Consider the following 70,865-nt stretch of genomic DNA (forward strand, 5'->3'; position numbering starts at 1 on the left):
GCACCCTTGAAATGCAGATGGTTGTACTTTGCACTTGGCTGCTCCATCCAGCACTGCCCTGCTTGGGTGTATTAAACAGAGACAACGACAACACCTCCTTTCTTTTCCCATTAACCTCTAGCTTAGAAGCAAGATGACAGCCTAGAGCTATTACAGAGAATGGGATAACAGAGCCTTTAGGAAAGATGGAATACCATTTTCCTTGGCCTTGGTATAACCCCAGTGCATGGCACATGCTGAGCTGTTCAGGCCAGTTAATGAACCAGGTAAGGAGCTCAGATACAAGCCAAAAAAGAAGCAAAACTTACTTTTTTCTGGTGTCATGTTAAAAAAGAGCATGTTATTTATGAAAGGAGATGGGAGATTCTTAGGAACACTCACCAGGCGCCTCCTGACCTGCATAACTTCCATGTTTGTGTATTTGTGTAGCTCTGATCTGCCAAGAATCCAAAACTTCCTGAAGCACATGGGATATATTCTATTTGCGTGATGGATGCGTTGCTATTCTCCATGTCCCACAAGTGGAAACTTAGGTGTAAGGTGGTAAAACCCATTCCATTACTGAGCAGCAGCTCTGTTTGTAGAGGACAATTTGTGGTTTAGCATTTGTCAGCACTTGTCAGACACTGACACCTCCTCATAGGGCTCTTTTTCTTCCTCCTTAATGAGCAATAATCCAAGTTGAGGACCTAAATGCTTTGAGAGGCCGGTGCAGTCAGCCCCATCCCCTGGGGAGGAAGGCATGGGACATGCTTTATTACCCCATTTATGTCACAGATACAGGAGGAATTACCCAGAGGGACATGGCCACCTCATCACTCATTGACTTCCTCTCCATTTGCCAACTCAGCACTTTCTCTGGTTTATATTCTCATTCATAACCACTGGTGAGGAATATTATAGGGCCCTTTCATCCATCCTGGCACTCACCAGCGTCTGCTAATGGCTCTTTTGAGACTATTCAAAGGGAACAGGGTTTCAGGTCCCGTAAATGCTCCCATTGATGTGCAAATAGCTCCTTTCCTGCTGGGTAGCACCTTTTTCATCCCATGGTGACACCGGCTGAATGTGTTCCTTTGGGGAGCCCCAAAGCACTCACAAAGAGCAGCCCTCCTGGCAGCCTGGCACGGGGAATCTCATGATCCGCTGCTCCATAGACTCTCTCAATGGCTGAAGAGGAGCGTCTCAATGCCCCATGTAACCATAAAATCAATTGCTGACAAGTGCTAATAATGGCTATGGAGTTCCCTAATGCTGGATTACAAACACACCTATGGGGAGAGGGGATAATCTGAGACCATCTACAGTCACAGTTCCCAGTTTTAATAGTTCATAATGCTTGAGAGAAGAAATAATCGACCATCCCATAGGGCGCTTTGATAATAGATGTCCAAACCTTTCTGGTCTCTGCAGACCCTGAATGCAGTCATCCCTCAGGTGTACACTGCAGCCTCTCTGCCCTCCTTGCACACAAATGCATCCCAGGCTCCTGCTGCCTCTGCCCTGGGAGCTTCAATTCTCACTTCAAATGAACCCGGACTAGAAGATGACAAAGTGCTCACACAGCTGATGGATGTCCCAGCCCCTTTAACATGCTTCTCCTTCTGCAACAGTGCATTTGTTGAACCTGCTGATTCATTTTCCCATTTTCCTTCCCATTTACTTTTCAAACCCATTCCCTCCAACCCCCAGCTAAGGCATCTCAAACTTTCTTTCTCTTGAAGAAGCTTTCCAGCTGCATTAACTGAGGTTCTGCTCCACTGAGCTTCCAGAACAAGCTGTTGTGATAAGCCTTGATGTCTTTTACTGGTGGTCTTCCACTTCCTAACTCACAGCTCTGCTGGTAAATGTAAGAATGGGGCAGCCACAGCTTCTCTGGGCACCCTGTGCACCCTCACAGGGAAGAGCTGCTGCCCAAGAGCTCATCACAGCCTCCCCTCTGGCAGCTGTGAACCTGCATTTACCTATAAGCTAAATATACAGAGTGTTTTACTAATAGGATGGCTGAACAATCTCATCAGCAATATTGACTTCAGTGTTGAAAGACCTGGTAATTCCTGGTATCTAAATCCCTGCGCACCTACTCTTGGGGTAGGGTCCTGAAGGCAATGAGCTGGGTGATGGGAGCAGGACAGCAGAGCAGTGAACAGGGAAAAATGAGTCTCAATCTGACTGAAATGAGGCGTTTTACAAAACAATTCCCTTCACGGTGCTCTTTTTTATGGTTATTTTCATGTGTGGCTCAAACATCAAATGGGAAAAGGTCGTTTCCCCCTGGAGCCTGTTCCCAGGGAGACAGAAAACACTGGTTCACCTCCTGGGAATACCTTTCAGACAGAAGGCAACCCAGTGAGTAAACTGAGTTAAAGCCAAGGGGATGTATACAAAACCAGGACCTGAAACAGCTGGTTTGCTATTGTCACTTACGGGCTGCTATCACGTCTGTAAAGCACACGAGTTTTCCAAGGCACAGAAAGCTCCCACTTGACAGGACACCCACCAACAGCAGTGGCACTGCCTTTTCCTGGCCTTTTCCTTGGGTTTTTTGCTGTGTTTCACAGGAAATTAACCATTGCTCCTGTGCCTGTTTAGCCTCATCCTTCCCACCAGGACCATTTGCTTCCATTAACCATTGCTCCTGTGCCTGCTTAGCCTCATCCTTCCCACCAGGACCATTTGCTTCCGAGATGAGCCCTGCCCAGAGTTCAGATCACTTTATCACTCTAAGGAGGAGAAAGCTCTTCCTGACAGCAGGGAAGGGAGCGTTTTGCCAAGGTAGTAACAGGGAACTAAATGTGTGTGGTTGTAGGGAAGGGAAAAGCAGGAGTCAGCACTCCAGGGCTCCATTGAAACCACAGCCTCTGTGCACATCACCAAGCACTTCATCTGGGTTATTTAGCTTCCCCATCCGCAAAATGGGAATAGTGGCCCCACAGGATTGTCCTGGATCTTCATTAATTAATATATGACCAAAGGATCTTTTAATCTCAAGTCACATTTAATTACTAAACACATAAATATAGGAGAAATAAAAGTCAGATGTTAGTAGGACAAGGAACAGAAAGGGGCTCTGAATCTCTTAAATCAGTCCATCCCCTCAGTGGGATTACACAGATCTGAGCTATTCCCCACAGATGTTTTCTACCCCCTCCTGTAGCAAAGCTGCAGCCCCACAGCCTCCATGGGAATCTGCTCTTAAATCCAGCAGAAATCATTTATCCATCTGAAGAGCTGTGATCTCAGCATCCCGTTTCCACTGGGCCCTGAGTGGATGTGGATAACGGCTCAGGCCTCTGTTGTTTGCAATCTGCTTTTACATAATTAAAGACTTCTCATGTCTCTCCTTGGGATTCTTGTCTCCATTCTGAACAACGGGGACAGAGTTTCCTCCTCATTAGCACATACAAGTGTTTTCTTGGGAAGCAGCTAGAATAATCCCACTCTCCTGCATCACTGCCTGCCTATTAAGGGATGTCTGAGAGGGAGAATTATGCTCATAGTGTTCCTCAGGCTCTTGCAGGGTTAAGCCCTCCCTGGGGTGAATGGTCTTGTGAGACACAGAGTAAATACTATCAGGATTAGTCTCAAAATGCTTCTCAACTTTGAAAGCTGACATTAGTCCAAATCAGTCATAACCACACTGGCTTGGTTAAGTCTCTGGGTTTAAATGAGCCCTGTCTCATAGGAGATGACTCCTCAGAGTGAGGTTATGGCCAAATGTTCCTTGCTTATGAGGGGAATCAGTTTCAAATCTGAACAAACAGACTTGGTCCCTCTTAAGTATTAGGATGTTTGTGGTCCTGTTACATCCCTGAGAGACTGGGTCTGATGCAACAGTGATTCATGGGGTCTGGATAAGTTCTTTAAAGGAGGAGGATGAAGGAGGAGCTTTCTTCCTCTGCTGTCACTGTTTAAGCTGGTACCTTCTTTCTTTCACTAGACAGAAACCCCTTATGGGTAAATGCACAGATGAACAAAACAATCAGGCTTCCAAAAGAGAACCACACATTGATAATAACTGGATTCTATACGGGGGTCATGAGGAGGAAGGCCAAGCATCTGCAAAGCCCTCTGGGGACCTGAGCTCTGTCTGTTGTAAACGAGTTGGGTCTCTTAAAGCCATGCCCTTGCTCTGGAAAATGCCCATGTGCATATGAGGAGATCCAAGAACAGCGATAACTGGAATCATCTGTCTCAGGATCCTAAATTCCTGGCATTTATAAACTTACTTGGCTTCTTTTTGGTTCCTCAAGCGCATGGGGCTTGAATTGACAGCAACCTAAGGACAAGCAATAGTGAGCAGTAGGCAAGCAGCAACAAGGACCCTTGGCTTTAGGCCTGAGATTAATCTATGTTCTCCTTGGCTGGAAATCATCACCCTGACCCATTTCTATGGCTGTTTTCTCACTGCTGCATTGTCTTTCTCGGAGGATATAAGAGTCTTTCCTCGTTACTCTAAGAATTCTTGCAATATATTGATCTGGAGGCACGAGGAATAAATCCTTACTGGAATGAATGCCCGTCCCCCTGGGACAGCAGCAAAGAGAGGGCTTTGTCATATAACAAATTGGAGAATAAAGCCAATTCCTTAACTTGTGATTTAGCCCATGTTGGTAGACGGGTGCTCAGTGTTATCTCCCTTCTATAGAGCTTTCATTTGCTTTCAAAACACTTCGTGGTGGAACATGAAAGAAATGAAAATGGAACATATGCAAAAGAAAATGACACTCAGTTAAACATCCCTTCCATGCATTTATTTGCATAATTACCTCACCCTGTGTGAAGTGTCTGCTCAGCAGAGCATCCCCAAATAAAGAGCAAAACCACCCCTACAAACCTCCCCAAGGAAGAGGACCCGAGCCCTGTTCCATTGGAGAGATGGGGTTTTCCCGATGAGTTAAAACCCAGCATTTCCTCAAGCTTCCCAAGCACACTTTGAAACCCTCTGCTGTTCCCTTTGGAGGCAGGGAGCCAGGGATGCAGCTCCTGCACTTCACAGCAGGCAGAGGAGAGAATCAACACATAACACAAGTGTCCTGACTGCTTCCAACATGCAATAGATGGCACACTATCCTGGATCACCCTGGCACACACCACAGCTCTGTTCATCTTCCGGGTCCTTTGGCTTCTCCACTGCAACTCCTTGCCCAGGACCTTCCTTTTTACCATCTCAGACAGACCTTAATGTACTGAGATGTGCTGGTTTCTGCTGAGATAGAGTTGGTTTCCTGTACCAGCTACTAGGAAGAAAGGGAACCCTATCCCAGCTGAAACCAGGACAATAAGGAGCACATACAGAAACCTTGGCTGCTCCAATCCTCAGGACAGCAATTCCTTACTCCTCTTCAGATGATGCACCTGGAATAGAAAGGAATCAGCAGTAAAAGAGAGGTTTTGAACTGACATCTGTGTCCTGAGCACCAGAACTGCTCCTGCAGCTCACCTGGGCTACAGCCACTTGCCCCCAGCTCCAGCACTACACTGGGTGTCCAGTGGACAACCCCTGGAGGGACTTGATGATCCTGTTCAACAGCAGTGCTTGAACTGACACCATCATACAAGGGCCTGTAGGGACAGGCCAAGGGGAATGGCTTGAACCTGCCAGAACAGGGGAGACTGAGCTGAGCTCTGAGGCAGAAGCTGTTCCCTGTGAGGGTGCTGAGGCGCTGGCACAGGGTGCCCAGAGAAGCTGTGGCTGCCCCATCCCTGGCAGTGCTCAAGGCCAGGTTGGACACAGGGGCTTGGAGCAGCTGCTCCAGTGGAAGGGGTCCCTGCCCGTGGCAGGGGTTGGAGCAGGAGGAGCTTTGAGGTCCCTTCCAACACAAACCACTTTGTGTTTCTATGCTTTTTTGGGTCTTTTTCCCTGCATGGAAATAATCCCCCAACCCACAAAACCATCAGAGAAGGAAGTTTTTGCTTAATAAGCAACAGTCCTGTTTGTAAAATGAATAGTAAATAGTAAAAAGCAGCACTGAGCACTTGGGCAAAGCTGTGTGAAGCTGAAAGTACTGGTTCATTTAAGCCCCAGCCCTAGCACACGGCAGGGCAGGCTTCAGCCTGTAGCAGGGCTGTTTAAATGGCCAATAGCAATGCTCAGTCTCAGAGAAATGAAGAGAAATAAAGGCCAAGGCTTTGAGCAGAGACTGGAAAAGCTGTGTTTGAAGTGAGAAGCACATTTCTGGGTAACAGGGTTGTAAGGAAAAGGCTTTAAGGCTTTCTTATGTTATTCTCCACCTGTACCTGCAGCAAACCACCAGGTTCGAGCCTTGCTGGAGGCAGATTAGGTTGGAAATGACTCCCAGCCTCATTGGAAATGCAGTTTGTGGGATCTGCAGCCTTAGATGTGCAGAGGCACGAGTGTTCTATGGATCATTTGGACACAGGCACAGCCCTGCCCTTGGTTTCCTCTTAGTTTGCCTATGCCAACCTTGGTTCCTGGCACCAGTCACCCTGGGTTAGCAGGACACATCCTTTGTGCTCACCAGAGTAGATCTTTTTGTTCATGTGTTCAGGCAGCAGCTTGTGATGAGTCATTTGCTTACAGCAAACTGCAGTGCTATTAACAACACTTTATACAGTACAACAGGAACCACTGGTCCTCACATTTCCTGAGGAGGAGGATGCTTTTTCACTTGTGGGACAGCAGAAGGAGGAAGCATCTTATGAGACTGAATATTAGAGGACTGCAAAGCATTGGTGTTAGTGCAATATTACAGTGCAGGTTTTCACACCCAGCTTTAATCATAGAATCCCAGAACCCCAACCTGGTTTGGGTTGGAAAGGACCTTAAAGCTCCTCCAGCTCCAACCCCTGCCACGGGCAGGGACCCCTTCCACTGGAGCAGCTGCTGGAGCTGCTTTGTGTTCAGACCCACATTCCATTTTCAGTGTCAGTACTAGAGCTAAGGAGGTTTGAACAGCTGAGAAACATCCTACTGCCATAAGATAAAGGGGCTACACGGTGAGTGAGGCACCCACTGTGTGGCATGTATCAAATACAGGAGAGCCTGTGTGAGCACAGAAAACCATCAGTTTATTGTGAGGCTGGGGCAGGCTGCCCAGGGAGGCTGTGGGATGCCACCCTTGGGGATGCTCAACCCCTGCAGCAATGTGGGCACTGACATTGGGCTTACACAGCAGGGTCCCCTTCCAAGGCAAACCAGTTAACCCTGGCAGTGCAGCATCCTGACTGAGAAACAAACCCACAGAGGGCTGGAGCTGGAGGAAACATTCCCACTTTAATTAACCCAGAAATGGGGCAGTCACACTCCCACTGACAGGCTTTTTTCAGCTCTTTTATCAACCCCAGTTAGTCACCTATTTTTGTCATCAGGATGTACAAGCAACACTGGAGGTGCAAAGTGGATGGGCAGGGATGTAGAATTTATACAACAACAAGGGAGATAAAAAGGGAGCACTCAAAGCAAGGCAAACCAGGCTGTGTTCCTCTCACCACCACCTTTTTCATCCCCCCCTCTCCCCGTGTGTGACAGAGGTCCTGCATCCTCTGTAATAAATAGAAGGTGGGGAAGGAGAAAGATGGAGCTGTCATTTCGGTGCCCTGCAGAACTGGGGGGAGAGGGCTGTGTGTGGAGAGAGATAAAGTCAGACTGAAGCACAGCCTGGCATCCTGATGAGCCTCGTTCCCCTTGCTCAGCCTGGAAAAGAGATCAGCAGGGAGGGAGGAACTGAAGCTCTTGTGATGCTTTTTGTGGAGCTGATGGGAGAGGTGACAACAATATTTGTGGGATGTTAAAAAGAGGAAGCTGCTCCTGACTGACAGTGCACTGAGCTATCCGCAGTGATGATACATGAGGACATCACTGCTCCACAACAGGCTGAATTACCTTGTTCTGTCCACCTGTGGCACTTGGCTTCTGTACTCAGAGCTGTTTGCCCATCTCTTTGCAATGCGGGACCTCTCCAGAGGCCAGGGCTAACAGCGCACTGGGTTGTGCTGGAGACACAAAGAAATGTTGTTTCAGCGCCTCAGACATGTCAGAAGCAATATAAGATCAACTTATCACTGTGTGGTGTCACTTCCATCACTCAGAGATGGCCTCAGAGCACTGTGTGCTGAGGCTCGTGCCAGCACAGGCATGGGAATGGGGAGGGCAGCAGCAGAGAGATGAGATTCATGGAATCCCATCCTGGTTTGTGTTGGAAGGGACCTTAAAGCTCCTCCAGCTCCAACCCCTGCCACAGGCAGGGACCCCTTCCACTGGAGCAGCTGCTCCAAGCCCCTGTGTCCAACCTGGCCTTGAGCACTGCCAGGGATGGGGCAGCCACAGCTTCTCTGGGCACCCTGTGCCAGCGCCTCAGCACCCTCACAGGGAACAGCTTCTGCCTCAGAGCTCAGCTCAGTCTCCCCTGTTCTGGCAGGTTCAAGCCATTCCCCTTGGCCTGTCCCTACATCCCTTGTCCCAAGCCCCTCTCCAGCTTTCCTGCAGCCCCTTTAGGCACTGAAGTCTTTACCTTGATGTCCTGATGGAGCCAAAGCTCAGGGGTTATCCTCAGAACTCAGGATCAAACACTGAGACAATTCAAGGCCAGGCTGGATGGGGCCGGAGCAGCTGCTCCAGTGGAAGGTGTCCCTGCTCATGGCTGCAATTGGGACTGGATGAGCTTTAAGGCTCCTTCCAACCCAAACCAGGCTGGGATCCTCTGGATGTTTCTCTCCATCACTCAGGCAGTTATGCCCCAAGGTACTCTCTGCCTGAGCCACCTTTCCCATTTTCCACAAGTGCCAGGATGGAGGGAGGTTGTGACCAGCAGCATCTTGCAGCTGACACACTGACATGCACCAGCTTTTAACCCCCCTGATGCAGGCCCACAGAAGCAACAGGAACCCTGTCTTCCAGGCCAGCAATCCTCTAACTACTGGGAGACTTCTGGTTTTAAGGAATGGTCAGCAGGAGATGGGTGAATTTACCCCGGCACAGTGCAAGCCTCACCATGCCATAGGGGCTTGAAGAGCATCAGTGACCATGATCATGCTGATCATGAGCCTTCCCCAACTCTGCAGCCACATAAATCCTTATTTCAGCAAAGGAACCTGCTCCTGATGCCCTTCCCCAGCCCTGGGAGGTGACTGAGCCAGGTCTGAGCCCATCACCTCTGAACTCTTTCAAACATCTCTTATCCTTTTCTCTTAGTTCAACCCACACCAGCACTTCAGTTAATAACTGAGCTCAGGAACCCAAGGGTATCCCCTGCAGATACAGTGCTCTCACCAGTGCCTGTTTTCAACACATTCTGCCCCGTTTCAGGTGTCCTTGCTCTCCCCTCCAAGTTTGCTGAAGGATCTGATCCCAGTTTGCTCTGTGGATCACATTAAACTCAGAAACCACAAGCACCAGTTGTATGCGTTACCTGTGCCTCACTTGAGTCTCACACCTCAGATTCTAACCATGAACCCCTTGTAGCTGAAATTGATTTTTTTAAGTTACAAATCACACAAAACATGGGTTTAATTGGATGGGCAAGAGAACATTTGCAATGATGACTGCAATAAATGGTGTTTATAAATAACCTCCCTGTACAGAGCAATGCCTTTGAAGCAAATAGGCTGAATGGAATAACACAGACAAAAAGCATTTATATATTTATTTCTTCATTTCTATCATTTCCAGTGTGGAAAAAGGTATTATTTTACTTCGGATCTCATAAAAACCAGGCAGGGAGAGGTTATGTGACTTGCTCCATATCACACACAGTCAATAGCAGCCTGGAACTGAGCAGAACTGCACTTTTCCCCTTGCAAGACTTGTCCTTCCCCTACTATTAGGTTTCTGCTATGGAAATCGCAGCCCCACCTTCATGAACAAAAAGCTGTTACCAAATCAATGAAGCCTGACTCTGGTTCCTGAGCAGAACACGAGCCCTGGACTTCAGAGGCTGCTCTGGGGAAGGTCACAGCAAGGCTGAGAACAACAGCTTGAGAAGTACAGAAGCAGATGGAACGGGGTGATGTGAAAAGACCGAATGCTATCATTAACGGGATAGGGAGAAAAGGGAATAGGTCCTGGAGAGGTGGGAATTCCTCTTACCCACTGTGAACATGGCTCTGGAGCCATCCGCTCCTTGGTTTTCCCAGAACAGGGGTTAGAGAGCCAGCAGTGCCTGGCTGTCCGTGCTGGGTGCTCCTGGGTGGCTGCAGTACCTGTGAAAGAATAAACCCATCCTTCCTCAAGTATAATAATTAAGAGCTGTTAATTACCCATTGAAACGATCCATCTTGGCCATCCCTGAGGTTAAGTGCAATCAATACCGATGTGATTACACAGAGCAGGGTCAGGAGCCTCAGTGCGCCAGCCTGTTTGAAGAATTAGATGAGGAGAATGGAGAAATAGGAAAGCCTGCTCCCTTTGAAACTGCATCCTCCAGCCCAGCTGCATGATGAGCTCTGGAAAGGTGTAGTGATATGTACATGTATTTATATATATATATATGGTTTATATATATAGATATACATTTATGTGTATATATACACATATATACATATACATACAACTGTGTGTATATATACATATAAATGTAACATCTATATATATACAAGTGTATATGTATATGCATCTAAATAGATATACATATATATGTATATATATACATATATACATGTACGTAGGCACTGAATTTTTATATATAATTATGTCCATATATTCTGTATGTATACATAATTAATATAACTCTGAGTACATATATTCTGTATGTTTTTATATATCTCGTTCTGTATACGGTATAATTCTGTGTATAGAATTATAGCAGCTATACATCAACAGATACATGCTCTGCTTTGGTCTAATAATAGGCAGGTGGTACTGCTCAGTATTCCCAACATATAGATAACAAACAGGCTCCGAGCTTCGGTCTGTGTTTCCCTCTCCAGGTAGGAGATAGGAATATCCCAGGCAGGCTTCCCCTGGGCGCTGCAGGACATCGGTAACAGGGATGTACCCAACTTGGCCGTTCTCACCCCCACGTCTGCACATCTGGAGCTGTCACATCCCCCCACACCCCACATTCACACTACTTTACTCATGACTTTAATGACAAATACCCCATTTCTGAGGCTGATGACGCAGAGCTCCTCAGAGAAGGGAACCACTTTTCATCCGGATCCGAGCCTTTGTCACACTTGTCTCACCTGTAAACCAGTGCAGGGACAGCTCTGCCCGGGGCCAGAGCCCAGCCAAGCTGCCCTGAGGTTGAGTGAAGCCGCGGTTCTATTCCATGGGCTCCGGTTCATGTCCCTCAGTGGTTCCAAGCAGGCACTGGCAGCCCTGCAGTGTCTGCAAGGCAACGTCGGGTCAGCAATGGAAACCCCAGCACTGACACGTCCATCTGCTCCGTGGAGGAAGGCTCAGCTTTGCTGCAGCCTCCAGGTGAGGTCCTGTGAGCCCTGGAGCAGCAACACCGACAAAGAACACACTCGGTGGAGGATCCCGAAGCAGATGTTGTGCTCACAGCACCCACAGAGCTGGGATGCAGAGGAATGGCTTGAACCTGCCAGAACAGGGGAGACTGAGCTGAGCTCTGAGGCAGAAGCTGTTCCCTGGGAGGGTGCTGAGGCGCTGGCACAGGGTGCCCAGAGAAGCTGTGTCTGCCCCATCCCTGGCAGTGCTCAAGGCCAGGTTGGACACAGGGGCTTGGAGCAGCTGCTCCAGTGGAAGGGGTCCCTGCCCGTGGCAGGGGTTGGAGCTGGAGGAACTTTCAGGTCCCTTCAACACAAACCATTCTATACTCATTGATGCTGACCTACCCTTGTCTGGAAGGGAAAACTGACCCCAGCAGCTCTGGTTGCACAGAGCATATCAGCCCTCAGGAACCTATTAGGTTCTTCATTACTGATGAAAAGAATAAGAAGAGAAAGCTCCATAGTAATCAAGCCAGTGAAGAAGGCCCTATTTCACTAATTCAGCTGGCTATTACAAGTGAGATCTTGCCTAGATTGTGATTTATGAAGGATGGCTCTTATAAATTTGAAATACTTCTTCAAAGAAGAATTAAACTCGAGGCCTAACAGGAAATGTAACCACCATTGGTCTCATCTGCAGTGATGAGATGCAACTATTACTCTGCTATCTGGGCAAGTCTGAACGTTTTGGACATTTCCATTCCAACACTGAGCTCCAAAGGTCAAGCAAGGATATAATAACAATAATACCAACTCTTCCTTGTGGGTAAAGACAGTGAGTGCACCTGGAGGCACCCCCAGTTCTCTTGTACAGTCTCCTCTTTACTATTGCTAAGATGAGACAACAGCACATGCCTCTTTCCAGGCAGTTTTCATAAACAAATATTGCTGCCCACAGCTTGAAGATAGTCAAACTGAGACCCAGGGAGAAGGAAATAAGTTATCCCTGATGTGAGTGAGTTCATGGCAAGCAAATTCCTTTACATCCTGTTTACATCATCCCATCCAAAACCATTTCTGTGCTCAGCAACATCTATATATTGGCACATAACAGAACGTAACATTGAGGTCATCACAGCTAAGAATGGTTTCAGTACTTGGGGATTCACTGAACAAACCTACCACATCATGTGGAGGGATGCTTCAAACTCTCTAACCAGCATATTTCAGCTCTTCATTCACTTTGGATTACTAAAGCATGCTGAAATAGTGTGTTTATAGCATAATGCCCATTGCAAAGACACATTACGACACTTTGGCTCTAACGAACACAACAAAATACAACAATTTGTTCTTCTCAAAATACCAAAAGTTTTATCATGAAATAAAAGACTGGATTTTCAAGTGAAATAACACACATTAGTGCAAAACAATATAGAGCATCTGATGTCAGCACTCTCATTGGGTTAGGCTGAGATGTGCTGTCAATGAGGCATCAAATGCAAGCGCCTGCTCTGGATGCTCATTAGAATCACTGAGCAGGGCCACCCCAGCAGCATCTCATTCACCACCAGATCTCCCCTGCATCCCTGCCCACAGAAAACAAGGCTGGGTTCCCCCTGGTACCTGTGGTGAAGCACAGTGGCCAGACACAAGATGAATTATCCATGAATCAGGCATGGCAAGCCTCCAAAGCCTGAAGGACAGTGAATACCAAATAATCCTGGTGGAAGTGCACTTCGGTGTGTGCAAGCTGCAGACTGAAACCACAAGAGAACCCTTGCAAGGAACTGTCTGCATCGGTTGTTGCTGGCAAAGATAGATGGCAATGATAACCGTGGTGAATTGAGGCTGTAATTACGAATACATGAAGTTTTATGGGGAGACAACAAACGTGTCACTGCTTACACACAGCTGAAGGAGCACTCCTGCATCCCTTCAAATCACTCTCGGCTTCACAGATGGGTCCTTAATGCACCTCTGCCTCATGATAATGTTTTGCCCAATGCAAATGCTTTTGCACCTGAAGAGCACCCAGAATTCCACACTGGAATTTGGTTTAGAGCCAAACATTATTGAGAAGTATTTAACCCCCTTCTCTTGTTTGTTAAAAGCCATTCTCCAGGAAAAACAAAGTATTTGGCAAAACTTGTCAATGCTGTTCTGCAGAGCTGAACACAAGTACAGACATGGATGGATTTGTTTCTGACTTCCTAAACGTGTACACAACTGAGGAAGGAATTGCAATGTTTGCTGACATGGGAGCTGGAAACACAGTCTACATGCACATCAGTCTGGATACTGTCAGACAATACTAATGCGGGTGTTTAATCAGCCCCGGGATGAGGAAAGCAGATAAACCCGGACCAGCATGATGTGATAGTCCTGCTTCAGCACAGATCTGTTGTGCTCTGTGCCTCCTCACTGGTGACCTAGAGGGTTAAAGCACTGCCAGGGGTCCACCATGGGCACTGCATTGAACCTCTCTGCACTGCTTCATGTGTCTTAACTGAGCAAAGCCCTGAGATGCAGCAATACCCAGAGCACAGGAATCCTTCACACCTGATAGTGATGTCCTTGCTGCTTTGCTATTGCCTTCTCACTTCAATTACCTTGCAGGGACCAGCTTAGGAACCAGCTCATAATGTTTTATCTTCACGATGCTCAATCCTCCTGTGCTTAAAACCAACGCACCCTCTTGTCCCCAGGCAGAGGAACGAGCATCAGCTTGGAAGCAGCAGAAGTTACCCCCACTGCCTTGCTGAACCTCAGGCCACCTTCCTAAAACAAGGCAAGGACAGCACAGCCCAAGCCCACCACCGACTCCGAGCAACCTACAAATGAGTGTGCTGTGTCCTCAGCCAGAGAAGTGATGCAAGGGAAAGGTGTGTGCTTGGGTACTGACAGCAGCACACTGCACAGCCAAAGCAACACTTGTGGTGGTCTTTAACACTGTTTGTATCATATATGGTCAGTAGAAGTCACCCTGTGCTATGCAAGACACAGACACAGTCACCCAGCTTCTGGCTACGTGAATTTTCATTCAACCAGAGTGTGTTTCCAGTACTCTGTGCCTGGGGTTTTCCACCAGCAGGATGCTAGCAACACTTGGACCCAGCAGGGAGTCTAGAAGTTAAGACAGAAATGTGAGTTCTCCTGTTTATCCAGCACACTGATGTATTCCTGCACGATAAACAGCTCCTGGAAAGTGCTACTGTTTGTCTTTCTTACCGTTTATCAGAAGAGAACAGTTTAATGTTTGGGTAGAAGGCACAGGTAAGTATCTCTTCAGGAGGAAGGAAAATAAGCTTAGTGCTAAGGCAAATAGAAAGTATTGATCTACCTTCAGGTACTGCAGCTGAAAATCTCTTGCAAAATGTATCTTCACTTACCCTACAGAGCAGCGCCCTTTGTCTTCACCGACTGATTCTCTGTAGTGGGAAGTTTAACCTTGAACACAGAAGGGAGAAACCCAGCAGCAAACAAAACCCTAACTGAGCATCAACAAAACTGCCACCACGGAGTATTCAGGCACCACAGATACAGCTGGAGTGAGAATCCTGTCCCCACTGATGTGGGACCCTGGCCCCACAGGCTCCACTAAGCAATAGAACCACAGAATCCCAGCCTGGTTTGTGTTGAAGGGACCTCAAAGCTCCTCCAGCTCCAACCCCTGCCACGGGCAGGGACCCCTTCCACTGGAGCAGCTGCTCCAAGCCCCTGTGTCCAACCTGGCCTTGAGCACTGCCAGGGATGGGGCAGCCACAGCTTCTCTGGGCACCCTGTGCCAGCGCCTCAGCACCCTCACAGGGAACAGCTTCTGCCTCAGAGCTCAGCTCAGTCTCCCCTCTTCTGGCAGGTTCAAGCCATTCCCCTTGGCCTGTCCCTACATCCCTTGTCCCAAGCCCCTCTCCAGCTTTCCTGCAGCCCCTTTAGGCACTGGAGCTGCTCTCAGGTCTCCCCTTCTCTTGTCCAGGCTGCCCCAGCCCAGCTCTCTCAGCCTGGCTCCATTGCCTGTCTCAGTGAGACAATGCCTGGAGCCTCCAACTCAGCTAGAATTAAGCCAAGATGAAACTGGAAGGACAATGAAGGTATTTGAACACACTGGCTGTGCTGGCAGCAGCAGCATCTCTCCAAAGGGTCCCAATACCCATCCTGCGGAGGATGGATAGGGCTGAAGCTCTGCAGAGCCCCATGTGCACACACAGGGCAGTGACCAAAGCAAACCAGAGCAGCACAATCACAGCCCAGCAACCTCAGCTCCTACTTAAGCAAATTTTCCATCAGTGCCCAAAGTAGGCAATCAACCCCAATTTCAACCCACTCTTGACAAGCTTCCTGTTTATTACAGAGCTCCTGATTTGGGATGGGATTTTCAAGCCAGCCTCTTTGTATCTCCTCTCTGCTTTTATTAAGAGTAAGCCTGTGCCATAATGTTATTTTTCCGACTCTCCTGCCACCGACAGCGCATCCATCATTCCTCATAATTGCATCTAACAAATATTGATTTTGTCTCCAAAAGAGTATAAACAGAAATATTAAAGTGCTTTTGCAGAAGGCAAAAACACTGGTGGAAAACACACTGAAACAGAGCGAGGAGGATGGAGCCCACATATGACAGAGCATATGGCTGCCAAAGAGCACCACCAGTTTGCACTGGCTTGAGAAGGGACTGGGCTGCATTGGGCGACCGAGCTCTGTGCCAAGACACTGTTGGTACAAGTGGAAGCCTCAGCCCATTCGGTCTCCAGCATAATTGTGTCCAATCATTTCCCAGCACTCCCTAAATGGGAGGAAATAACTGAAGTTTAGCCTCAGAAAACCATTATGGCTGAATAAATGCACTGCTGGGCTGCATCTGTTGTGAGGCTGGTGCCAGGCACTGACCAGGCTGCCCAATACAGAGGCACCGCTCCCAGAAAGAGCATCTTGTCCCAACAAAGAGGCATCCTGGAGGCACTCAGCATCCCACGGGATCCCCACAGCCACTGCTCTGCTGTGATACTGCTGCCCTCCCATCCTTCCTTAGGCTCTAAACTTGCACCTTTAGGTTGATGTTTGCTTCAGCATCTTCATATCAGAGGGCTGGAGCAGCTCTGCTCTGGAGACAGGCGGAAAGAGTTTGGACACTGCTGAGCAGCTCAGCACTGCACGCACACACAGTGGTTTCCAATGTCAGATGCACAGGGCTCAATATTACTCTGTGTTTATGCTCACTTTCTGCCTGATTAAGCACAAAATCTCTTGTTAAAAAAGATTAATCAATCCTGGAAGGCTTATAAATAACATTTTATTCTTTGTTTCACAAAACCCACTTCTCAAATGCCAGAGGTAACCCAAACAGTGGAGGTGATGGGGTGACATCCCCAGACTGCCTGTCAGGCTCAGCACCCTGACTGAAAAGTGGGTATCAGGTTGGGTTAAAAGGGTGCTTTTTAATGGAGGAATAACAGTATTTCTTTTACTTGGATACTCCCATTGTTCAGCACTTCCTCTGTGCAGTTTGGAGGTGCAGGTGCAAGAAAACAGCCAATAAAGCATTTGCTGCCCCCAGCCCTGCAGGAACAGCATCCATGGGGCTGTGTCTGTGCTGCAGCCTCTCCAGCTCCCCAGTCCCCAGCTGAAGGGGCTGCAGCTATCTGCTTCCCTCAGTGTCCTCAGCAGCAGCAGTCCTGGGCTTTTCTGGGAAGAGGATGTGCTCAGGAATGTGATATCCCTGCATCCCTGCCTGGCTTCCTCCCAGTGACCTTCACTGACTCAGGAGCTCCTGTGTCAGACAGTGATCAGCTTTCAGATGCTTTTTGCTCAGAGTAACTTTTGTCTTTTGACTGACTTGTGTTGAATTCCTTGTTTAACCTTCTGTTAATGTGCATCTGTTTCATGGTGAAAATCTCATTCTCACATTCAAGTTTAGTTATTATTACCTTACTGTATTCATAGAATCACAGGATGGTTTCTGTGGGAAGGGACCTTAAAGCTCATCCAGCTCCAACCCCTGCCATGGGTAGGAGCACCTTCCACTAGAGCAGGTTGCTCCGGCCCCATCCAACCTGGCTGAACACTGACTTTGGGGTCTTCACTGCCTTCTCCATAACACAATTCACACATACTCACTCCCTTATCTCAAATGCTGTTGTGAGGAGAACTGGATACTTGTGACGAATCAGGAATGAGGGTAGCAGAAACCCTGATTTTAACTAACACTATATGTCACATCCAGAAGTGGTTCCCCAAGTCTCTACCTGTATCATTTGAGGAATCCATCACTTTTAAGAGCCTTTATTCCCTTGAGGTATCTACTGCTGCTTTTTTAAATGACACTTGTCCATGATGAACATAAACCAGAGATACCACCCAGGTTAATGGTGATGCCTTTACCCTGGTGAAGAGCATCAATAACTCTCTAACATGTACAGCTGTAGAGGCATTAAGCAGTTACCACAACCCTGTTTGTCACTGACCACAGTAATTAAATGTACAGCTGACACTTGCTATAGCAAATGCAATACCTGGTTAGATGTAACAGCAGAACTTGGAACAAGCAGTAGTCTGTTAGGGAAGTGGTACCAGCCCTGTTTGCCTTGTTCAGGTGCTGCATGCTGATACTTTGGCAGCTCTCAGTTTGAACCTCTCCCCTTCACAGACAGTGTCACAACAAAGCAGTTCTCTGCTGCCTGCTCTGGAGCCAGGAAAAGCCTCATGGGTTGGATGATGGCTCCCCTGCTGCAGCACCTGCTGTGCACTGCTCCAGCTGTGCTTTAAATACAGGGCAGAGCACCAGAGACAGTGAACAAGGGGAAAACCCCACACAACCCTTTGAGAGACTCCTTTGCTCTGCAGTCTGATAGCACTGAAACACACGGAGCACCCCTGACTCCTGCAGTGATGTTCAGGGCATCAGTACCTCACAAGTTGTACAGGATCATATGCAACAGATAACACACCCCAGAGCTGGAGGTCCCCATCTTTTGGGGGGGGAGGTGGGTTGATGTCTGGGACAGTCTCATTTCTCGGTTTCATTTCCATATCCCTCTTGGAGACATGGCAATGAACAGTTATGGCACAGCACCAGTGCAGGCTCTGCACCAAGCCTCTGGTTTGGCTACTGACACAGCCCTACCTGCAGCCTCTATCCTCACGTACAGATCCATCCCAGAAAGCTCCTCAGTGTTTCTCCCCAATTAGCCCCTACATCATTAAGAAAACACTAATACTATATGTCTCTCTGGGATGTGCTAACTCAGCGCCAGCACTGCTTAATGCTGTATGACCCTAAGTGATAAAGAAGAGCTTAAGTGGTAAAGCAGGGTTTAAAACTCCACATCTAGCACAAACCAAAGGGCTGTTTCTCGTGTCTCTGTGCTAAAAAAGAGCCAGGAGTGAATGTATGTATTCTTCTGGGTACAAAGTCTCCCCAGGTTCATTTTCCTTACCCAATACCTCTCCTTCAGCACCCCCAACCTCTTGCTCTCTCCTCTGATTTGTCTCTTGCATTTCCTCTCCTGTTCCGCTCCCAATTCTTTCTTAATTCCTCCTATGGAAACGTTCACAGTGGCAGAAAATCAGGTCCTCATCTGCCCCTGTCTGAGAGCAGTTTCCAGTTCCAATGTGTGACACTGAAAGGGAAAAAGCTGCTTTCAAAATCTATCTTAAAGCTTTTATCCCATTAATATTTCATTAGAGAGGCATGGGAGAGCAGAGCCATTCCTGGGTCGTTTCACTCTAAACAGCTAAAGCTGTTCCTTAGCTCAAATCCTCCATTTTTAATAAGAAGTCTTTGCAAGTTACTAATTAGAACAATCATTTCAGGCAGTGTTTTCCCCTCAATTGGATTGTTCCTCTTATTGCTTTTTGCAGCCTGATGAACAAATATTAAAGCCATTCCAGCTCCCTGGCACTTGCTCTGCCTGAGCAGGGCTTTGGCAAAGGCAATCTGCCCATGGTCACCAAGCTTACCAACTGCATTCTTCATTACAAAGCTGATAATGAGTTTTGATAATGAAGCTGGACAGGGGGAACAGGACAGGGATTTTCATCACCCTGGAGCAGTGGGTACCAGCACCCAGCACCAGGGATGCCCACAGTCACCCCAGCACTCAGCACTGCAGCTGGGTGAGCAGCAAATCCGGGTTCACACACCATGGAAACATCCATGTTATTGCCTGGCTACATTCCCTTTACTAGTGACTCCTTCTTCCCCAAGGAAATAAATTGCAGCTACAAGCTTACAGCATACGTACCAACCTGGAGGTGATGTGTGTGCCTGTGTATTGTTACAGGACTGCAGGAAGGATGCGGGAACGGCTTCATCCAAGGTGTTTCCTTAGGGATGCTTTGTGAGCACGGGCTCCACTTACACCAGTTCGGGGTTTTCTCAGCAAGAAGCAGAGTCCCTCTTGAGCAAACGTCCTGCTCAGGAACTGCTCCAGCTCCAAACCAATACACTGAGGTGCTGGTGGAAATACAGGAGGCATTGAAGGAACAGGAGGGCAAAACAGGAAAGCGAATAGCACAGAATCCCAGCCTGGTTTGGGTTGGAAGGGACCTTAAAGCTCCTCCAGCTCCAACCCCTGCCACGGGCAGGGACCCCTTCCACTGGAGCAGCTGCTCCAAGCCCCTGTGTCCAACCTGGCCTTGAGCACTGCCAGGGATGGGGCAGCCACAGCTTCTCTGGGCACCCTGTGCCAGTGCCTCAGCACCCTCACAGGGAACAGCTTCTGCCTCAGAGCTCAGCTCAGTCTCCCCTGTTCTGGCAGGTTCAAGCCATTCCCCTTGGCCTGTCCCTACATCCCTTGTCCCAAGCCCCTCTCCAGGTTTCCTGCAGCCCCTTTAGGCACTGGAGCTGCTCTCAGGTCTCCCCTTCAGGAGCCTTCTCTTGTCCAGGCTGCCCCAGCCCAGCTCTCTCAGCCTGGCTCCAGAGCAGAGCTGCTCCAGCCCTCGCAGCAGCTCCATGGCCTCCTCTGGCCTCGCTCCAACAGCTCCAGGTCCCTCTTGTGCTGCTGGATCAGGGCTGCAGGGGGGTCCCAGAGCACAGCAGAGGGGCAGGATCCCCTCCCGGACCTGGTGGCCATCAGCACACAGCTGCTGAGCTGTTCTGCCATTAGATCTATTACATTAGTAACACCAATGCACTTCCCAGGAAGAGCTGTCTGCACACTGTGCCAGGAAGGCTCCACAGACCTCGGGGCTGGCGAGACAAATACTTTGGGACAAGATGCTCACAGCAAATTGATTCATCCAGTCAATACTTAGCATTGAAGGGTCAATCACCAGTGCATGGCCTGTCGCTATTGAGAATAAGCCCAATGCTAAACTCATCACTCAGTTCAGTTTCTCCAGGAGCAAGAAGTCCTCCATATGGCTGCAGACCAGACGCTTCCCATTCAATAGTTAATTATTGGAGTAAGCACACAATTTATTGCAGCCAGCTTGTAAGAAAAACGCTGAACTGATGCAGTTTAAGTGAGATTAATACAGGGCTACCTGCAGCCACCTGTGCAGACCTACACAACAGAGATGTTCTCCACAACAGCCTCCAAGAGAACAAATGGAGGGTCAAATCCCCAAGACTTTGAGGCTGGATTAGATGACCTTTGAAGGTTCCTTCCAACCCAAACTATTCTATTAAATCAGTGATTCCCTCTGCTCTGCACCTAAATGTCCTCTTGTCCTCCCTTGCGAAACAGGACTGCCAGCACAACTCATCCCACCGGTGGGAATGGGAATTAGGAAGAGCTCACAGAACACATTGAGGATGCGATGCTAAAGGAGGACCCAAGCTTGCTGGGATTCTTGCTGTGATTATTGCTTGTGGTTCAAGTGATGCTGCTGATCCCCGTGCTGGTGCAGAGCACCAGATCTGTCCGTGAGAGCCACCAGCACTCACTTTGTGCTGAAGAGTAAACTCAATGTTCCCAGTCATGCTCAGAGGCAAAGGGCCTCTGTTAATGGGACATTAAAAAGCTCAGCCTGGGCAATCCCAGAATCCATGTGGTCCAGCCTGTTCCCAGCTCCCTGGAAAGCTGTGGGAAGCAGATCACGCAGGGAAGCCTCCCAGTGCTGGGAACATTCCTCACATGGGCAATTATTAGTTGCTATCCAGGCTAAGATAAAGCTTGCCAGTGTGCCCTAAAATACGTTTTGTGGTCTTAACCCTCTCAAGACCTCCTGCAGAGAGGCTTTGGACAAGGGCCTGTAGGGACAGAACAAGAGGGAACAGCTTTAACCTGACATTGTGAGCACTTGGCATGTCATTGCCAAGTATCAATGTAATGACTGTACTTTTGTTATTGCTTTACTTTCATATCCCCATTGGGAAGGGTTATGCTTTGGAATGCAGCTTCTCAAGACAGCATTTGAGTATGTTATGGTAATCTCCATTCTAACGTCTCCATGTGAGAAAACATCATCACAACTGGCTGAATACCATTACTCAAGAATATGGCAAACCCAGGTTAATCCAGGCACCACCACCTGGAAGCTGGTGACAGGAGCTGTGGCTATAGCTGATTCCTGCTGCAGAACATACCGTTATCCTGTTGGATGAGCCTCTCTCATTCAGGCCACACAAAGAAAAAGGAAACATGGCAGGTGTCAAGAAGGAAAAAGGCATCTGAGTTCAAGATGTCCTAGGGATCTGTCATCTGTCCTCTCTGTGGTGCCTTTTGGTCCTGTAGTCACTAATCCATCGCTTCTTTCTCTGAATTAGAAGATAGAAATCACACATTCCTCCTTACCGAGTACAAAATGAATCCTTAACGTTTAACTTTCCATACAAACCCCTTTTCCTCTATCAGCATTCTACCCACTGCCTTGGAGTGCGTAAGCAGCTCAAAATGGGTTCAGAGGCATTTCCCTGTGTTTTACACGTTCTCCACTTTAAAGAAAGACGAGGAAGTGTGACCCAGAGAAGCTAGTCCAGTATGATAAACCTCCGTGATATTGTAATCATTAAATACCAAAATCCTGCTTGTGTCTGTTTTCCTTCATGAGTGGAAGCTGCTGCTGAGAGTTCCCGAAAGTTTAAACAGCTTTCAGTAGAAACTGCGCTGATGCCAGGGTGGGATCATAGGAACAACAGTGCCACCAAGGGGCTTCGCATCGCAGGGCGGGTGAGTTCCTGCCTTTCATGTAATCCTGCATTGGTTTGTGCTGGAAGGGACCTCAAAGCTCCTCCAGCTCCAACCCCTGCCACAGGCAGGGACCCCTTCCACTGGAGCAGCTGCTCCAAGCCCCTGTGTCCAACCTGGCCTTGAGCACTGCCAGGGATGGGGCAGCCACAGCTTCTCTGGGCACCCTGTGCCAGCGCCTCAGCACCCTCACAGGGAACAGCTTCTGCCTCAGAGCTCAGCTCAGTCTCCCCTGTTCTGGCAGGTTCAAGCCATTCCCCTTGGCCTGTCCCTACAGGCCCTTGCAGTGATGCATGCTACATGTAGTTTTGACAGGAAGCCATAGAAAAACACACATAGCCATTTCAGTTAAGGATATATATATATATATTTACTTTTCCCCCAGTTTCTAGCAGGTTGTTCATCTGTTACTTATATTTTTAAGCACCGTGAGTTTGAAAACACTGTATAAATTAAAAGGTGCTTGAAAAGCCTTTCCCACCTCAACCAATGTCTCCCCCCATAAACACGAAGACACTGTACATCAGGCCATCACATGCTGCAGAACACGTGTCCCAGTTCTGCTTCCTTGCTTTTGGCTGTGGAACATCTTGAGCCTTCACAACTCTGAGCTTACAGACACTACCAAGCTCAGAAACAGGGCACAGAAGTGGCTGAAACTAATTTAAGAGTAGAGTGAAACCCAAACTGCTGCTTGTTCCCCTTGGGATCTTTAAACAACAAACACACTAAGTCATTCCTGCTATGCAAACACTGGAACCAAGTGGATTTACCAGCGTGAAGCACTGTGTTGCTGTCAGAAGGGCACAATGCCTCCCAGCAGGGACAATGTCCTGGCCAGCATTTAAGTGTAAAGGAAGCAAAAGGCAGATTTGAAGTGCAGGTTCTTCACAAAGCCCTGCTGTGCTTTGCTGCCAGCAGCACGGGCAGCCCCTCTGAGAAAAGCAAGCTCAGCAAGAAACCCCAAATTCTCAGGTTGGCTCATAACAATGCAATAATAACAAATGCTGGTTTGGGGACAAGCAGGCACTCCAAGGGACGTTTTGTTCCATGCCCCTCTGCAACTTCCTTGTTTATTACCCTTGACCTCTACTTTGACTATTTCCCTATTTGTGGTGTTGATCCTCGGTTCTCTGCCCCTGTGAAAACCAGAGACAGGTTCTTACTCCGCATATTAAGTGCTGTTTCAGAGCTGATTAAGTTCCTTTGTCCTTGCTTAATCCTGTGATGAGACAGGATCAAATGTTAGTGTCCAGAAAGAAAAGTAACCCAGGAGGATTCTGTGCCAGAATAGAGACCACTCTATCATGAATGCCCCTGTATGCCCCAGGCTTCAGGGGAAGGGATGGAGAAAAGGAGCCACCCCCACAGGCACAGTCCCAGGCCCTAGCACAACTGCGGCTGTTCCCAGGCAGGGAGAATCACATTAATCCCTGTTACATCTCATTAAATCCCACACTCCCTGACCCTCAACCACAGGAACAGCTTCAGGAGTAAACTTTACTGCTTGAAAACCTCCCACTTCCTAAGGGAAGCTCCTTCCCTGCAAGCAGAGGTTACTGAGAAAAGGGAATGATTTAAGTGCAGGAAATGCTTCAGCAACTAAAAGGACCTGTTTGTACATGGTCCACAAAGCACCGAGGTAGCCCCCCTGCAGCCCTGCCTTCAGAGCCCGGCGAGGCTCCCAGCCAGAGGCTCCCGTGCTGCAGTGGTGGCTCCAGGACAGCAGAGGGCACCACTGCACACAGCAACCAGCATCCATGTCCATGAGCCTTGCGGGCGCACCGGGAGCAGCCCGTAAAGGGCAGCAGTACATGAGACAAACCATTCAATAGCTCAGCACCTGTGTCAATTATGCCACGTTAATATATATATATATATATTTGCAACACATTCAAGATGCTACTGTGGGAAAGCTACTGTATATTTGAGTATTCCATAGCCTAAGGGCTGAACTTCCCACAGGAACTTTATTTAGTGTTGAGACTTACCCTGATGGTTGGTTCCAGAGCAGACAGGAGATGCTTGGGTACAGGAAGCTTTGCGCCACCAAATGTCCTAACACTGCTAAGGGAATCCAAGAGATCCCAGTCAAATGGGTCACTAACATCTGTATTAAAATTAAGTACAGCACTTCAAAGGGGGAAAAGGCATTTAAAACACTGCAGGGGGGTTAAATCTGCTGGGTGGATAACAGCATATTGTGATGAGGTTTAATTGCAGGCTAATTAGTTCAAAAGAAATCGAACTACAAGTGCAATCAGTATTTACAACTCCCCGGTCCCAGCTGCAGATAACACCTCCTGCAAGCTTCCCAACCCTTCCCAATCCCCCTTATCAGTGTAAACATCCGATCTGTGAATGACACATCATTCCCACTGACAGCATTCCTGCCCCCGGGTAGTGCAAGATAAGCTTTGGGAACACACTGTCCATCATGTCTTTAGCCTAAACAGCATTAAATGGATACAAACCACCCAAACTATGCCTGATGAGTAGGAATCCGTTGTCACTACATCCTCATTCCCAGCAGCCAGCTTCATTTTCTGTCTGATTGCACAGAAGTGCCGGGGTGCAGCATCTATCCCCGTTACTGTCAGCTCCCATGGCAGTTGGAATATAGTCACCAGAGCCTGAATCATCCCCAGGACAAGGACGAGTGTAAATCTCCATAACCCAGTAATGGGAAGAGCCAGGGGAGAGCAAAGTGCCTGCAGCAGTGTGTGCAGTGTGTGCAAGGTCACAACACCCAGCGGGATCCTCAGTCCTCGATAGCAACAACCAGCACATCCACAATCCAGGAACCTCTTCCTTGTCCAACAGCCTGCTCTGAGGTCTCACCCAGGCCAGCTGAGGTCTAACCAGTTCTGAACATCCTGGTGTGCCCAGACTTTCTCTGCTGTCTCATCCATACCTGTGGTCCCCATGAATCTCTCTGGCTACTTCTGCTGATGAACAGAAAGGAATTTTGCTGCCACCTCTACCATTGCCACATCTCAGCGTGCTTCTGCTGACACATAACTAAAAGGCAAAGGGCTGGAGTGAAACACAGAGACAGGAGATACAACCACCTCCATAGATGCTGCTAAGCCATTTCCAGGCAGGCAGCTTCAGAAAGGGGCATCAAACTCACCCAGTTCTGCAACACAACAAGCTATCAACAGCCAAGGTGGGAGAAGGCAGCTTCTTCAACCCCATCAGTTTGCCTCTCAGGCAAGAGCAGTACCTTGTGATTTGTCCCATCCCTGGCAGAGCTCAAGGCCAGGTTGGACAGGGTTTGAGCAACCTGCTCTAGTGGAAGGTGTTGGAAGTGGATGAGCTTTAAGGTCCCTCCAATCCAAACAAGTCTGGGATTCTATGATTAACCCTGTTCCTGAGCCAAAGCACACGAGCAGAGCACCCCAAGGGTTTATTGTAGCACTGCTGCTGGGACTTCCTGCAGGAGCTCACAATGGATGTAGAAGGACTTGTTAATCGTGTTTATTTTTAAGCCATGAATGTGGTCTGTATGGCCCTTCAGTCTTTCCACCCTCCTGCAACCATTCACTGCAATCAGTGTGCTAAGAGGGGTAAAAATAGTGGTCATTCAAGCCTTTGATATCTCAGAATAGAAAGCGGCATCAAGGAGAAAATGCCATTTGCTTCATTCACATGTCTCACCAGACACAGATCTTTTGAAGTGCTTCTCTTTGCAGCCTGCTCCTTTGTCCAAATACATAAATAGGTGTTTCCTACCTTGAGTGCTTACAGATTTCAAGCATTTCATTTCAAAGACAAGTGTTTCTTTTTGTTTTCACATCCACACCAGTTCTACGCAGGAATGCCTCAGAGCTGAGTAAGTCCTACACCCGGCCTGATGCACTGCACTGCAGATGTGGGGTGATGACTGACTCCTTCAAGCCAAGAAGGGGAGCCTCATGCCACACCTCGCTACACACCTGACTCATGTCTTCGTCCTGACAGGTTTGTAACTTCTCTTCTCTGGTGGAAACTGCACAAGTTGCAATTAAAAGCTGGGTGAGGCTGGACCAACCCAAACTGGTTGGAATGATGCTCAAGTTTCAGTTGAAGTGCACAGAGCGGAGCAGTGAGCCAGGTGGGAATCAGACTTTGACATTTAGTGGTGTCACAGAATGATAATATTGCTACCCCAGGTGTGACTAATCCATGGCTGTGTCTGACATCCTCTTCTCCAGCTTGTGAATTCAACAGTTTCTACTTTAATCTGGGAGAAGCAGAGGGTTGAGCAATCCCATTCAAACCAAATAATACAGGTTCCCTTCAAAAGTACCTTGAAAATGAGTATTTCAGCAAGATGCTTGTAGTCCATCAGCTGCATAGGTCTTAAAAGAGCATCAAGGGCTATCTCCAGATGGGTGACACCAACGATCCCCAGAACAAAGCCTGTTTGGATCAGAGCTCCCATGTGCTGGGGGAGCCATCTGCTCAACTGCCGGTAGAACACGTCAGAGAACACAGTGAGTGACAGAGCAGGGATTATCTGGTTTTCCCTTCATTGACAGCTCAGGGAGGGGATCCTGCCCCTCTGCTGTGCTCTGTGACCCCCCCTGCAGCCCTGATCCAGCTCTGGGGCAGCAGCACAAGAGGGACCTGGAACTGATGGAGAGTCCAGAGGAGGCCATGGAGCTGCTGCGAGGGCTGGAGCAGCTCTGCTCTGGAGCCAGGGGCAGAGCTGGGCTGGGGCAGCCTGGACAAGAGAAGGCTCCTGAAGGGGAGACCTGAGAGCAGCTCCAGTGCCTAAAGGGGCTGCAGGAAAACTGGAGAGGGGCTTGGGACAAGGGCCTGTAGGGACAGGACAAGGAGGAATGGCTCTACCCCTTGGGAAAGGAATGGACAGCACCTCTGTGATACTGAGCATTTGGAAACACAATGAACAAGCCCTGAAGCAAAACATCAGGGACTGGCTGTGGGCAGAACAAAGCAAAGAACCACTCATGTCAAAGGAAACAACCTTCCAGTTAACTGAGATGAACCCAATGTGAAGCAAGCCAGGATTTCTAGTTTTCATGGAAATCAACCACACAACCCCCATGGTGCTCAGGAACAAGGACCGTGCATGGGAAGGGTGCACATGGAAGGTCTTTCAAGAACTTTCTCTGCTGCCAAAGGGAAAACACACACAAGAAGCAGCAGCTTGGGGCTGCTCCACTCGTCTGCTCGGACAGAAGAAAACTGAACTGCAGGAAGAGATTTACACCTGCATTGAACACACTGTCTGAACCCATCTGGGTGGACAAGGATTTGGGGGTGTTGGCTGGCTGAACATGAGCTTGTGCCCTGGCAGCCAAGAAGCCCCCAGCACCCTGGCCTTTATCAGCACCAGTGCGGCAGCAGGGACAGGGCAGGGACTGTGCCCCTGCAATGGGCACTGGTGAGGCTGCACCTTGAATCCTGGGTTCAGCTCTGGGCCCCTCTCTACAAGAGAGACCTTGAGGGACTGGAGCAGGGACAGGGAAGGGAATGGAGCTGGTGCAGGGCCTGGAGCACAAGAGATGGGGAGCGGCTGAGGGACCTGGGGGGTCAGATGGAGAAGAGAAGGCTCAGGGGGGACCTTATTACTCTCTACAGAAAATCCCCAAAGTTAATCCTGGCTACCTCCAACTACCGTGTTATGGAACAGGGAATCACTGCACAGAACAATCCCTGCCTTGCTCCCAGTAACAGGTAAAACCATTTTGAAACCCACACCAATGCAGTTCAGTAGAAAACTCTTGTGGCTCCTCAACCAGGCATCTGAAGTAACTGGTCCCAAGATCCTTTCCAAGCAGAAACATTTCTGACATTACTGAAGTGGTTTATATAGAAGTGTTCACAGAGTGCTGAGAAGTTTTTGTTTAGCTCAAGATCTTTCCTTATGATGCCAGAGAGCAATTACTGGCTCACAGCATGAAAAACACAATAAACCAGACATTCTCTTCAGTCGGATGGTGATTCAGCTATCATAGTTTCTTTCGGTTCTATTTTGGGGAATAAAAAATCACTGCTTTCAGCTCTCCAAAGCTGACATTCCCAAGGTACATTCATCATGAGTGCCAGCTGCAGCAAATGTCTGCTGCTCTTCCCTTCTCCTCACATTCTTTCCTCTCTGAACACCCGTGCCAGTGCAAGGTGGGGAGGACACTAACCAGGGTACACACTGAGCTGTAAACAGAGAGCAAGGCATGTGCCATCATCCCTTCCTTTCCCTCCCACGGAAGCTGTCTGTAACACACAATGCAATGTGCAGCAGCAGCCAGGCTGGTGCCACATACAGAGGCTGTGCTGCTGCTTCCTGGAAGAGCAGGGATCAGCAGTGCCAGGCTGCTGGCTATGAGGTGTCACAGGGATTTCAGCATGGGACATGCAGTGTGCTGGCAGCGGGGAAGGGATGGTGCTGCTGAGGAGTGGTGCTTGGGGAAGCTGGGAGCCAGAGAACCACAGGGTTAGGACATAAGGCTGGACATGAAGGGGGGAGGATGCCAGGACACTGTGGTGCAGAGAAAGACAGTCCAAATGGTAATACTGCAGAAGGAGGGAGTCTGTAGCTCAGGCTTTGCGACAGGCATCCACACACGAGGGGTGGGGGCAAAGGCAGCATGGGCAGCAAAGTACCATAATTAAACAGGAAAACCCAAGGTTAAGAACTGAACACCAGGACGTTTATATACCATATAGATGAACACAGCGTAAAATAATACAGGTAGGATGAGCAAATACGGGGATAACAAGTGCTCCAGTGGAAGGTGTCTCTGCCAGTGACAGGGGGTTGGAACTGGATGAGCTCTAAGGTCCCTTCCAACCCAAACCAACCTGGGATCGGATGAACAAGGTGACCCACCAACCTGTCAATCACAGGTTTTCTGTGAAGTTTGGGAGACTGTCAAAAAATCCATGGGGAAAAATATAAATGTTGCTCATCTCACCTAAGAATAATCACACTTTATGGCAGTCAGCCCATGATATGTATCTATGAGTGAAATTTGGTTCCCTATGCCAATAAACACTATTCCCAGGGCTTGCCCTATGTGTTTGAACAGGTAACTTTGAGCACGCTTTGTTTCTGAAGCAAAAGCAGCAGAAGACCCCCACCAAACCCCCAGCAGCATGCAAGACTTTATTTAATCACAACCAGATAATGGGAAACAGGACAAGAAGCAACTGCTGCTGAGTTGGCAGCAACACTTCACACAGCATATGTCAGGGGGCACGAAGCAGCTGCCTGGGCAGGATGCTATTTTGGGAGCTCACTTGGAAACATGGCTCTCAGTCACTTTTCTTGCTCAGCAAGAGCAAAACATCACTTACTGCCAATGCAACTCCTGAATGCATGACACTGAAGCACACAACTGGGAACAGCCCCCCAGACACACTGTGCTTCAATTCTGAGAACTGGACAATAGTGCTACACACCCCCATGGAACTGCTTGTGCCAGAGCCTCCCCCAGGGCAGGACAGCCAGGCCTGGAACACTTTCCAGCAATCCGATACAAACCAACACAGAATTCCAGGTAGAAGCAAGTGCGTGGAGCAGTATTTTAAGCAAGTCCCACGCAAGGGTCAGACAACTGTCAACAGGTCAATGAATGCACAACACCCAACAGATCACACAGGGCTCCATCTATTCCTATCAATACATTCTATTGAATTTGAGTTCCCAACTTTAGAGTGCTTGTAAAAACAAATTGAGCTGAGCTCTGAGGCAGAAGCTGTTCCCTGGGAGGGTGCTGAGGCGCTGGCACAGGGTGCCCAGAGAAGCTGTGGCTGCCCCATCCCTGGCAGTGCTCAAGGCCAGGTTGGACACAGGGGCTTGGAGCAGCTGCTCCAGTGGAAGGGGTCCCTGCCCATGGCAGGGGTTGGAGCTGGGGGAGCTTTAAGGTCCCTTCCAACACAAACTGTTGTGATTCATTTTAATTAACTATCCTTTGGATATAACCAATCAGAACAGTGCATTCCGCATATAAATTCAACATTTAAAAAACACAAGCACTTCACAAGAATATAACAGCACTTTAAAACAGATTCTGCTCATAAAACCACATCCATCAGAAAGTGAACAAATGCTTGACCCATTTCAAGAGGCTAACTTAGCTATTAGCCATTTTACCTTCAATTTTCAATTAACAGGACATCCTCAAAACAATTTACCCGTGTCAACACCTGAATTCTCTCTCAGGTCACACAACCTCATTAATTCCCATGAGTTTCTGGCATACAAAGGCATTCAGTTCACTGCAAACACACACATCAGTGCAGAAAGAAGTGGAAATAAAACCACCAAACCCACCCCCCTACACACACACGACCACTCAGATAGGAATGAAGACTGAACATACATCATAGATTCCAGCCATTTCAGTTTTCCTGTTTATTGTAATTTTACCATTACACAGCTCACCATCACAGCAACATGACACAAGCAGAAAAGCTGTTAAGAAAACCAAGAATCCACTGATTTTCTTTAACTTTTAAATTGATGTTTCGTGTTTCAGCGTTCCTAGAAGCTCAGCCACAGACCTGATTCATGACCAGGAGCTGTCATCAAGACCTAGGCAGACTCAGGGTGACAACAGGGTGACATACACCCTCCCCTCCGTTCCACACCGGAATGAAGCCAGGGTTTGGTTCAATCATAAGACTTCAAGACACCAGTCCTGGTCTGCAGCTGGTGCAGCTATTCTGCTCACAGTGTGCATGAACTGAATGGTTTCATTTCAATGTTTCTAATTCAAAGCAATAAAATCATCTTCAAAAATAAAAACTTCCAGACTGAATTCCTTCAAAAATCAAATTAATACTGTTTGGATTCCATCAGTAAGATACTCTGCATTGTTTAATACAAAAGTTACAGGTATCCACAGAATGAGGACACATGTACAACATCAGTTTTCTGTATGGATATAGCTGGCTGCTCACTATGGGCTGCATGAGCAAGTCAAATCAGAAAATGACCAGCTTTTAACAGACAAATGGAAGTTTTTCTAAGCACAGAACTTTCTCTGTATGTTCTCTTTGAAGAACAAAGATACTGAAGAATTACAGACTCAATAAAATGAAATACCCACGTGCCTTACAAAACCACTGCCCTATACCTGCAAAGAAGACACAGCCAAAAGACTAAGCTAAAAATACTTTAGATTCTTAAATACGTATTACATTCTATAAGGAATAAGCAACACTGATCAAGTAGTGAATTCATACATGGACACAGACACCATACCAAGCAATTAAATGAAGAAAACTAAAGTCAAATGTGCTTCTGTATCTAAAGGGATGGGAAGAGGCTGCAGCCAGAGTAGGAGTGCTCTGAGAGGAAGCCTGCTGAAGTGGGACATATCTCAGACCTGAGTCCTTCTGCAGAGATCCTGAAGCACCTACAGGTGAGCTGCAGCTCAGTGAGAGGGCTCACAGAAGAGCACATTATTGAGTGCTGTTTATCACTAACAAGGCTTACTTTGTAAGGAAGAAGATAACTTTCCTCAGTTGCACTCAAGATCACAACTAACCAAGTGTGCTCATCAACCACCTGGTTTGTATCTCCCACAGCCAACCTGATTTAGGAAACACACTTAATGTTTAAGACACAATACAGACCTGTTACCTTCCTAAGCACTTAGCTCTTAAAACATTCCCATTATACCATCTTCTGAGGGACTTAGAGGGGAAAAATAAAACAACATAGGGGTTTGGGGGAAAAAAACCAACAAAACTAATTTTGCTTTCTTTTTGCTCTTTGGGATTTAGGGACAAACATTTCATCTTTACAGCTCTCAGTATCTGCACCTAGCTTGAAAAAAACTAAGAAAAAATAAATTATAAGAGACCAAACCTGAATGAGGCCTCAGTAACAGCTCACAAAGGGGCAGGAAGCTGTTCCCTGTGAGGGTGCTGAGGCGCTGGCACAGGGTGCCCAGAGAAGCTGTGGCTGCCCCATCCCTGGCAGTGCTCAAGGCCAGGTTGGACACAGGGGCTTGGAGCAGCTGCTCCAGTGGAAGGGGTTGGAGCTGGAGGAGCTTTAAGGCCCCTTCTAACACAAACCAGGCTGGGATCTGTGATCCAGGCACAGGGATGGATGCTTCCTGACCACCCTCAGTGCCCAGGTGTGCACAGTTACCGCATCAGGAGACACAGCTGCTCTCTGACCGCACCGCGGCTCTCTGCCCACCGGGCCTTCAAAACCGGGCAGGGCACAGGCCATTAGCTGCCCGTCCTAACGGGGCTGTCCTCGCTGAGCCTCCGCCGGCCCCGGAGCTCAGGCCGTGCCTTGCGGGGTGTGGAGCCCGGTGAGAGCCCAAACAAGGATCACGTTCATCTCCTTAGGCAGCCCCACAATTAAACCTCGGGGGTGAGCGCGGAGGAAGCAAAAGCAAACCAGGCGGCGCATGAACAGGGCAGACCCCGCGGCCATGGCGGCCCCGGCCCGCCGCGCCCCCTCACGTCAAGGTGCGTTCGTAACGGTGAGTTCGGAGCCCCGCGTTCGGTGCCTCCCTCTCACCGCCCGGACGGAGCGGACCTCCCCCCCCGCTGCGGTGGCTCCGGAGCCGGCCCAGCCCCACCGGGGCCGCTGTGCCCCGGTACCGAGCGGGCCGGGCCGGGCCGGGCCCCGCCGCCTCCGCCGCTGAGGGGAGCCGGCCCGATGACGTCACCGGATCAGGCCGGCCGGCAATGGGCGCCATTTTGAAACCCCGAAGCCTCCCGCGGCGGCAGCTCCGTGCGGCGGCTGCGACCCGCTCCCGGCCGGCGCCCGTCCCCCCGGCCCCGCCGCCTCGGCCGCACCGGCACCGTGCGACATGGCAGGTGAGGCCCTGCGGCCCTGCTGCGGCTCGGGGGGCCGCACACCGGCGGGCGGAGGCCGCTGCGGAACCGGGGCGGAAGGCCGCACCGCGCGGCCCCGTGAGGCGAGGGGGGGGCATGGCGGGGAGCCGGGTCAGGCCGCGGGGAGCCGGGCCGGGCCGCGGCTGGGGGCCGGGCGGTGGGGCCTACTCGAGGTCGGGCCGTGCGGCGGAGGAGTGGGCCCCGCCGGGGACGGGGCTGGGCCCGGGGCTCCGCGGCCCTCACCGGTGTCTCTCCCCGCTTCAGGGGTGGCAGGAGGTGGAGGCGTCGGCGGCAGCAACGACTTCCAGTGGTGCTTCTCCCAGGTGAAAGGGGCGATCGACGAGGACGTGGCGGAAGGTAAGGGGAGGGCCGGGCCGGGCTGCGGGGGAGCCGCCACCACCCGGGTGTCCTCTCCCGGCATCGGTGTCACGGCCGCGCTGAGGGAGCCGGGGCTGCGAAGGGCAGAGCGGCTGCAGCATCTCCTCGGGCCGTGCCCCAGGCTCGGAGCACGGGTGTGTTGCAATGACTAAGCTACTGCCTGAGCTCCCAGTGCAGCGTGCTGCTCTTTGCAGGGGAGCATAATAGAGAAGACACGGTGGCTTCTTACAGTTCTTTAGTGCTAATCACTAGGGAGAAAAAGGTAATGACAGCGATAAAACACAGCGGGGAGGGGGAAACATGAATGGAGTCTGTCAGGCTCGTCAAGTTTTCCTCTGACGTAAAGAGAGCAGCAGAGAGTAGGTAGGTTTGTCATTTGGGCTTCATTTAAAAAGCAGAGTTTAAAGGTTTCCTGCAGCTGTGAAGAGATTTCAGTCCCACTCGTTACATTTGGGAGCTATGAATAGCCGTGTTTCAGTAGGGAAAATGGGCACACCTTTGCATGGCTCTCAAACTTTGTAAGCACAGCATGCTTTGTAGTGATAGAAGCTAAGGGGAATGTTTTAACTGGACAGAGCCTTTTTCTGTAGTGTGTAGAAGCAACATGAAGTTTTGCTCAATTTTGATGAGAGTTCATTTTTTTCCCCTAAATTTTTTAGTGTTCAGACTGTTCACGTTGGCAACACTGTCTCTTTAGAAAAGAGGATGTGAAGTATGTGTGTGAAACAATTCTGTGCTGTTTATTTGATTTTACTGCTTTGACTGAAATAGCTGCACATTTTAAGTGAAGCAACTTGCAGTGCCAGTGTGTGATTTGGGTTTGTTCTTCACTGGATGCAGTGAGTATTTTTTTGTAACTGGCTACTACAGGGGAGTTATGCTGATGCTGTTTTCATTTTTATGCCACTTGTTTGGCATTCCATTCAGAATAGTAGCTATGGGAGGAATGGACTTGAAAGCTGCTTGAGAAACAAGTGCTCAGGCTGAGTTGTTGCTCTCTTCCCTTTTTCCTCTCTAAATGTTTTGTCTTCTGCTGTGGTTCTGAAGTTCCAGAATTCTTATGAAAATGGATTGAAGTGGCTTTTATGAGTTTCCCAAGGGGTCCTTTTTTATGATTTAGCATCTATATGACTGAAAATTCTCCTGTACTCCTATGAGCACCTTATTCCTGTGACCACTTTGCAGTAACATGTAGAGCCAGAAAGCTTCTCAGTTTCAAAACACCAGCATGTCCTAAACCCAGTTTAATTGTTTAAGTGTGTAACAGGACTCTTCAAAGAAGAACTTGTATTACCGATGAGACACACCACTAAGGCACAGTGGTTAGTTAGAGAGAGGAGAACTCTGGTTTGAGTAACTAGGAGTGGTAGAGGGAATAGTGATGACAACACGCAACACTTTTACCCTGGTTTTTCCCAGGGTAAAGTTCCCAGATGCATGTTATTAATGTGACTTCTCCTGGAGTGAGGGCTTCAGATTGTGTGTGATGCTGCTACATGTGGGGATTCTCATTTTCTCCATAGAAAACAAATACAATTACTCAACACCTGGTTTTGCACCATTGATGGAGTTTGGTTTTCCTACTGGCAAACAAGAACTACTTGCAGCTTTTGGACTCATTGTCTGTTTTGGTTTGTGGACTTCCCCATTTGGTTTTTTTTGCCTTGACATTGGAATTAAGTTGCAATATATTTGCTAGTAATTAATTGCCTGAATTTGATTGAGCAGTATGCAATAAGAGTGTAATTGCATTTGTAGTATTTTGTCCCCAGTTGAACTTTTTACCCATTACCATCTTCTAAAACATCTTTAAACCATCTTTTACCAAGCTGCACATCCAAACCTATGTGATGGGTGACTGTTGCCTTGCTGCAAATATTACATAAAACCCTGGGAGTTTCCTGTAAGGTTTTGTGATGGTGAAAACTTACAATTTCTATAAATATTTTCCTCTTCTCTGTTCTGTGAAAAAGCAGCTCTGTAGATGCAGACAACAAAGTACCTGTCAGATGTATCAAATGCAGGTTTTTTCAGACTGTTCTTACAGACAATTCAGTCACTAGGTGAAATGACAAATCCTGATAGTCAAGCACTTTAACCCAAAGTCACTTCTGTTTAAAGTGTAATTCTAGGATATCTTTATATTATATTCAGTGGTTGTTTCTTGCATGTATTGCTTTGATACACATTCCAACGTGGCTATGCCAGATCCCTGCAGTTGGGTGTGCTGCTGCCATCTTCATACCCAGGGTTTTTGAACTAGGTTGCTAATGTGTATATCACTTTGTCTCCTCCTTGTCTTCTGTGTGTTCCCTTTCTGCACTGAGTAATCTTTGAATCTGTACAGTGCTCTGTGTAAAGAAGCAGAGCAGTGTTTGTGTGCCCAGTCTGGCCACCTCAAGCAGAGCAGGGATGATGATACTGAAATGCACCAAAGTTGAATTGGATTCAAGGAGGAGGAATAGGAGATAAAACATACTGAGACCATTTAATTTAAAACTGTGGTAATTCTGTTGTTAGTGTAAAACCATGTGCCTACAAAACCCCTACTGACCCATGGAACTTGTTATTCCTGGATTACTTGTTTTGGTGGAAAGTACCTTTCTAAATGCAGGAATATTTTTAAATTATTACTTCTTACTGATCCTGCTGCCTGAGACCTCATCGATTTTGAGACTTAAGTGTTTTGTTTTGTATGTTCAAAACTGCTCTGTTTGGGTGGTTGGTTTTAGGTTGGGTTTGGTTTGTTTTTTTTTAAGCAAGCAAAATCTAGTACAGTTTATTAAATAGCTTACAGATATTTCTAATTTCCTTGGGCCAGATGTGCATATAGTCCAGGAGCACTTCTGGATGTAATTAATGATGTATTTTATATATAGAGAGAATGAGAGAGAGAGAGAGTGGCACTTTTGGTGTCAGTTGTGCCAGTGACAGACTGGAACTGCTGGGTAGAATGTCTGCTGTTCATCACACTGGGAGCCAGTGTGCTGTGGAGATCATTGTGGGTTTCCCATTGCAGACACTGGGGTTTCTTTGGGCTTTCAAAGCAGTCAGTGCGGGGTTTGGGATTGAGACAAACCATTCTCTTCTGTAAATGCTGGTTAGATACATCTTCCTGTTCCAGCCACAAGCAGTTTTAAGGGTATGGTTACTCCAGTAAATGAAACAGGTATTGCTTTCCTCTCAGAGCTGCATCAGCTTAAGCTTCACCTGCTTTAAGTGTGGGGTTTGAAACCTTTTTGTGAAGCAGCTGAGTGTAAAGCCTGGTTCTGCCCATGAATGCTGTACGTGGTGCCCCTTGGTAGTAGGCAAGAGCTCCTTGGAAGCTTCAATTCATTAACTTGAGGATGAACCTTTGTAAAGTATTTCACATGGGCAGAACTTCTGTTCTTCAAAATAAGTTGTCATTGACATTCAGAAAACCTGCCTTGGATTTTCTCCTTGTTCGAAAGCTTCACATTTCCATTTAAATATCAAAAATAGGGACTGTAGTGATATGACAAGGGGTAAAGGGTTAAAACTTAAACAGGGGATGTTTAGATTGGATCTAAGGAAGAAATTCTTTACTGTAAGGGTGGTGAGGCACTGGAATGGGTTGCCCAGGGAGGTTGTGAATGCTCCATCCCTGGCAGTGTTCAAGGCCAGGTTGGACAGAGCCTTGGGTAGCATGATTTAGTGGGAGGTGTCCCTGCCCATGCCTGGGGGTTGGAGCTTGATCATGTTAAGGTCCTTTCCAACCCAAACTATTCTATGATTCTGTAAGTACTGTTAGGGTTTTATAAATGGTCCTCAAATAATAATAGGTATAGACAGCATTGATAAAGATACCTTGTTATTAGGTGAACAAGTTCTTTGCTCCTCCTTTTAAAGCTTGTTACAGTGCTAAGCAAGTCCAGCTCAGGAGTTTGTCAGAGCACAAGTAGGGAAGAAACCCACGATTAATAAGAATACATTGGACACTAATCCTATAACTGTTCTTAAGTCTGGATACAAGGGATTTAAAAACACTTAGTGTTAAATCATCTTTATAAGTCAGTGGTTCAAAACTCTTCTCCTGTGGGGCTCAGGAATTTAACTGGCCTGTTCTTGCTGGTTTTAAAGCAAATTCTGGCACAATTCCAGACTTAAACTATTCCAGAAGAGGCACAGCTATCTGACATGTGCTTAAAGCTGCATGGAAGGAGTGACAGAACTGGGTGATGGCTTTTAAGATTTGTTTTCTGTAAACTGGAAAATATGGTAATAATGGCTCTATCATTAGGCCATGTGTGTGGTCTCCTTTCATTGTAAGTAATGGGCTGTAGCTGAAGATGGAACTGGACAGAAGGTGGGTGTTTAAGCTGTGTTCAGGTTTGCTTTTTTTCCCCTGAAAAGCAGGGTTCTACCACAAACAAGACCTGAGATACCTGCTCTTGTCCTCCCTAAAGCATTATGTGCTGCTCCCTAGTAGCAGTGTGCTTTGCCTTGATCCTCTGACAGTTCACCACATCCCCACTGCCCAGAGGACTGATGTGAACATTCTGAAGAGCCCCCATTCCCAGCAGGGATCAAAGATTTTGAAGTTTCCTTCATCTTCCCTTCTCTGTGTATGTTGTATGTGGTGATCTGCAGGATATAGCTGATACTGGCTCTGGGAAAGGTTTTTGCTGGTGTTTAATTTGTAGGATCACAGAATGGTTTTTGTTGGAAGGGACCTTAAAGCTCATCCACATCCAGCCCCTGCCACAGGCAGGGACCCCTTCCACTGGAGCAGCTGCTCCAAGCTCCTGTGTCCAACCTGGCCTTGAGCACTGCCAGGGATGGGGCAGCCACAGCTTCTCTGGGCACCCTGTGCCAGCGCCTCAGCACCCTCCCAGGGAACAGCTTCTGCCTAAGAGCTCAGCTTAGTCTCCCCTGTTCTGGCAGGTTCAAGCCATTCCCCTTGGCCTGCCCCTACAGGCCCTTATCCAAAGCCCCTCTCCAGGTTTTGCATCATGTCCTAGCTCCAGCAGCTCTACATCTCTCTTGTGCTGTTGCCCCAGAACTGGATCAGGACTGCAGGGGGTTCTCCCCAGAGAATCTTCTCCCTGACCTGTTGCATACACTCTGGGGCTGGAGGCCCAGCACATGGGGGGGGGGCAGTTCTGGGATCAAACACACACTGAAGCCAGGCTGTATTGCTCTGCAGGCAGGTTTGACCTGTATGCATGTTGTATGTTGGTTTCCTATTGATGAAAGTTGTCTTAATGTCTCAGGTAGACCACTTTAATCTCAAGCCATTGTACAAGTCATGGTCTGAGACTTTGTCTTCACCCTTTATTCTATGACACACTATTACTTAAAAATGTTGTTCTCTGCCAGTAGTATATAATAAGTGTTCTTTTGAATTCCAGTCCTGTCAGACAATATTAAAACCAGGGTGTTAGCCACCTGAAAGTAAATTGCACTCGTTTACTGTCTTACAGTCACCATCTCTGGAGGCATCTAAAATCTGTGTAGATGTGGCACTTAAGGACATGGATTAGTGGTGCAGTTGGCAGTGCTGGGTTAATGGCTGGACTTGATCTTAAAGGTCTTTTCCAAACTAAATTGTTCTGTGATTGTTAATATGTTAATGTATAATATGTAGGTTTACTCTATATAATTAACTCTGGAGACTAAGGTGTGTTGTGTGTGAGGAATACAACATTAGTAGACTTTTGGAAGCTTCTAGCTTGTAATTGCTAGACTACTAATAGTGAGAAAGCCCAGATGTACAGGTGAATAGTTATGCTTTAAAAGACAAAGCTCCAGGTGATCTTCAGGCTCCACAGAAGTGGTCATTTGGGGTTTCTGTGGAGAAGAGACTCTGCCCTGCAGCCATCACACAGGGAATTCAAATCTGGAATCTTTATGATGGTGTCAGGTTTTGATTCCTGTTTTCCCTGACGCGTGCACACCCTGAGTTACTGGACCTGCATGGGCAGGAGGAGGAACATGAATACAGGTAGAAAAATGTTTAGCATATCTCTCCTTTTTTAAAGGGAACCAGGAAGTTTACAGCCGAGGTGGAGACCTCAAAGGCAGTCAGAAGTGCTTCATAAATGTCTCATTTCACAGTTGAAGTTCACCCATAGCTTTTGCACCTGGCATCTTCTTTCTGACTTAGATGCATGACAAATTTAGCACAGTCTGGTCAGAAAAGCTCAAGGGTATAGGGTTGTGGGCACTAAGGGGAAAACGTTCTCAGTACCAGGGGAAGATGGCAAGTGAAATATTAACAGAGAGGAAAATCCTTTCGAAGACTAAGCCAGAACAGGCTGCAGAGGAAGGCAAATTGCCAGGTGTAGTTGGGTGACAGTTTAATGTGTGAAGCTGCAGGAGTGTGTATCACTGAGTGATAAACAGTTTGGGTGAGCAGTGAGTGTTACAGAGTTGTGGGGTGGGAATGCAAAATACAACACACTGAGTGGTGGGAGTACAGAAGTTAGGGCAAGTCCTTACAGCCATGTGTTACTGTGTGCACCATTAAGGCTGCTGCTGTTTGTCTCTGCAGTGCCAGCAGGTTATGGTACCTTTTGATACAGTTCCCACATGAGCTGTCACTATTGTGCCATTTGTGGAGTATTTTAACATCTGGGGGAAAAGCTTAAAACTGACAAAACTGCTTTAAATAAAGAAAAGACAGGAAAGTGAGTGCTGCAAGTGGAAGAGATTTACCCATCATGTTAAGACTTTTATTAACTCCTATTAAGGTACAGTAAAAAGCATAACAAGGAGCTACATAGAAGCAAACCTAACAGAATCACATAAATTCTTTAAATATACTTCCAGTAGCAAAAAGCTGATTGGAACTGCTGTTCTGAAGGGGAAAAATTAATACTGAGGCAATGGGTTTGCACCCAGAATGCTGGACTGTGTCATGAATATCAAAAATAGCCTCCACAGTTGCTTTTTACTTGCGAGAAAAGGCACAGAGACAAGTGTGAAAGTAATGTTCATTACTACTTCCTTTTCTTGCTGCTTTGCCCTTTCTTTGTACTAACATCAAACTGTGTATGTTAAACTAGGGGAAGATGGGGGAATTTAAAATGTAATTCAGAGGACACTTCCAGCACCAGTTTATGATCTGGTTCCACTCAAAAGGAAGTGCAAATTGAGCTCCAGGAGGGAACTGAACTAGTTCTCCTTTGGGAGAGGCAGACTCCTGTTGCTGAGCCAGCAGAACAAGCCCTCGGTTTGGGTGATTGCTGGGGAGCACAGGGAGCAGCTTGGGGACGGTTTGACACCTTCCGTTGCTGCTTTCCTGCCCGGTGTCAGCAGCTCCGCTCCGGGCAGCCCGGCCACAGGAGGGCTCTTGTGTGCAGTTTGCCGAGGCCCAGCAGCGGCTGCTGTGCTGGGCAGGCAGCGCAGGGCCCAGCGTGCCCTTGGTTGACCTTAGATGTGCTCGATAACTCAGATCCGCTCAAGAAGCAGGGTTATTTCAGGCCCTGTTAAACTCTGCCGGGTACTTCATGGTAGTTCCTTGGCCTGCAGCACAAGAGGGACCTGGAGCTGTTGGAGCGAGGCCAGAGGAGGCCATGGAGCTGCTGTGAGGGCTGGAGCAGCTCTGCTCTGGAGCCAGGCTGAGAGAGCTGGGCTGGGGCAGCCTGGACAAGAGAAGGCTCCTGAAGGGGAGACCCCAGAGCAGCTCCAGTGCCTAAAGGGGCTGCAGGAAAGGTGGAGAGGGGCTTGGGACAAGGGATGTAGGGACAGGCCAAGGGGAATGGCTTGAACCTGCCAGAACAGGGGAGACTGAGCTGAGCTCTGAGGCAGAAGCTGTTCCCTGTAAGGGTGCTGAGGCGCTGGCACAGGGTGCCCAGAGAAGCTGTGGCTGCCCCATCCCTGGCAGTGCTCAAGGCCAGGTTGGACACAGGGGCTTGGAGCAGCTGCTCCAGTGGAAGGGGTCCCTGCCCGTGGCAGGGGTTGGAGCTGGAGGAGCTTTGAGGTCCCTTCCAGCACAAACCAGGCTGGGATTCTGTGATTCCAGATTCTGATGTTCTGGCTGATTTAGGAGCATAATTACCACTTTACCTGCTTCCGCACTCTCAGCTTCCTTCCCATCAGCTGTAGGAGGCTATGCAATGTCTCCTGCAGCTTTTTCCAGCCCTAGAATAAAACCCTCTGTAGAATAACAATGTGTCAGAGGGAAAGGTGTGCCACCTTTGATCTTTCTGACAGGCACAGAAGTGTTCATTCTAAGTTTAGTTCCCACTGGCAGTCTCCCTTACAGTTCATGCCAGCTGCCTGGCTCTGGTCCAGATCCAGTCATCTCCAAGCATGAGCCTCCTCAGGATGTTTCATCTCTAGGACACATCATGGAAAAAGGTGCTGTGTGTTAAAATATTTTCCAAAGGGAGGGGTGGGACCAGTTTTCTGATACGTGTTGTTCTGTCTGTGTGTGTGCTGAATGTGAAGCAGTGTGTTGCCCATTACCTGTTTGGAAGATGAAGTTAAAATCCCTTGGAAGTTGGATCTACCCCCTTTAGGTGGTGTTCCCCAACAGTGACTGTCTGACTTCCCTGTTCTGGGGAGTGGGCTTTTGACAGAAGGCTGTGAATAGCTTAGAAGAATGAGAGGGAAGCTGATGCTGTTCATATGTAGTTGGTGCCAGTCCTAAGCATGAGCTGCTGTACACATTCATCCGGGTGAACTGTGCAGCAGTGATGCTTTCCAGGGTTTGAACCCAAGCAGCAATGTGCAGCCACTTTAGAGAGGAATTGTTCACGGGTGCTACTTTTAAGCATCTAATTTAGGTGTTCTGGATCTCTTGGCATTTCTCAATACGTAAAGAGAGCACAGGTGTCAGTGTTGGTGTCAATTAGAAGCACCCAGTATGAATCCTTTGTGGGGTTAAGTTAGTTTGCAGGTCTAAATTTGCTGTCATCTCTGAATCCTAACAAACAGTGGTCTCTGTCCCCCTTCGTTCCCCATTATAACAAGCTCAGGAAGCTTTGGAGGTTAGACCTTAACAGGATTATGGCAGGAATTTTGTGGTAGAGGGAGATGATGGTGGTGTTAAATGGTTTCGAGTACTTGTACTCTATTTTGGAGCATGTGTGAAAGTGTACAGGACAGTCCCCTGAATCACTGAGGGTGGTTTCCACTACATTATTATAAAGGTGGATGTTTGTAGCTTTCTCCTGCGCTGGGAGGATGTTTACTGTCAGTGTGAGTTACTTTGTTAATACAGAGAAAAGGATGAAATAGGGAAGGCTCCAGAGGACCTCAGATCAGTTCCAAGTGTTTAAAGGGGCTACAAGAAACTTGGAGAGGGGCTTTGGACAAGGGTCTGCAGGAACAGAACAAGGGGAATGGCTTTAACCTGCCCGAGGAGAGACTGAGCTGAGCTCTGAGGCAGAAGCTGTTCCCTGTGAGGGTGCTGAGGCGCTGGCACAGGGTGCCCAGAGTAGCTGTGGCTGCCCCATCCCTGGCAGTGCTCAAGGCCAGGTTGGACACAGGGGCTTGGAGCAGCTGCTCCAGTGGAAGGGGTCCCTGCCAGAGGCAGGGGTTGGAGCTGGAGGAGCTTTGAGGTCCCTTCCAGCACAAACCAGGCTGGCGTTCTATGATCATCCTGGTCTTTATCAAGATGGCATCTTTTCATAACCTTTGAAAGAAAGATGATTATAAAATCAGATGTGTCCAGAAGCAGGTTAATAATGTGGTAGGGAAGGCTGGGATACAGCTGTAGAAGGTTGTTATTTATTTTTAATATTTATTTTTAATCTGAGAAGGTAAATTATTAACTTTATGCACTAGGAAAAACTTTTCATGCACATCTGTTAATAAAAGATGAAATATGGATTATATATTGGGAAAACTGCTTAGGCTTGTAATTGTCTTCCTCAAAAGAGTGGGGGCTTATTGAAAGGTATTTAAGACATAAGCAGTTTTCATCTACTCTCCATTTGCAGATTCTGAAACTAACTGGTATCATCTTGTTCAGATCTTGCATCTTCTCTACCTGCACCATCCTGTGAAGCCCTTGTGTGGCCACAAGCACCAGCCCGGATGAGTGTGTTGAGGATGAATGTTTACTCACTATCGGATGCTGAGTGCTGTGTTGGTTTTGTTACCATATGCCTGAAGCCTGACAGACGTTTACAGCCCCTTATCTCTGTGTCCCTTGGTTAGAGATTAAGGGCAGTTATTTCTTTACTGCCACCTCCAAAGATTTATTGTGGTGAGCAGTGGTGAACCAACACCGGTGGTTCCCAGGGTTCAGTCCCAAGGGCACCTGACTCAGTTTGAACTGGAGGTGCTGCTCTGTTTTACTTCACTCTCCCGTTCCTTCAGCTGCAGTGAGCCTTGCCTCTTGTTTGTGGTGTTTGTGCTGGTGCTTCTGCAGACTTGGTTTGGGAAGCTCAGCTGGAAGCATTGCCTTTCTTTCCTTCTTTCACCCCACCCTGGCAGCAGAGGTGGATGCCTAGCTCAGGGTCCTGAACTAACTACATGAGTACTCAGTGTGAGGAAAGGCAGGTATGCCTTGCCCTCAGTGGGAGCAGTGCATGTGCAGTGGTGCTCCAAAGCAATACCAGTATCACAGGCGAACTGCTTCCCACAGGATTTATACTTGGGTCTGCACAGACTTCCCATCTCTATTACGTGCTTCAGCATTAACTGGTAACAGACAGAATACAGTCTGGATTCCTAAAACAATATGTCTTCCCTTTTATGATTGAAGGCCCTCAAAAGCTTAAACTGAGAAATGAGAAATTGCTTTAGATTATAAACCTAAATCTAAAAGTGTTGTTAGACTCTAAAACATGGCTTAGTGTCTGGATATGATGATGTAAATGAAGGAGTTGTGTTGTTGCTTTAATACAAGTAGTAATTTTGTGTTCAAGTCTTGAAACATCCTGCTTTGCTTCCACATTACAGTGCTGTTTGTTTCTGTTCTGTTTACAGCTGATATTATTTCAACAGTTGAATTTAATTACTCTGGTGATCTTCTTGCAACAGGAGACAAAGGTGGCAGAGTGGTTATATTTCAAAGGGAACAAGAGGTCAGTGACTTGAAAAACAAAAGTGCTGTTACTTTGCTGTTCTTGTGTTGCACTGTCTCACTTCATCTTTCCATGCTGTGAAGTTTCAGTGGTTGATGGCTTTCCCAGAAAACCTCAAGTTAGCCAGATCCCTGAATACCTGCCCTGTGCTGAACTTGGGAGGTTGGTTTGTGGTAGTGAAACCACCCTCCACCCAAAAAAGAGTCCTCAAAATCCAAGGGAGTTCTTCACATCTGTATCTACTGTGCTCTGTATCATGTTGCAGAGTTGCCTCTGGACTTTCTTCTGAACTTTATACCTGGCCAGGCTGGTGTAAGGCAGGCTGAGAGAGATGGGCTGGTTCAGCCTGAAGAAGGCGAGACCTGAGAGCAGCTCCAGTGCTTAAAGGGGCTGCAGGAAAGCTGGAGAGGGGCTTGGGACAAGGGCCTGTAGGGACAGGACAAGGGGAATGGTTTGAACCTGCCCGAGGGGAGCCTGAGCTGAGCTCTTAGGCAGAAGCTGTTCCCTGTGAGGGTGCTGAGGCGCTGGCACAGGGTGCCCAGAGTAGCTGTGGCTGCCCCATCCCTGGCAGTGCTCAAGGCCAGGTTGGACACAGGGGCTTGGAGCAGCTGCTCCAGTGGAAGGGGTCCCTGCCCGTGGCAGGGGTTGGGAGTAGATCAGTTTTAAGGTTCCTTCCAACCCAAGCCATTCTATAAAATTATAATGCCTTTGAAGATAATGAAAGAAAAGCTCATGAATAAGGATCCAGGTTAAGCTGCAAGGACAGCAGGGTGGGATAGTTCAAAAACTGAATAATTGATCTGATATATTTCAGGATTTTATGAGTCAAAATCAATGGGAACAGCTTCTCGAGGAAATGCTCAAGCATTTTCAGTTCAGAGAGGGGAAGCCTCATCCTCTTGCAATGGCACACTCTTGGCTGGCTCCTCACAGTGCTGCTCAGTTGTGTGATAGCACTGTAGCCTCTGTTGCCCATTCACCTCTGCAGAGCCATCTCTGAGCTTTTTATATCCGGAGAAATAATGTGTATTGGAAACGGGCACTAAATGCTGAAAAGTATTCGTCATGCTTTATCATGTCTGTTAGAGATCTGGAGTTGTGCTCTTTAAACAGTCAATGTTCCACGCAGGTGTTTTTACCTCTGCTCATCCACCAAAGTACTTGTTTATCCTTTCCTTTGAAGAGATGATGAGAATTTAAACGTTTGGTTTGCTTTGAGCTTTTCCTGGGTCAGAAATACCAAAACTAATCCTGGAATTTTAATTCAGCTCATTTGTGCATGAATTACACTGATTTTTTTTCAGATGCTCCCATTTTTTTTCCATCCAAATCCTACTTCTTTAGCGGTGTGGCTCAGCTGATGCTCAGTATATTGCAGTGTCCCATATTATGTATCCAGTATCTCAGCTTTCAGTATATTGCATTTCATGCTCACTGTGATACTATTTATAACCCCTTTTACCAAAGGTGACTTACTGTTTTACTGTGATCATTTGAGAGGTAGTGACATGAAAAAGCTGCTGAAACTGTGCCCTGCTGCACCTAGACAGCTCATAGCTGATGGATTAGTTCGTCTGCCCTAGAGACTGAACCAAGGCCCAGAGAGATCAAGGTCAGAAGTGTCCATCTGCTCAGGATCTCTGACTGTTTTGATGTGTGTTGAGTGGAGCTATTACTGGTTGGCTTTCAGCTGTTCTGTAAGTCAGAACCCAGCTGGGGGGATAAAACACCACCAGTCACACTGTTTACTCAGGAATATTCAGGTGTTCTCTGGAGCACATGCAGACTGTAGGGAAGAGTTGGGCGTAAGTGTTGTATCTCTTGGCATGTGTAAAGCTACATAAGTCATGGAGTGGAGGAATAGATCTCAAGTGAGTAAATAAAACCTTACAACCAATATTTTTCAACAGTGTGGTTTTTAACTAGGCCAACTAGGTTACCAACAACTGAGGGTAGTTATAAAATTCACTATGATTTGGGAAAGTGGGCTGAGCTCTTGTACATCACGCCCTGAACTCAGACATCACTTCATTCCAAACAGCTGATTATTCCAATCAAATATGTGCGTAAAGAGCGAGACCACTGCTAGTGCCACAGCTTGCTCAGAGCTTGGGTGGCTGTAAATGATGCAGAGTGACATTGAGCAGGGTTAGCTGGGAGCATCCTATTCAACATTTGGAAGAGTGACAAGTAAGGAATAATAATGTAAAGTGCCAGCATTACCTAAAACTCCATACTTGTGAGACAGTGCAGGAAAACCTCTCCCTGAAGTAACCCTACCCAAGTCACTGTGTCAGAGCACAGACTGGTCTGGTGGTCTCTAGGCCTGTGAGTCCCACTGTATTTCCTGCCCCCAGTCAGGGTGCAGGGTGGGCTTTCCTGCTCTGCTGCCTGCCTGCCTCTGCACAGGAGTGATCTGCTACTTCTCCAGCATGTGGTTTCCAACTGTGTTTGGGGAGCTTGTTTTCAGGAATCTGGGCTCTGCAGCTCTCCAAATGTGAATCAGCATCTCTCATTAACCCAGTTGAAATCCTGATAACCGACTGTCCCAGCTCTGATACTGCAAATCTGTGGATGCTCGTGATCTCTGTTCCTTGCCACCAAATGAGGATCATACAAAGTTGTCTTCTAGTTCTGTGAGAGAAAGATTTGTCAATGTATGTGTAATCATCTTTGGGAGACACCATGATGAGCACTATAGAATGACTTAGATGAAAATGTACTAATTCCAGCCTTCATGGTTTTTTGACAAACAAAAACGTTTGTCAAAGCTCAGTTATAAACCTTGATACCACTTCTGAACACAGCAGGCTTTAAAAGGGTAGGAGAGGAGGTAGATCTAGTGATCTTATTGATCTTGCTGTGCCTTCAGCACGATGACTTCTATAAAAACCATATTCAATTACTCCATATCCTGTGTGCTTTTACATTGATTTCCTGTTCTGGAAACCCACTTTATATCCATATTGTGGTGATTTACAGGAATGAGTAAAAAGAAAAGGATGGGAATAGAGATTGAGGAGCAGAAACTAATGATGTGGAGTTGGTGGTGTGGGACTTTAAGTCTGTGTGCACTCTATTGATGCTAAACTAAGTATCACAGAATAAAAATGTAAATTCAAGATCTGTTGTAAAAGTTTCTACTTGACAATTTGTAGTCATTAGTTTGTATGTGCAGTTCCTAATGAACTCATGACACTGCTTGCAGCTGATGTTACTGTTTCCTTGCAGAGTAAAAGCCGTCCTTATTCCAGGGGGGAATACAATGTTTACAGCACCTTCCAGAGTCATGAACCTGAGTTTGACTACTTGAAAAGTCTAGAAATTGAGGAAAAAATCAATAAAATTAGGTGGTTACCACAACAGAATGCTGCTCACTTCCTGCTGTCTACAAATGGTAAGGACACCTCATTTCTGCACAGAGGACTTTGTCATTGGAATATTCTCTCGGTGGGGGGAGTGTCTGTGGGGTTTGGGTTTGGTTTAATGTGTTCTCTGTATGTAAAGTATGATGTGTTTGTAATACTCTTAAGTACTGATGTATGAATGTAGAAATGAGGAAGCAGCAAGAGACACAGTTCCAGAGCTGCCTTCTGGGGACAGACAGACCATGCTGTCACTTTACATACCCTGTTACCCTGCTGTTAAGTTTCTATATAGATGGGTTCCTGGTGTGCTGAGCTGTGGCAGAAGTCTGGATTTGACTTCATCATCCCAATTTTGAAATGTAATTTTTTAGGATCCTGATGAATTTGTAACAGTTAAGTTTGGAATGGAAGCACTGTGGTTACAGTCTTTTGCTTTCTATATGCCAAAACATCACATGTGCTTTGGAGAGCAACTGTTTGAGAAAGACAACAGTCACTCGAGGAAGTTTATACCATGTTCACTGTGTGCTTGTAATATCTGCACAGCTTCCATGTATTCTAAGTTGGGAATGATGAGCTTTTATACGCTTCAGTGCTGTTTCTGGTTTTCCCCAGTATTTTAGCAGTGGGTCTTATGTATTGGGTTGTTTCATTTTGATGCACCATGGAGCAAGCTGTAAATGTAACTAGAGAACTAGGGACATGGTTTAGTGGTGGCCTTGGCAATGCTAGGTTAATGGCTGGACTTGATCTTAAAGGATCTCTTCCAACCTAAATGATTCTGTGGCAAAAGTTGCTGTTACTTTCAGAGAAATATGCCTATTCCTAAGAGTTTGGATCACTTTTTGCCTTGTGCTTAAATGACTGTGTAAGTGCTGATATCTGCCTGTTACATGAAACTGTAAAAGCAGGAATGACTGTTGTCTGCTGCACTTCGAAACTTAAATAGCCTTAACTTTGATAATGGTTTCCATGTATTGGTTCTGCTGAAGGCACAGAGTACCTGGGGTGGACACACACACACATGGACTCTACTATTGGTGTTTAAAGGACCCCATCTAGGCCCTTCCTGTTGCACACAGGAGAAACCAAGACAGACAACCAACAGCCACTCTGCTGCCTCTGTGGTTTAGTGATTTTACTTGCCTTAAATTCATTCTCAAGCATGTGAATTCTTGTTTTTAGATAAAACTATTAAATTATGGAAAATAAGTGAAAGGGATAAAAGAGCCGAAGGTTATAATTTAAAAGATGAAGATGGAAGACTGCGGGATCCCTTCAGAATCACAGCACTGCGGGTACGTGTCTGCTCGCTGACTTCTAGTATCTCTCTGCATGTACTTCCCTACCTTTGCCCTACCAAAGTGCTCAGCTGCAGGGTAGAGATTAAAAATGGTTTGGTAGGGGTCACTGAAAACACATACTAAAAATAGAGACACTTCATTATATGTATGTAGTTCCCCTGGAAAACTTGAGGCAAACTTTTATTGTAATATTATATTATTGGCTTCCCAATAGTTTGTTGGGTTTTGTTTCTTTTTTCTTTGAACATTTTAGCCTGTTGAAAATGGATTTGAAATTTAAGCTGTTTTTAAAATGAAAATATTTTGTTAGAGAAGCCTTTGTCCACATCAATATATTAGAATTGTAGAAGACAATGCTGATTTATTGACAGCAATGAAATATAACAATGTTGTTATTCAAGCCTGAGAACACAGCATTTTGGGGTATCTCTGGCTGGGGCTGCACTACTCTGTGCTCAGTTCATAGCCAGCATGGATCATCCTGCTGTGCTCTTAATAGTCTGATGTCTCAGTGCAACAGAAAGGAAGTGCAGAGACTGCACATTGATTTCAGACTCTGACTTATCCTCCTGACCACAGCCAGTCAGCAGAGGATAGTGCCATAGTGTCTGTGCTGGTGTGAAGGACCTAGTGCCCAGTTTAACCTGTACATCTTCCTCAAGGGCTGCTCTGAAGTGGGCTTGTAGGGCCTTTTTCTTGGGGGCCCTTGTGAACTGGGGAAGAATTTAGCTCTGATTGTATTGATAGTTCTTCCCCCTCAATATTGTTGAGATTTAACAACTTTGGTCTTTTTTTCTCTAAGAACAAGACTCCAGTGTAAGCAGAGTGCTGAGTGTTCTGTGGTAAGATAGAAGGGGGTTGTGTTAGTGGCAAGTTCTGAGCATTTGGAAAACCTGTGTATCTGAAGGATCCTGACATTTCCCACTTGCATAGTGATGCCAGAGGTAGGATTAGTGCTTCAGACTTGGGATCATTCAAAGCAGGAGCTCAGGCAGTGAAATTGTGTGGGGTTGAGGGTGGTTCTTGTGTTTTAGGTGGTGGTTGTTGCCATAAATAGGATTTGAACTGAGGCTCTCCCTACTTTCCAAGCCAGTGCCACTGCTGACCATGCCAGGAACACTTGTGTGATGAGACAGGAGAATTGCCTAATAAAAGTAATGGATTAATTGTAACCATTCTGTTTTGATGTAAACAGACAGATACAAACATGGTGAAAGCAATTGGCAAGCTCTTGATTCTGGGAATTCAGATTGTCTTGAACACTGTCATAACTGTTTCTTCTTGGTTAGATGATGTAATCTGGTGTTCCATGAAATTCCCTGTACTGGAACAGCTTAGGATGTCGTTGGGCAACCTTCTCTTGCTGGTCAGTGAGAAGGAGCTAGAGGGAAGCTTAGTGCACTTGACCCTGGCAGCTCAGCTGCTTGTGACAGGGCACCCGTGTGTTTTTAAAGCTGTTCAGGAGCACAGTGGGGTGTTGTTTGCAAACTGTTCTTCCCAGTTTCACACCCCTCTAAGATGTGGGGGGCGTTTACAGTGCTTGTTCCAAATGAACATGATCTCAAATGTCATAATAAACATCCACCACTGCCCTGTGGGATGAGGTAGGAAGCTGCTGTATTTGACAGATAACTCCTACTGCAGTCAGTGTCTGAGGTGGTGTGTTGGCAGCAGCCAAATCATCATTCATGGGCTGCTTTATTGCTTTCTTGCTCAGTGGGTTTCAGAAGTGTTTATAGTCACTAAATCAAAACAGAAATTAGTGGTGTGCAAGTAATTAATTGCCATCAATATTTATCAACACCCCTATCGTGCTCCCAGGGCTCAGTCTCAAGCCTGGCTCTGTTGATATCAGCTATCTGGATGTGGGGATTCGAGTGCCCCCTCAGTCAGCTTGCAGATGGCAGCCAGGTTGGGCAGGAGTCTTGATCTGCTTGTGGGTATCAAGGCTCTACAGAGGGACAGGGACAGGCTGGATCAATAGGACAAAGGCAATTGAAGCTAAGCAGTGCTTAGTGCTGGGTTCTCTACCCAGGCCACAACAACCATATAGGCTTGGGGCAGAGTGGCTGGAAAGCTGCTCATGGAAAAGGAGCTGGGGGTGCTGACTGACAGAGCTGAACATGAGCAGCTTGTGCCCAGGCAGCCAAGAAGCCAAATGTATCCTGGCCTGTATGAGTACCAGTGTGGCAGCAGGGTCAGGGCAGTGATTGTGCCTCTGCTGGGCACTGGGGAGGCTGCATCTCGAATACTGGGTTCAGCTCTGGGCCTCTCACTGCAAGAGAGGACACTGAGGTGCTGGAGCGGGGCCAGAGAAGGGAATGGAGCTGGAGCAGGGCCTGGAGCACAAGAGATGGGGAATGGCTGAGGGACCTGGGGGTTCAGATGGAGAAGAGAAGGCTCAGGGGGGACCTGATGGCTCCCTCCAAGTGCCTGCAGGAGGATGGAGCCAGGAGGGGCTGGGCTCTGCTCCCAAGGAACAAGGGATGGGACAAGAGGAACTGGCCTCAAGCTGCACCAGGGCAGGTTTAGATGGAGCTGAGGAACAATTCCTGCCCCACAGGGTGCTCAGGCATTGGAACAGGCTGCCCAGGGCAGGGCTGCAGGCACCGGCCCTGCAAGGGTTCACACCCCATGGAGACGAGGCCTCAGTGTCATGGGGCAGGGGTGGCCTGGGCAGTGCTGGGGTAAGGGTTGGAGTCTACAGTCATCTTAAAGGTGTTTTCAAACCTGAATGATTCTGATTGTAATTAAGATCTTCTGAATCAGAAATCATGTTTATGCCAAAACTGACTGTTCTTTTTCATGTTTCAGGTGCCAATCTTGAAGCCCATGGACCTAATGGTAGAAGCAAGTCCCAGAAGGATATTTGCAAATGCACATACTTATCACATAAACTCTATTTCAGTAAATAGTGATCATGAAACATACCTTTCTGCAGATGACCTAAGAATTAACCTATGGCATTTAGAAATCACAGATAGAAGTTTTAGTATCCTTTTTGTTGTTCTCTGTGAACACTGGGGCAATTTGAAATCAAGTGTGTTTAAGAGAATCACTTTAATTTTACTCATCAGAATAGATGTTTGAATCTAGGGATTAAAATAGAGGAGGATTTGGAAGTCTGAAGTTTAATACAGTGAAAGCAGGCTTTAAGATGCTCTCATTCATTCTGAGTGCAAGCATCGTTGCAGTGGAAAACTGCCAGTACAATTATCATTGATAGGTTGATTTCTAAAGAGAAATGGAGGAATTAAGGGAGCATCCTTTATCTGTGGAATTCTGTTGACTTAAGAGTGGAAAGATATGAAAAGCAGCTCCTTTCCAGAGATGTTCCTTTCCAGAGTCTTAATGTCTCTTTAGCTGACATTTCTCTTAAATTGCTGGGGCTCCATGTAGATGATACCATTAACTGCAGCAATAACTTTCAAACCTCCTTGCAAGGCTGTGTGTGCACAGCTCAGGATGCTCTCCTCTCACAAGTCTGCACTTAGGTAGAAGTTGCAGAAATACTGAGTGTTCAATAGGGCACGTGAGGTTTCCAAAGCTTTAGGTAAAGAGAAGTTCAGTAGGAAGCATTAAGAAGGAGGCTTGGGAGGAGCCTGGAATTAACTCCAGCATTTGTTAAAGCTGACTTGGAACATCTAGACTTTATCTGCTTTATCGACTCAAGTCACTGTGTGTAGATGGCACATGGTGGAAATTAAGATCTCGCCCTGGTTTTCTACATGGTATGTTAGCATTTTTCAGTAGCCACCTGCCAGAAGCTGTCTGAATGTGAACTTGCCTTTACAAACCCCCTCCAGATATTGTAGATATTAAGCCTGCTAACATGGAGGAGCTGACAGAGGTGATCACTGCTGCAGAGTTCCACCCTCACCACTGTAATGTGTTCGTGTACAGCAGCAGCAAAGGAACCATTCGCCTATGTGACATGCGGTCCTCAGCACTCTGCGACAGGCACTCCAAGTGTAAGTTGGGATGAGTCTTAGCTCCCGGGCTTCTTGCTTTGGTTTCATGCAAGACAGAGTGTGCAGGTGTTCTGCTTGTAAATGACTATGCCAAGTTCTGCTTTTTGGTAAAGAGCATACGAGGTAAGGGGTGGTAGTTTTGTAGAATGGAACATTTTAATTGTCTTGTTCTAGGCCATCACCAAGCAGAAGTGTAGCATGAGACAATTGACCATCTGACTCTGCTCCTGTTTACCCATTTATGCATCATAAAGTGATGGGAACAAGTGCTTTTGGCACCAGTGAGACCTGTCTTCTGTCCAGACTCAGTCTTGGTGCTTCTCAAAGGTATCTGCTTATCAAATGCCAGTTCAGGGCAGTTTATTCACCTTTGTGCATTAGAAACTTTGCTGATGCTGCAAGAATCCATTTACTTCATGACATTTGCAGCTCTTAGCATAGACTTAATTCCTAAGGCCACATGCTGCGCTTGAAGTAAGTTCTGCTCTAGTCTGCTGAGCCACTTAAACTTCCATGGGAAAGGAAAGCTTTTGTATTGAAGCCGTAAGGATAACTGCCTATGCCTTGCACACAGCCTCTTGCTCACAACTGTAGTGCTTGTAGTTTAGCCAGTATCACTAGCCCTGTGGGGTGACATACCACACTGACACTTGCAGGTAAGCTCTGTACAGTGCAGATGAGGTTTTTCTGCTGGTGGAAGGACATATTTGTGCATTGGGAAATGCAGACTGTGAGGCAACTCCATGTATTCGAGTTAGGGTTGCATTCAATTACTTAGAAGCACTTTGGTTTTTACCTGTTTATGACTGAATAACATCCTGCTAAAAGGGATCCATTCAAAAATTAAATCATTCCTGTGTCCTGAAACACTGACCTCAGAGACCAACTCCTCAGTTTAAATAATGCATTTCTTTATCTGCTTTTAAAAGCATACGAACTGCATCTCAAGTGTACATACTAATACTTGAGTAGGTTGTGTTGTACAACTGTTGTTCAGACCTGAAGCAGGTTGTACAGGAGTGTCAGTGCATGGGTCATGCATTAAGGTACTGTGTTTGGGGTGCTGAGGCTTTCACCAGCTCATGTTCAATGTGATTTGTAGCTCAGTTACAATGTTCACTGCACCCATGTGGGGGTGTTTAACTCTTTCCTCTGATGGACTCCTAAAACCCATGAGTTGTAATTTGCTGATGCTGTGCTCCAGTTGGGAATATGGAGGTGGGCATCTAGCATCTGATGACATTACTCAAACAGACATTATTCCTAAAGAGTGTTTACCAGCACCTTCCCTTTAAAAAGCAGCCAGGATGTTGATGTAAAGCTTGGCAAGTGCCACTGGAGGCTGTGAAGGTTGGTGTTGGTTTCATTGTCACTGTGTCTTCTGTCTGCAGTTTTTGAAGAGCCCGAGGATCCTAGCAGCAGATCATTTTTTTCAGAGATCATATCCTCGATATCTGATGTTAAATTCAGTCACAGCGGCCGATACATGATGACAAGAGACTACCTGTCAGTCAAAGTGTGGGACCTCAACATGGAGAACAGGCCTGTAGAGACATACCAAGTATGGTGGTCACCTTTTCTTCAATAACCCTCTTTTCCCTTTCCTTCTCTTTCTTTATGGCTAACACCAATTTCCATGTTCCCAAAGGTTCATGAGTACCTTCGGAGCAAGCTTTGTTCCCTCTATGAAAATGACTGCATCTTTGACAAGTTTGAGTGCTGCTGGAACGGTTCTGATAGGTAGGTTCAGGAGTTGGTTGGAGTTTTGTTTTCCCTTAGCATTAAGGATTTGGTTTCCCGTCTGGAAAGCCATAAGTAGGACTTTCAGGTTGTAACAAAACAGCTATGGCAGTATGAGCTGCCTGTTAAAATGCTTTCAGATGACATAGATGAGACCATGGCAGGTCTTGATCTTGTGTCTGGATGCTTTGTGTTGGCTTCCCTTGGGCATTCTTACTTTGTTGAAGATTGAGTAAATCCGAAACACCTAAACCAGGGACCTGTCTGCAGCCAGAGCTTGCAGGCTCTTCAGTGGAAAGGTATCAGGGTTCATTAGAGTGGTAATAGGATCAGGCTGTGAAACAAGCATTGTCCTAAACCTATCCACTGTTGGAGAGTAAAAGATCCCCCACATAGGTTAGATGGGGAGAGTGATTGAGGAAATCAAATCTCAAAGCTGTGCACAGGGGTCAGCAAAGAAAGTGGCACCTTTCTCCTACACTGCTGCTGCAGAGGTAGGTGGGATTGCTACATGCTGCTTAAGTACTGATTCCCTAAGTGAAGAGCATGAAAGAGAAACCTGGAGAGGGGCTTGGGACAAGGGCCTGTAGGGACAGGCCAAGGGGAATGGCTTGAACCTGCCAGAACAGGGGAGACTGAGCTGAGTTCTGAGGCAGAAGCTGTTCCCTGTGAGGGTGCTGAGGCACTGGCACAGGGTGCCCAGAGAAGCTGTGGCTGCCCCATCCCTGGCAGTGCTCAAGGTCAGGCTGGATGGTAGGGGCAGGAATGACCAGAGGAACACCCAGGGGAGAAGACAGTGGCATGGAGGCAGATGGAACAGAGCAGTGGTGTACATCGGGGGGGAAGAGTGTGATGCCCATCCTGGTCATGAGCTGGGACTGACAGACAGCTTGTGAGTGTGAGAGAGATGACACCTCATAGCAGCCTTCCAGTATCTGAAGGTGGCCTACAGGGATGCTGGTGAGGGACTATTCATTAGGGACTGTAGTGATAGGACAAGGGGTAACGGGTTGAAACTTAAACAGCAGAGGTTTAGACTGGATATAAGGAAGAAATTCTTTCCTATGAGGATGCTGAGGCACTGGAATGGGTTGCCCAGGGAGGTTGTGAATGCTCCATCCCTGGCAGTGTTCAAGGCCAGGTTGGATGAAGCCTTGGGTGCTATGGTTTAGTGTGAGGTGTCCCTGCCCATGGCAGGGGGTTGGAACTGGATGATCTTAAGGTCCTTTCCAACCCTAACTATTCTATGGTTCTATGCTGTGTGTGGCAACCCCTAAGATGTGTGTTCCCTGTCTCTCTGAACAGCGCTATCATGACTGGGTCCTACAACAACTTCTTCAGGATGTTCGACCGCAACACGCGCCGGGACGTCACCCTGGAGGCCTCCCGAGAGAGCAGCAAGCCCCGTGCCGTGCTGAAGCCACGCAAGGTCTGCACGGGGGGCAAGAGGAAGAAGGACGAGATAAGCGTTGACAGTCTGGACTTCAACAAGAAGATCCTTCACACAGCGTGGCACCCCATGGAGAACATCATTGCTGTAGCTGCCACCAATAACTTGTATATATTCCAGGATAAAATTAACTAGGGATGACTTCCCCGAGGACGGAGCCGTCGTCTCACATAGTTACGCTCAGTTGTTTATCTGTAAAAGAGAAGGCCTTGTTGTCCTACCAGTGAAGAACATTGATGCACTTACTTCCCTTTAGCTCCAGGAGAGGATCTGGCCGGGTTTGGAGTCATGGATGTTCTGCTGTCGGGTAGGGAGCGTCAGCCACAGCTTTCCAGGTGGAACCCTCAGAGGCAAGAATGGATGGACAGTGCTCACGAAGGCCAGTGCTCAAACCCAGTGTATTTATTGAAGTCTGAGCCTTCCTTTCCAGTTGATAGACCAAAAATCTAACACCCAAGAAGGAAACGTGTCATGACAGTGTAATTTCTTCTCTCTCACGCTCTTTCTGCTGTAATATTTGGGCCTTTCAGAACATATATTGTGCTTAACGCCTGTGAACATTCCTCCTCTGGCCTTGTCGGGGCTTAGGTGGTTTTACCTTGGAGCACTTAGGTAGGTCTTGAGTTGGGTTCGTAGACAGGTTCCCATGACTATTTACTCAGCACCTGTATCTCTAACCACACCTTCTGGTGTCAACCACTTAATAAAATAACAAGCTATAAAAAGTGTTTTTAAATCTGAAGGTATGTATCCAGTCCTCTTTATTTTTTTCTATTGCATGTCCTGAGATTGTGCAGAATTACTCCGAGGGGCAGATTTGACAGGGTTTGCCCCCAAAACAGTGATTTTTGGCAGACTAATCCAGATGTTTTTGTGCAGTATCTCAGATTCCAAGGTCAGAGCTCCCACAAAGCTGTTGTTCAGTTCAAATTGCACTGGTTTCCTTGTCAAGTGCTCTCTGTACCAAGTAGGAGATTCAGAGGTCGGTATAAAGACGTCCACAGCCTTAAGAGAAAGTGACCAGGAGGGAAAACCAAACGTGGAACACTATTTCTTCTTAGAAGATAACAAATTGAGTTCATTGGCTGCATCTCAATGTTTGCTAGAGCCAAACCTCATGTGCATTACGGTTTTTAACCTTTTTAGTCTTTGTCAGGAAGATAAGAGTTTATTTTAACTACTTGGCATAATGCATTGTATTCCTGTTGCAATTCCAGGCCCAAACCCGACCCCTCTCGTGGCCGTGCCCAGCACTGGGGCATGCTGTGGCTCTGACACCCCAATGGCAGGAGGCACCAAGGCCACGGGCGGGTGTTGCTGTGGCTGCTGGGATCCTGCTCTCCCCTCCTGTTCTTAAGCCTTAGGTACTTTTGTTTTCTCCAAAGAGGCCTAAAATGCATCAACCTTCTCCTCGCCCTCGGACAGGCCGGGTGAGGGCTCCTGCTGCCGGTGCAGCACGTGCTGGTAGCATTGAGTAGGTAGAGATGACACTGGGAATGTGCCTGCACATTGGGAATGGATGTGAGACCCCAACTCACTGGAGGCAACAGCTCCAGTGTGGTTTGTGCTCTGCTTCCTTAAGCCAGGCTCTGCACACACCACTGTCTGTGGAGGGCTGACCCCCCCCCCCATGGGGAGCTGAGCGTCTGAAAGGGGCTGATTGACCAAACCTGACTCTGTACATTGGTTGTGACACTGCTGGAGGCTCCGGGGCCGGGGGTGACTGATGTGTTCCAGGTGAGCCGGTTGTGCCGCACCGGTTGTGCCGCGCTGGGGCTGTACAAAATGTTCACTTCTTTTGACCAAAAAGTTTAATAAATTTTAACTGTTTACGTGGCCTTGCTCTGTGTGTTCAGCCTGAGGGGACAGGGAGGAGCTGGGTGCTGAGGCGCTGGCACAGGGTGCCCAGACAAGCTGTGGCTGCCCCATCCCTGGCAGTGCTCAAGGCCAGGTTGGACACAGGGGCTTGGAGCAGCTGCTCCAGTGGAAGGGGTCCCTGCCCGTGGCAGGGGTTGGAGCTGGAGGAGCTTTAAGATCCCTTCCACCCCAAACCAGGCTGGGATTCTGTGTGTACACCTTTTCCTGCTGTTTGTGAGTGGATGAGCCAGAAGAGCTATCCCAGGGTTGGTTGTTCTGCCAGTGCAAAGGGGGTTTGAGTGCTCTCTGTCTTGGAGCCCTGTCTGTTCATGTGCAGCAGTTCTGTTAGTGCTATTTCTGATCTATGTTCAGCAAATTAAGTGGAATATAACAAGAAGGAAATGATGAAATCTGCTGTTACATAAAACATGATTTCCTTGTGCCACTTGCAATTAAATGGTTCTTGTCAATTTGTGACATTTTTAGCATTTCTTTTTATGTTAAACCCAGATTTTATTGTAAACTGATAACATTTGTTTTTTCAGGTATTTGCCCCAAACAGCCCTTGAGCTCAGGGCTGGTTCAGGAGAATTGGGCTGCTCACATGTGCAGTGCCCTCAGTGGTGACTCTCAGGAAAGGGATGGCCTTGTGTGGTGATGGGGGATCGTGGCACTGGGATACATGGAGTAAGAGGGGAGGATCCATCCCCCTGTGGGGTGAGATCAGACCTGGGCTGTTGCTGAAGTGATGAGGGTGCTGGTGGATTCTTGGTGATGGGTCCATAGTGCCACATTGGCTGGGGCTTGAGTTGTATATCTGAGAGGGGGTCTGTAAACCTGATGGAGACTTGGCTTCTGCTCCACTTCTACTTTCAGCACATGGTCTCAGCTGCTGGAGGGATGCTCAGCAGAGTCTGTCCAGGTGCTCAGTCCTGCCCCAGTCTCTTTGCTTCTGTGTTTGAGAGGAGCAAGAACAGAGAAGGAACCAAGGTGCTTCCTCCAGTCATAGCAGAAGTGTCACAGTGAGTATTCCCTTGGTGAGAGTCTTAAGATGCCTTTAACAATGTCTGTGGTGGTTTCTCTTTAAGCACCAGTAATGGACTGAGAGCCCAGGGACCATCCAGCACAGCCCCTCTGGCAGTGGATGCAAGAACCCCACAGATACAGGACAACAGTGAGGCCCTTGGACCAGTGAACCACAGGGACAGGGGTGAGCTGTGGGGTACATTGTTGGGGTTGTAGCAGTATTCATAAGGAATCTTTGGATGCAATGGTATAAAAATCTTACCAATTGTATTAGCATTTGATCAAATTGTAATTCTGATACCAACATGTTTAACGGCATTTTGGTGAAACTCTGACGTTCAGTTCCAGCTGTAGTCAGATTGAAGTGTATCCAATTCCATACCTAAACCTGGAGAGGGGCTTGGGACAAGAGCCTGTAGGGACAGGCCAAGGGGAATGGCTTGAACCTGCCAGAACAGGGGAGACTGAGCTGAGCTCTGAGGCAGAAGCTGTTCCCTGTGAGGGTGCTGAGGCGCTGGCACAGGGTGCCCAGAGAAGCTGTGGCTGCCCCATCCCTGGCAGTGCTCAAGGCCAGGTTGGACACAGGGGCTTGGAGCAGCTGCTCCAGTGGAAGGGGTCCCTGCCTGTGGCAGGGGTTGGAGCTGGAGGAGCTTTAAGGTCCCTTCCAACCCAAACCATTTGTGATTTGATGACTACAGGGGGAACTATCATTCAGGAATGAAGATAATTCGATAAATCCAGTTCATTGCACAAAGAAACCCCAAACAGATCCTGCCCCTGCTGTAAAAGGTGCACAATTAAACTCCCATGAGCAAAGATTCACTCCTCCTGCATGTAGCACCCACAGCAGCAGGATGTGCACTCATGGTGCAGCACAGAAGAGAGTCAGTTCTCCTGAATAAGGACAAAAGTAAGAGTAGGAAGCAAACTGATTGTGAACTGATGCCTGGAATTGAGCACACAGTTGTGAGTTCCTATTCACTGAGTGACTTCTGCACCCAACTCACCCACGTTCAAGGAGCAGTGAAGTTGTTTTCCAAAGAAACCTCTTAGTTGTCAGTGCCAGCAGTAAGCAGTGAGAGACTCCTGTCTGCAATCACCAGGGAAAAAGGAATGCCACAGCCAGGTCCACAGGAACCTTTTTATTTAAATATATAAAACATGGTATTTGGCCAACATTCATCTTCTCATTAAATAAGGTAAAATCACTGGAAGGCATTCCATCAGTAGAAACACTGAGCAAGCAACCCTCTGCAATCTATACAAGGCTGGGGCAGTATCAGCTGCTAATTCAGTATTTTACAGATAAAAAGGCTGAGAAGCCATGGCCTGTGAGTAGATACAACAGAACTTCAAGCAGCTGGCGAGTTAGATCAATGCCTTTGCAAAGCAGCTACTTACTACAGGCACCAGAGCCCACATTGTAACTCAGGCTGTTGTGCACCCCGCTCAAGAGTAAAAACTGGTGGCTCTTTACTGGGAGGTGAAGTGCTCCAGCTGACAGTGTGCCCCACTGCTCATACCCTGGAGTGAAGGAGCCCACCACCATCTGCCTTGAGGGGGACTGAGGCTTCCCCACACCCCTGTGACCCAAGGGGCCACGCACTGTGCAGGGCTCATCCCTTCTTGTCGCGATGGCAGCAGCAGTGACCAATACTTACATCTACAGAGCACAAAAGCAGCCACGGGATGAACACTCGGAATCACTACGGCTACACTGGAGCATGGCTTTAAACATGGAGTTGTTGTGATTTGCAAATACTTCACTACAAAGCAATACAACAGACGTGAACGCATCGGAACATGCTCTGGGAATGGCTGCAGGAGATGTCAGCACCAGTGTCCCTGTTCCCCTTACTAAACTGGGAGCACAGCATAACGGGTGTACATGGGTCATGGAGTCACAGCTCTCTCCACATTCCTGCCTTTCCCTCCTGTATTCCCAGGCTCTGCTCCAAAACCAGGCTTGAGGTGCCTCTAAAACGCGCTGCTGGAAGCTGTGGTCGTCAGGCGCCGCCCGATGTACACCCTGAGGAGGGAGAGCACATGGTCAGTGGGTTCTGTGCTGCAAGAGGCACATACAGCATGTCAGGAACACTCTTTTCCATCAGGATACAAGTCCTGTCATTCCCAGCAGGAACAGCAGCTATCATCCAGCAGGCAAATCAAGTGACTGCTCCAGGACTTGATTTCCACTCACCAGTGACTCTGTGCCCACCCCTGCTTATTCTATGGAGGTTTATTCCTCATCTTTAGACAGAGGGAATTGGGTCAGAATTGGGCCTTGGGAAAAACCAGGACAAAATGTAATGTAGCACTGACCCCAGTCCAATGGCGAGCAAGTGGGAAAGCAGCAGAGATGGGAGGAAAACCTTTAGGAATTCTGCTGAGAATATTCCCCCTTTCTTCATCACACTGGTGTTCCTCATGCTCAGGGTGGCTGTGCGCCTGGGGTGCTTGAAAAGGAACTCCCTGGTTAGAGGAGGGAAACAGGGATAGCATGAAGGGATGTGTGTTTAGACGAGTGGAAGGAAAAGTGGCATCTAAACTGAGCCAGAAGCACACTCACTTTGGGGGGATGTTCTCTGGCCTGCTGGACCAGTCCCAAATCCAATCTGCATTCTTCTTCAGGAGCCTTTCCACTTCCCTCCTCCTTTCAAGGAAATCTTCTTCAGACTAAAACAAAGAACCATTGTCAAACAACTCGGAACTGTGAAAGGTTGGAAGCTGGTACTGCAAAGCCATGTGCCACACTGGCTCTGGAGCTCACTTCTCCCATCTCTGCCCACTGGGGACTCTTATCACTTCTATGGAAGTGTTTAGATCCACAGAAGGAGAGGAGAGAGATCTTTCTTCAGAGCAGGATCAGAGAATCCTGGAATGGTTTGGAAAGGGCCTTAAAGCTCATCCAGTTCCAACCCCTGCCACTGGCAGGGACCCCTTCCACTGGAGCAGCTGCTCCAAGCCCCTGTGTCCAACCTGGCCTTGAGCAGCGACAGTGTTAAAGGATGTGAATGGAAAATATCCCATAACCTTATCTGCTTAGTAAAGACTGCTCTGGAAATAAAACATCAGAGCTCTGCATTTAATCCTTCCATGCAGGATCTGAAAGTGCACACATCTGACTGGCACTTGGCACAAGCAGCTTAGTGCCTGCCTGCAGAACTGGATGGATGTCCCTGATCTGACCGCTCTGGATCAGGCTCAAGTGAAACCAGTCCCAGTGTGGGGCCAGTGCTGAGCATGCAGCAGCGAGGTGAGCCCGGGTCCCTCTGCAGAACCCCCTCAAACAGCAGGGACTTTGTTTTCAAGTGAATCCCAGCATAAACACTGAGTAAGAATACAGCTTCTTGTTTAATACATGGGCACTCAATGGAGCCAAGGCCTGAGGTAAAAATAGTGTCTGATCACAGAATGGAAATAGCTGTGTCTGCACTCAGGCACCCTGGAGATGGAACTGGGACAGTGCAGGCAACTGCAGCTCTGAGGGGTTTGAGCTTTCCCGTATTGGTCCTCAAAGTCTGGGTAATTATCATGGGACACATGAAGGGGTTTCTGGAAATACAAAACCATTGTTTCCCAGTACTGTGCTTTGCTAACCTAAAGGCTGTAATTCCTTCAGCTGGATCCCTGGAGGAGAGTTTCACATCAAAGAAGAGGCAACAGGACCAAGCAGTTTGTGTCGCTTTGAGAACTGATCACATCTATGTACTACTGATGCAACTGTGACACTCCACGGAGCTGGAGCCCCACAAGGCTAAATACTGACAGAGAACTTGTTTTAGGAACAACTGGGCAGGAAAAGATAACCCATAAACTAACACAGAGCACCAAGGCCATCAAGGAGAGCTCAAGATGGCAACACAGTGTCCACTCATCTACAGATGACACAAAAGCAATGGAAAAAGGGAGGAGAGGGAAGAAGTCCTTCCTTGTTTAAACTGAGATGTGAGGGTCCTGATAGCACTGCCCATTGGAGCACTGGTAACATTTGCAAGGTTATCACACGCTGCTATTTCTTTTCATGCAGAGGCTCCAAGTGAAACACAATCCGGATGCCCAGTTGCTGACTGGTAACCCTGTGGGAATCACTCACAGGCATGGAATATACTTCAGTTGAACGAGAAAATAACTATCTCTGTGCATAACAGTGCAGGGAGAGACTTACCTAAGTTAGTACAGCAGGTCTTTGGAAGAGCAGAGACATCCGCTCACTTTTAATACTCCCCTCCCCAAAGTGTTAGTTTTGTCCTATTAGAGCTGATTAATTACAGTGAAAATGTAGGATTTTGGGCTGTCATCATTCAATAAGCTATGGATTGCTACACCAGGGTTAACATACAGCATCCTCTTTCCCTATTCCTATCAGAGATATTTACTGGTTTTCTTTGCAAGCATGTAAATGTGCTAAAATGAAATTAGAAGGAACAGAGGGGAAAGAGGCAGCTTCTGAAGCTCTGATGGTCACTACAGAACAACACCTGCAGCCACTCTAGGCATGTGTTTCCTACACATCTCAATGCAGACCTCAGTTGTCTCTCAAGCTGTTGGACTCACAGGACAACCCACCCAGTGAGCAGAGCAGAGGAACCCCCGCTCCACCATAGATGAGAGCACTTAAATCCTTCTGGAAAATCCCAGTTACAGGTAAAAACATAACCCATGCAAGTTAGATACAAACACACAAGGCCTGATTCTGCAAAGATTAAGTTACTACATTATTTAAACTCTACATTAGCAGCTTCACCTTTTACTGCCTAATGCTGGGTTTCAAACAGGAGTAAGGAATCCTTTCTCCCAGAGCAGGGTGAGGTGTTTACCTGAAAGCTGTTCTTTTCTCCACTGCTGTGACTCTCTATTTCCACAGCTCTGTGACTGTCCTGAGGTGTCTGGGAACGAGGAGGGCTGCAGAAAGGGAAGCACAAGCAAGAAAACTCATTAGTTTTTTGATGACAGCTTATGGTATGCACTGAAAACTCGCCAATAGAGCTCACCTGCACCCAGAGAGCTACAGAGGCCTGACCGGAACCTGAGACTAACAGTCAGTAGGGGATATAATCCAGCCACTGTATGCAATTCATCTTTGATTCCCTACCACTCTGCCAGGAGCTTCTGCACAGAGCTGTTTCTCAGCAGAGATGCCCAGAGGCAGGAGGATACAGCTCGGGTTATTTACTAGTAACAACAGGCAGCAAATGACAAAGGAAATTGGGTTTGGTTTGAATTCAGCTGTCCACATAAGAGTAAGGAGTTGTGCATCCCACTGTTTATTCTGAGCCCTGTAGCTCCCTCCCCTCCTTTCTTTTGCTGAAACTAACTTTAGGGTGAAGACTTCAGAGCCACCAAAATCCAAGAAATGAATTTGTAACAGTGACTGACACCTTGCACCAGATGTAAGTTGGTTTGTTGTGTTGTACTCGTGTTTTGTATCTATATTGTAAACTGTATCTAGGTTACGGCTCTTCAGCAAGTACATAGAAACTATTAGCTAATCATTACAAAACACAGCTGCTCTTTCCCCTTGCTCTTACAGTCCTGCTCCAGGCAGCAGTGTGAGCAGCACTCTGTGCTCTTAAGGACAGCTCTAACACTGCCTGCACAAGGTGTGATCCTTGAGCACAGCAGCTTCCCACTGCTCCGAGTATTTAATTTACTAGAACACAGCTGCTGCTTGTACATTAGCAGTACACCCATTGCTCAGCTGCTGGACACCCTTATGGGGGTATCTTCATGAGCTGTGAGAAGCTGAGTCCTCTCCCCTATAACTTCCTTCTGGTTTCAGGACAGTTTCTAATGCAAGTGCTACTCTAGCACTTAAATACCCATCTTTTCAATACAAACTCTCTTTGCACTTGTGTATATGCACGTGCACATGGAAATGCACACACGTATTTAAGCATTTCTCTGCCTGCCTCTTGTGCACAAAAATGGCTCTGTGTAGCAGTGACCTTCACTTTGCGCACAATAGAGCACTCTGGTTACCTGTCACAGTGTGAGCTTTCTCTTGAACTGCTTCTTCCAGACTCGTGTTGAGCATCAAGGAGTATTTTCTCCATGTCACCATTGTGAATGGAAATGGAGGCTGGCACTTGCTCCTGGCTCCCTGCACTGACACTGCTCCCATTGCCGTTGCCATTGCTGCTGAAGTGCAGTTCCACCCAGGAACCTGTTTGGCACAATTGAAAACAGAACCACAATCAACTGAGTGCTTATGTATACGAGACATGTAAACTGCTGCTGAGCCTCCCCAGTGTGCTGCTGCAGCACAACCTGCACAAGTCCTAACACTGACACCTCTGCTGATGAACATGCCAAAGGGCAGAGGGGCTTCTATCAGCGCACTCAAACCCCCCCATGGCTGAAGAGCTGGTGAGCACACCCAGTGTCCTGCTGCTGCTGAGGAGCCCCTGGCTGGAGATATGTTTAACTCTTATTGTTCAACCAAGGTGGCAGCCAAACAAAATAATCTCAAGGACTTTCTGCCAAAAGCTTATTTGTTCATTACTGAGCAGCTCCAAGGCCACAGTAGCCAGCAGCCTGCATTGTTTAGCTTTTGCTGTGTTTTCAGTGTCACTGTTAAGCAACAGAGGATATGTGGCAATGAGCACATCATGTGTTTGCTCCTCACAGTATATTTACCACAGCCAGTCGGTCACATGCTGCGTGCTGAACAACAACTCCCTCCGGGGTTGGCAGCACCCACCGCACCGCAGCACCCGCGGCTGTTGCCTCAGTTATACAGCAGCTCAAGGCTCAGCTAATCTCTGAACTGCACAAATGTCAGTGCAAGTCACCTCTGGAACATGGTGGTGTGTGTAAACAGCAGCAGACACAGGTCCCGTGCCCCTCCCACAACAGTTTCCGGGCAATACAGCAGTGAGTACAGGAGGGAGGGCAGGTGAAAGTCCCTGCTTTCCGGTAAGCATGTGTGAGGCATGAGCAGGGAAAGGGAGATACAGATCACAGTGTTTCTAAGGAAGAGAGGCTGGGGCAGAGCCTGGGAGGTCAGCAAAGAGAAGAGCAGGAGCAATAACTGAGCAGTTTTTAAGGTATGCACAAGAGGAGAAGCCAGTGCAGAGCCCGTGTGAAACAGAAACACCAAATGATGATGTTCCTCCTGTGAAGAGCCTGGAGATCCACTATTCTGTGATTCATACATGAAATGAAAACAGCAAACCACCAAACTGCTCAACCTGTGCTGGAAGAGAGATACTGGTGTTATTGAAAAGCCAGGTGACCTCAAAGTCCTGTGGATGGAAACGTGCTGGTCACCCAGCTCTGAAGGGTGAATAGCCGCTGTTACTGAACAACTGCCTTGCTGGTTTGGTTGGTTTGTGTCTTCCCCTCCCTGTGACTGTGTGGTATGTGCCTGGGTATGTGTTTATACCCACACAAACTCTTTCCTGCCCTTTCCCCCCAAATTTATGCCAGCACAAGCTGTTTCCAAGGAGTGAGCACACCCAGTGCAGTTTAACTGCAGGCAGTGTCCACCCGTGAGTACCAGCACACTCCTCACTCCTCAGCTTCTACCCTTTGCTTATGAGAGCAGAGCACTCGGTGCTGGTGGATAGCTCTGCAACTGTCTCCGTGTGTGGCCAGGAGCTATTTTCTCCTGTACAGACGTGTGACATCCGAGGCATGCTCAGGTTTCAACGGGCATCAACACAACTGCTCCGCACAGCAAACACCACCTATGGACACCGCGCTGGAGACAGTGCAAGGAGCAACAAAGCATGGAGGAGGTTAACTGTAACCACAATCACACTGTATCACAGAATCACGGGGTGGTTTGGGCTCAAGGGACCTTAAGATCATCCAGTTCCAACCCCTGCCATCCGGATGTGCTTCACCCATATCCGTTTATTTCTTTTAAACACCTGAAAGTGTGAGGCTGTGCTGGCACACCAGGAATGTGCTGGTTTATTATCATTTACAGCTAAAAGAGCCTGTATCTTTATGGTGCTGGAAATACAAACAGATAAGAGCACATGTAACGTGGCAGTGCAAACTGCAGAGTGATGGGGAAGGATTCTGAAAGGAGCAATCTTACGATATTCCAGGCCAGGACACATCTGTGGGAGGACAGATGAGCACTAAAGTACCAAGTCAGCTTTAAAGTACTCGATCAGCCCTGGTCAGCTTAATTTCTTAAGATACAGCTTTCAAAACTGCAAGCAAAAAGGCAAAATTCCACCGGAAAACAAGAATGTCCCCTCAAACTGCTGGAGTCTACCGTTTAAATCACATGGATTCACAGAATCCCAATCTGGTTTGTGCTGGAAGGGACCTTAAAGCTCCTCCAGCCCCAACCCCTGCCACGGGCAGGGACCCCTTCCACTGGAGCAGCTGCTCCAAGCCCCTGTGTCCAACCTGGCCTTGAGCACTGCCAGGGATGGGGCAGCCTCAGCTTCTCTGGGCACCCTGTGCCAGCGCCTCAGCACCCTCACAGGGAACAGCTTCTGCCTAAGAGCTCAGCTCAACCCTGCACACAACCTCGCTCAGCTCCTTCCCCTGACCGCTAAACCCGCTGCAGACCCCTCCTACCCGCTGGTCAGTGCCGCTGCCCCCGGTGTCCCCCAGAGGCCAGCGCCGGTTCCTCCGGGCGAGGAGGGGAGGACACCCCCACAGCACAGAGCTCCCCAGCAGCGGGTACACCCGGCCACGCTCCAGCTCAGCTGCACCCCCACGACCCCCCGAGCCCCCTCCGCCTGCCGGGTAGCGCTGGGCCGGTACCGCAAGGCCCGGGGCGCGGCGGCCGAGCCTCCTCCGGGCCGCACCGCAAGCACCGAGCGCGGCCCCCCCGCTGCCGACAGCCGCTACCCCGAGGCCTCCGCAAGCACAGCGGCCCGGTGGGCACCGTGCTCCCCGCCGGTCACCGGGCTCCCCGCAGCGGCCCTTGGGCCCCGGTCCCCCCTTACCCTGCAGGTTCTCGTCCTGCGGGCTGAGCCGCGCCATGGGGATGCGTCCGCCGCGCACACAGCTGCACACGTACTGAGCGCTGCGCACGCGCTCCAGCCCACAGCGCCCTGACGTCAGACACCGCCCCCCGCTGCCATTGGCCAACGCGGAGGGGCGGGGCCGGCGCGGAGGGGCGGGGCCGGCGCGGAGGGGCGGGGCCGGCGCGGAGGGGCGGGGCCGGCGCGGAGGGGCGGGGCCAGCGCGGAGGGGCGGGGCCAGGCGGAGCCTGTGGCGCTGTCTCAGGGCCGCAGCCATGGCGGAGCTGGGGACAACGGGACCGGGATGGGCACGGCCCGGGCTGGGCACACGGTGCCCGCACACCTCGGTCCCGGCCCCGTTACCGGCCCCGTGCTGCCTGCGGACGGAGGGTACGGGCTCCGGCGGTGGGAGCTCGGGTGGTGCCGCTGGAGCCGGCTCCGCAGCGCCCGGCACGGGTGGGAACTGAGTGTGTCCCGGTCCGGTGCTCGGCACATGGGTCTCATGCAGCACACTGCTCTGTAAGCACGCACTGACTGGCTGCCGGGAGCTCAGAACACGAGTAGTTACAGGTACAGTCTGCTCGGCAAAGAGTTATGTACTTAATGAGAGCAGACAGGCATTTTATCCAAGCTGAGGCTGTATTCATTGGTGTAGTAGAGCTTGCTATAGTACACAGTCATGGAGCCCAAGTAACATCATGTATCATAGAACCATAGAATAGTTAGGTTTGGAAAGGACCTTAAGATCATCCAGTTCCAACCCCCCTGCCATGGGCAGGGACACCTCACACTAAACCATATCACCCAAGGCTTCATCCAACCTGGCCTTGAACACTGCCAGGGATGGAGCATTCACAACCTCACTGGGCAACCAATTCCAGTGCCTCAGCACCCTCACAGTAAAGAACTTCTTCCTTATAACCAATCTAAATCTCTGCTGTTTAAGTTTCAACCCATTACCCCTTGTCCTGTCACTACAGTCCCTAATGAAGAGTCCCTCCCCAGCATCCCTGTAGGCCCCTTCAGACACTGGAAGCTGCTATGAGGTCTCCATGCAGCCTTCTCTTCTCCAGGCTGAACAGCCCCAACTTTCTCAGCCTGTCTCCATACAGGAGGTGCTCCAGTCCCTGATCATCCTCGTGGGCTCCTCTGGACTTGTTCCAACAGTTCCATGTCCTTTTTATGTTGAGGACACCAGAACTGCACACAATGCTCCAAGTGAGGTCTCAAGAGCAGAGCAGAGGGGCAGGATCACCTCCATGACCTGCTGCTCACGCTCCTTTGGATGCAGCCCAGGATATGTTGGTTTCTGCGCACGCTGCAGCCGCTCACGTTCAGTTCCTCACCGCCCAACACGTTCTTAGGTTAATGATGTTTCTTCCCTTGTCCCCATGCACCAGGCCCGGGGCCGCGGCTCTGGCAGCGGAGCTCGTCCCGTGGCTCTCTGCTGCCCTCTGCTGCCGCAGTCCGTCCTGTGCGCCTGGCTGCGCACGGACACCCACCCCGGCAGCCCTCAATGCAGCCTCCAGCATTCCAGGGATGTGTCGGTCTCCTCCTTGTGTGCTTAAGGACCAAGAAGCTCAGCGCTGCATTGACACCCATGCGGGTGGATGGGCTCAGGAGGGAGGAGGGTGTCACCAACGTGACTGACCTGCTGATGCCGTCACCCTTTCAGTCTGCCACAAAACCCCAAACATCTGTATGGTGATCTGCAGCACTGGACACCCCCACTCCACAGGCCTGAAGAGCTGCTCCGCTCTGGGATCCAGTAGTAGCTGCACCATACTCCCCAGGGCAGAACTGTGCTGTGGCCATGTCTCCTGGTAGCGCAAAACCCCTGCAGGTATTTTATGTTGTGGTGCTGTGCAAACCCTGAGCATACCCTATGTGCATTCACCATGGGCTGCTGCCTGGTTCAGCAGCACAAGGGGAACGTTGTTTCCGAACTAATTTCCTCTGTTATGGGTTCCTGGCAGCATCAGGATATAGGAGGAATCTGGGAAAACCTCAAGCTCTGTTAGGGTTTCCTGTTGAAGTCCAGGGAATGAGAGTTTTCCCCTCTGCAGGATGCACTTCGTGATAAGGCAGCTGTGTGGGGAGGTAAGAAAGACAAAATGTTGTAGTTTCAGGCCCACTGTGGTGGGAATATCAAGCTGGTGTCCAGTGTTTGAGGCTGCCTACAGGTCCTTGGGTCATTCAGTTGCTCTTGTGTGCTGGGTGAAGCAAAGGCAGATGTGTTAGAGGGAACATGGAGCAATGTTAACCTGCTGCTGTTAACACTGGCAGGCTGTTCAGGGACTCCAGCAATGGTCTGCAATGAGGAGGTGCAGTTTGGGGCCAACTCTTCTATAGCAGGGACTTTGCTATTACCAGTACCTGGCAGTGCTCCCTTACCCCAAGCGCTACAGGGAAGGGTGCTGGGCAGGGAGGCATGGCTGGGTGCTCACCAGCACACCCCTGAGGCTGTGAGTCACACTGGGCTGGTTTCAACATCAAATCACTTTCTCCACCTCCTGGGAGGGGAAACTGATTTGTT

General features: G+C 48.2%; 2 protein-coding genes across 2 annotated transcripts; one reads left to right on the plus strand and one right to left on the minus strand.

Moving 5' to 3' along the window:
* Positions 1-33,124: 33,124 nt before the first annotated feature.
* On the plus strand, positions 33,125-58,340 carry PPP2R2D (protein phosphatase 2 regulatory subunit Bdelta). The gene is made up of 10 exons (XM_034062031.1): positions 33,125-33,278; positions 33,561-33,653; positions 44,580-44,677; positions 47,909-48,074; positions 49,231-49,343; positions 52,164-52,341; positions 53,156-53,320; positions 54,712-54,881; positions 54,969-55,060; positions 56,366-58,340. Exons 1-10 carry the CDS (start codon positions 33,272-33,274, stop codon positions 56,643-56,645), a joined length of 1,362 nt encoding a protein of 453 aa, XP_033917922.1. The 5' UTR covers positions 33,125-33,271; the 3' UTR covers positions 56,646-58,340.
* A 2,180-nt stretch (positions 58,341-60,520) lies between these two features.
* Positions 60,521-68,403, minus strand: BNIP3 (BCL2 interacting protein 3). The gene is made up of 6 exons (XM_034062609.1): positions 68,312-68,403; positions 65,376-65,559; positions 64,214-64,298; positions 61,963-62,069; positions 61,716-61,865; positions 60,521-61,422 (listed from the first exon to the last, which is right to left on the minus strand). The coding sequence occupies exons 1-6, from the start codon at positions 68,346-68,348 to the stop codon at positions 61,371-61,373; spliced, it is 615 nt and encodes a 204-aa protein (XP_033918500.1). The 5' UTR covers positions 68,349-68,403; the 3' UTR covers positions 60,521-61,370.
* Between the last annotated feature and the right edge of the window lie 2,462 nt (positions 68,404-70,865).

The sequence above is a fragment of the Melopsittacus undulatus genome, chromosome 4 (genome assembly GCF_012275295.1).
Source record: "Melopsittacus undulatus isolate bMelUnd1 chromosome 4, bMelUnd1.mat.Z, whole genome shotgun sequence".
Lineage (NCBI taxonomy): Eukaryota > Metazoa > Chordata > Aves > Psittaciformes > Psittaculidae > Melopsittacus > Melopsittacus undulatus.

Bases quoted from the DNA above. Each gene is read 5' to 3' on its own strand.
- BNIP3 (XM_034062609.1), bottom strand. From the start codon at position 68,348: ATGGCGCGGCTCAGCCCGCAGGACGAGAACCTGCAGG. The intron at 64,299-65,375 runs GTAACCAGAGTG...CCCTTTCTGCAG, and splicing joins GAAAGCTCACACTGTGACAG to CCCTCCTCGTTCCCAGACAC. The intron at 61,423-61,715 runs GTCAGTGCTACA...CTCCCTCCTCAG, and splicing joins TTGCTCGCCATTGGACTGGG to GGTGTACATCGGGCGGCGCC.
- PPP2R2D (XM_034062031.1), top strand. The intron at 44,678-47,908 runs GTCAGTGACTTG...GTTTCCTTGCAG, and splicing joins TATTTCAAAGGGAACAAGAG to AGTAAAAGCCGTCCTTATTC. The intron at 48,075-49,230 runs GTAAGGACACCT...TCTTGTTTTTAG, and splicing joins CTTCCTGCTGTCTACAAATG to ATAAAACTATTAAATTATGG.